Source organism: Strix aluco, chromosome 35 (genome assembly GCF_031877795.1).
Source record: "Strix aluco isolate bStrAlu1 chromosome 35, bStrAlu1.hap1, whole genome shotgun sequence".
Taxonomy (NCBI): Eukaryota; Metazoa; Chordata; class Aves; order Strigiformes; family Strigidae; genus Strix; species Strix aluco.
The window spans coordinates 1,172,204-1,241,841 of record NC_133965.1 but is presented as its reverse complement, the minus strand read 5'-3'; positions in this window follow the sequence as shown (position 1 = coordinate 1,241,841).

The following is a 69,638-nucleotide window of genomic DNA, read 5'->3' as shown; positions in this document are numbered from 1 at the left end:
CCTTCTCTGTTCCTGGGAAGCAGAAGTGTTCACATTGCTTCGCAAGAATCGCTTTTGTGCAGAAAACAGTAACACTTGTTCAGAATGAAAGAAGGCACAGAGCCCCAGATTCTATGTTGTCCTGGAGAGCTTGCAGAGCACTGGGGAAGGCAGGCAGAGAATTCCCTGCTAACACCTTCTCTGTGCCTGGGAAGCAGAAGTGTTCACATTGCTTCGCAGAATCGCTTTTGTGCAGAAAACAGTAAGACTTGTTCAGAAGGAAAGAAAGCACAGAGCCCCAGATTTTATGTTGTCCTGGAGAGCTTGCAGAGCACTGGGGAAAGGCAGGCATAGAATTCCCTGCTAGCACCTTCTCTGTGCCTGTTCACATTGCTTCGCACAATCGCTTTTGTGCAGAAAACAGTAACACTTGTTCAGAAGGAAAGAAAGCACAGAGCCCCAGATTTTATGTTGTCCTGGAGAGCTTGCAGAGCACTGGGGAAAGGCAGGCAGAGAATTCCTTGCTAGCACCTTTTCTGTGCCTGGGAAGCAGCAGTGTTCACATTGCTTCGCAGAATCGCTTTTGTGCAGAAAACAGTAACACTCGTTCAGAACGAAAGAAAGCAGAGAGCCCCAGATTCTATGTTGTCCTGGAGAGCTTGCAGAGCACTGGGGAAAGGCAGGCAGAGAATTCCCTGCTAGCACCTTCTCTGTGCCTGGGAAGCAGAAGTGTTCACATTGCTTCGCAAGAATCGCTTTTGTGCAGAAAACAGTAACACTTGTTCAGAAGGAAAGAAAGCACAGAGCCCCAGATTTTATGTTGTCCTGGAGAGCTTGCAGAGCACTGGGGAAAGGCAGGCAGAGAATTCCCTGCTAGCACCTTCTCTGTGCCTGTTCACATTGCTTCGCAGAATCGCTTTTGTGCAGAAAACACTAACACTTGTTCAGAACGAAAGAAAGCAGAGAGCCCCAGATTCTATGTTGTCCTGGAGAGCTTGCAGAGCACTGGGGAAAGGCAGGCAGAGAATTCCTTGCTAGCACCTTCTCTGTGCCTGGGAAGCAGAAGTGTTCACATTGCTTTGCAGAATCGCTTTTGTGCAGAAAACAGTAACACTTGTTCAGAACGAAAGAAAGCAGAGAGCCCCAGATTTTATGTTGTCCTGGAGAGCTTGCAGAGCACTGGGGAAAGGCAGGCAGAGAATTCCTTGCTAGCACATTCTCTGTGCCTGGGAAGCAGAAGTGTTCACATTGCTTCGCAGAATCGCTTTTGTGCAGAAAACAGTAACACTTGTTCAGAAGGAAAGAAAGCACAGAGCCCCAGATTTTATGTTGTCCTGGAGAGCTTGCAGAGCACTGGGGAAAGGCAGGCATAGAATTCCTTGCTAGCACCTTTTCTGTGCCTGGGAAGCAGAAGTGTTCACATTGCTTCGCAAGAATCGCTTTTGTGCAGAAAACAGTAACACTTGTTCAGAAGGAAAGAAAGCACAGAGCCCCAGATTTTATGTTGTCCTGGAGAGCTTGCAGAGCACTGGGGAAAGGCAGGCAGAGAATTCCCTGCTAGCACCTTCTCTGTGCCTGGGAAGCAGATGTGTTAAATTGCTTCGCAGAATCGCTTTTGTGCAGGAAACATTAACACTTGTTCAGAAGGAAAGAAAGCACAGAGCCCCAGATTTGATGTTGTCCTGGAGAGCTTGCAGAGCACTGGGGAAAGGCAGGCAGAGAATTCCCTGCTAGCACCTTCTCTGTGCCTGGGAAGCAGATGTGTTCACGTTGCTTTGCAGAATCGCTTTTGTGCAGAAAACACTAACACTTGTTCAGAACGAAAGAAAGCACAGAGCCCCAGATTCTATGTTGTCCTGGAGAGCTTGCAGAGCACTGGGGAAAGGCAGGCAGAGAATTCCTTGCTAGCACCTTCTCTGTGCCTGGGAAGCAGAAGTGTTCACATTGCTTTGCAGAATGGCTTTTGTGCAGAAAACAGTAACACTTGTTCAGAACGAAAGAAAGCACAGAGCCCCAGATTCTATGTTGTCCTGGAGAGCTTGCAGAGCACTGGGGAAAGGCAGGCAGAGAATTCCTTGCTAGCACCTTCTCTGTGCCTGGGAAGCAGATGTGTTCACATTGCTTCGCAGAATCGCTTTTGTGCAGAAAACAGTAACACTTGTTCAGAACGAAAGAAAGCAGAGAGCCCCAGATTCTATGTTGTCCTGGAGAGCTTGCAGAGCACTGGGGAAAGGCTGGCAGAGAATTCCTTGCTAGCACCTTCTCTGTGCCTGGGAAGCAGAAGTGTTCACATTGCTTCGCAGAATCGCTTTTGTGCAGAAAACAGTAACACTTGTTCAGAAGGAAAGAAAGCAGAGAGCCCCAGATTTTATGTTGTCCTGGAGAGCTTGCAGAGCACTGGGGAAAGGCAGGCAGAGAATTCCCTGCTAGCACCTTCTCTGTGCCTGGGAAGCAGAAGTGTTCACATTGCTTCGCAAGAATCGCTTTTGTGCAGAAAACAGTAACACTTGTTCAGAAGGAAAGAAAGCACAGAGCCCCAGATTTTATGTTGTCCTGGAGAGCTTGCAGAGCACTGGGGAAAGGCAGGCAGAGAATTCCCTGATAGCACCTTCTCTGTGCCTGTTCACATTGCTTCACAGAATCGCTTTTGTGCAGAAAACACTAACACTTGTTCAGAACGAAAGAAAGCACAGAGCCCCAGATTCTATGTTGTCCTGGAGAGCTTGCAGAGCACTGGGGAAAGGCAGGCAGAGAATTCCTTGCTAGCACCTTCTCTGTGCCTGGGAAGCAGAAGTGTTCACATTGCTTCGCAGAATCGCTTTTGTGCAGAAAACAGTAACACTTGTTCAGAACGAAAGAAAGCACAGAGCCCCAGATTTTATGTTGTCCTGGAGAGCTTGCAGAGCACTGGGGAAAGGCAGGCAGAGAATTCCCTGCTAGCACCTTCTCTGTGCCTGTTCACATTGCTTCGCACAATCGCTTTTGTGCAGAAAACAGTAACACTTGTTCAGAAGGAAAGAAAGCACAGAGCCCCAGATTTTATGTTGTCCTGGAGAGCTTGCAGAGCACTGGGGAAAGGCAGGCAGAGAATTCCTTGCTAGCACCTTTTCTGTGCCTGGGAAGCAGCAGTGTTCACATTGCTTCGCAGAATCGCTTTTGTGCAGAAAACAGTAACACTTGTTCAGAACGAAAGAAAGCAGAGAGCCCCAGATTCTATGTTGTCCTGGAGAGCTTGCAGAGCACTGGGGAAAGGCAGGCAGAGAATTCCCTGCTAGCACCTTCTCTGTGCCTGGGAAGCAGAAGTGTTCACATTGCTTCGCAAGAATCGCTTTTGTGCAGAAAACAGTAACACTTGTTCAGAAGGAAAGAAAGCACAGAGCCCCAGATTTTATGTTGTCCTGGAGAGCTTGCAGAGCACTGGGGAAAGGCAGGCAGAGAATTCCCTGCTAGCACCTTCTCTGTGCCTGTTCACATTGCTTCGCAGAATCGCTTTTGTGCAGAAAACACTAACACTTGTTCAGAACGAAAGAAAGCAGAGAGCCCCCGATTCTATGTTGTCCTGGAGAGCTTGCAGAGCACTGGGGAAAGGCAGGCAGAGAATTCCTTGCTAGCACCTTCTCTGTGCCTGGGAAGCAGATGTGTTCACATTGCTTTGCAGAATCGCTTTTGTGCAGAAAACAGTAACACTTGTTCAGAACGAAAGAAAGCAGAGAGCCCCAGATTTTATGTTGTCCTGGAGAGCTTGCAGAGCACTGGGGAAAGGCAGGCATAGAATTCCTTGCTAGCACCTTCTCTGTGCCTGGGAAGCAGAAGTGTTCACATTGCTTCGCAGAATCGCTTTTGTGCAGAAAACAGTAACACTTGTTCAGAACGAAAGAAAGCACAGAGCCCCAGATTTTATGTTGTCCTGGAGAGCTTGCAGAGCACTGGGGAAAGGCAGGCAGAGAATTCCTTGCTAGCACCTTTTCTGTGCCTGGGAAGCAGAAGTGTTCACATTGCTTCGCAAGAATCGCTTTTGTGCAGAAAACAGTAACACTTGTTCAGAAGGAAAGAAAGCACAGAGCCCCAGATTTTATGTTGTCCTGGAGAGCTTGCAGAGCACTGGGGAAAGGCAGGCAGAGAATTCCCTGCTAGCACCTTCTCTGTGCCTGGGAAGCAGATGTGTTAAATTGCTTCGCAGAATCGCTTTTGTGCAGGAAACATTAACACTTGTTCAGAAGGAAAGAAAGCACAGAGCCCCAGATTTGCTGTTGTCCTGGAGAGCTTGCAGAGCACTGGGGAAAGGCAGGCAGAGAATTCCCTGCTAGCACCTTCTCTGTGCCTGGGAAGCAGATGTGTTCACATTGCTTTGCAGAATCGCTTTTGTGCAGAAAACACTAACACTTGTTCAGAACGAAAGAAAGCACAGAGCCCCAGATTCTATGTTGTCCTGGAGAGCTTGCAGAGCACTGGGGAAAGGCAGGCAGAGAATTCCTTGCTAGCACCTTCTCTGTGCCTGGGAAGCAGAAGTGTTCACATTGCTTCGCAGAATCGCTTTTGTGCAGAAAACAGTAACACTTGTTCAGAACGAAAGAAAGCACAGAGCCCCAGATTCTATGTTGTCCTGGAGAGCTTGCAGAGCACTGGGGAAAGGCAGGCAGAGAATTCCTTGCTAGCACCTTCTCTGTGCCTGGGAAGCAGATGTGTTCACATTGCTTCGCAGAATCGCTTTTGTGCAGAAAACAGTAACACTTGTTCAGAACGAAAGAAAGCACAGAGCCCCAGATTTTATGTTGTCCTGGAGAGCTTGCAGAGCACTGGGGAAAGGCTGGCAGAGAATTCCTTGCTAGCACCTTCTCTGTGCCTGGGAAGCAGATGTGTTCACATTGCTTTGCAGAATCGCTTTTGTGCAGAAAACAGTAACACTTGTTCAGAACGAAAGAAAGCACAGAGCCCCAGATTTTATGTTGTCCTGGAGAGCTTGCAGAGCACTGGGGAAAGGCAGGCATAGAATTCCTTGCTAGCACCTTCTCTGTGCCTGGGAAGCAGAAGTGTTCACATTGCTTCGCAAGAATCGCTTTTGTGCAGAAAACAGTAACACTTGTTCAGAAGGAAAGAAAGCAGAGAGCCCCAGATTTTATGTTGTCCTGGAGAGCTTGCAGAGCACTGGGGAAAGGCAGGCATAGAATTCCCTGCTAGCACCTTCTCTGTGCCTGTTCACATTGCTTCGCAGAATCGCTTTTGTGCAGAAAACAGTAACACTTGTTCAGAACGAAAGAAAGCAGAGAGCCCCAGATTCTATGTTGTCCTGGAGAGCTTGCAGAGCACTGGGGAAAGGCTGGCAGAGAATTCCTTGCTAGCACCTTCTCTGTGCCTGGGAAGCAGAAGTGTTCACATTGCTTCGCAGAATCGCTTTTGTGCAGAAAACAGTAACACTTGTTCAGAAGGAAAGAAAGCAGAGAGCCCCAGATTTTATGTTGTCCTGGAGAGCTTGCAGAGCACTGGGGAAAGGCAGGCAGAGAATTCCCTGCTAGCACCTTCTCTGTGCCTGGGAAGCAGAAGTGTTCACATTGCTTCGCAAGAATCGCTTTTGTGCAGAAAACAGTAACACTTGTTCAGAAGGAAAGAAAGCACAGAGCCCCAGATTTTATGTTGTCCTGGAGAGCTTGCAGAGCACTGGGGAAAGGCAGGCAGAGAATTCCTTGCTAGCACCTTCTCTGTGCCTGGGAAGCAGAAGTGTTCACATTGCTTCGCAAGAATCGCTTTTGTGCAGAAAACAGTAACACTTGTTCAGAACGAAAGAAAGCACAGAGACCCAGATTCTATGTTGTCCTGGAGAGCTTGCAGAGCACTGGGGAAAGGCAGGCAGAGAATTCCTTGCTAGCACCTTCTCTGTGCCTGGGAAGCAGAAGTGTTCACATTGCTTCGCAAGAATCGCTTTTGTGCAGAAAACAGTAACACTTGTTCAGAAGGAAAGAAAGCACAGAGCCCCAGATTTTATGTTCTCCTGGAGAGCTTGCAGAGCACTGGGGAAAGGCAGGCAGAGAATTCCCTGATAGCACCTTCTCTGTGCCTGTTCACATTGCTTCACAGAATCGCTTTTGTGCAGAAAACACTAACACTTGTTCAGAACGAAAGAAAGCACAGAGCCCCAGATTCTATGTTGTCCTGGAGAGCTTGCAGAGCACTGGGGAAAGGCAGGCAGAGAATTCCTTGCTAGCACCTTCTCTGTGCCTGGGAAGCAGAAGTGTTCACATTGCTTCGCAAGAATCGCTTTTGTGCAGAAAACAGTAACACTTGTTCAGAATGAAAGAAGGCACAGAGCCCCAGATTCTATGTTGTCCTGGAGAGCTTGCAGAGCACTGGGGAAGGCAGGCAGAGAATTCCCTGCTAACACCTTCTCTGTGCCTGGGAAGCAGAAGTGTTCACATTGCTTCGCAAGAATCGCTTTTGTGCAGAAAACAGTAAGACTTGTTCAGAAGGAAAGAAAGCACAGAGCCCCAGATTTTATGTTGTCCTGGAGAGCTTGCAGAGCACTGGGGAAAGGCAGGCAGAGAATTCCCTGCTAGCACCTTCTCTGTGCCTGTTCACATTGCTTCGCACAATCGCTTTTGTGCAGAAAACAGTAACACTTGTTCAGAAGGAAAGAAAGCACAGAGCCCCAGATTTTATGTTGTCCTGGAGAGCTTGCAGAGCACTGGGGAAAGGCAGGCAGAGAATTCCTTGCTAGCACCTTTTCTGTGCCTGGGAAGCAGCAGTGTTCACATTGCTTCGCAGAATCGCTTTTGTGCAGAAAACAGTAACACTCGTTCAGAACGAAAGAAAGCAGAGAGCCCCAGATTCTATGTTGTCCTGGAGAGCTTGCAGAGCACTGGGGAAAGGCAGGCAGAGAATTCCCTGCTAGCACCTTCTCTGTGCCTGGGAAGCAGAAGTGTTCACATTGCTTCGCAAGAATCGCTTTTGTGCAGAAAACAGTAACACTTGTTCAGAAGGAAAGAAAGCACAGAGCCCCAGATTTTATGTTGTCCTGGAGAGCTTGCAGAGCACTGGGGAAAGGCAGGCAGAGAATTCCCTGCTAGCACCTTCTCTGTGCCTGTTCACATTGCTTCGCAGAATCGCTTTTGTGCAGAAAACACTAACACTTGTTCAGAACGAAAGAAAGCAGAGAGCCCCAGATTCTATGTTGTCCTGGAGAGCTTGCAGAGCACTGGGGAAAGGCAGGCAGAGAATTCCTTGCTAGCACCTTCTCTGTGCCTGGGAAGCAGAAGTGTTCACATTGCTTTGCAGAATCGCTTTTGTGCAGAAAACAGTAACACTTGTTCAGAACGAAAGAAAGCAGAGAGCCCCAGATTTTATGTTGTCCTGGAGAGCTTGCAGAGCACTGGGGAAAGGCAGGCAGAGAATTCCTTGCTAGCACATTCTCTGTGCCTGGGAAGCAGAAGTGTTCACATTGCTTCGCAGAATCGCTTTTGTGCAGAAAACAGTAACACTTGTTCAGAAGGAAAGAAAGCACAGAGCCCCAGATTTTATGTTGTCCTGGAGAGCTTGCAGAGCACTGGGGAAAGGCAGGCATAGAATTCCTTGCTAGCACCTTTTCTGTGCCTGGGAAGCAGAAGTGTTCACATTGCTTCGCAAGAATCGCTTTTGTGCAGAAAACAGTAACACTTGTTCAGAAGGAAAGAAAGCACAGAGCCCCAGATTTTATGTTGTCCTGGAGAGCTTGCAGAGCACTGGGGAAAGGCAGGCAGAGAATTCCCTGATAGCACCTTCTCTGTGCCTGTTCACATTGCTTCGCAGAATCGCTTTTGTGCAGAAAACACTAACACTTGTTCAGAACGAAAGAAAGCACAGAGCCCCAGATTCTATGTTGTCCTGGAGAGCTTGCAGAGCACTGGGGAAAGGCAGGCAGAGAATTCCCTGCTAGCACCTTCTCTGTGCCTGGGAAGCAGAAGTGTTCACATTGCTTCGCAGAATCGCTTTTGTGCAGAAAACACTAACACTTGTTCAGAACGAAAGAAAGCACAGAGCCCCAGATTCTATGTTGTCCTGGAGAGCTTGCAGAGCACTGGGGAAAGGCAGGCATAGAATTCCTTGCTAGCACCTTCTCTGTGCCTGGGAAGCAGAAGTGTTCACATTGCTTCGCAAGAATCGCTTTTGTGCAGAAAACAGTAACACTTGTTCAGAACGAAAGAAAGCACAGAGCCCCAGATTCTATGTTGTCCTGGAGAGCTTGCAGAGCACTGGGGAAAGGCAGGCATAGAATTCCCTGCTAGCACCTTCTCTGTGCCTGTTCACATTGCTTCGCAGAATCGCTTTTGTGCAGAAAACAGTAACACTTGTTCAGAAGGAAAGAAAGCACAGAGCCCCAGATTTTATGTTGTCCTGGAGAGCTTGCAGAGCACTGGGGAAAGGCAGGCAGAGAATTCCCTGCTAGCACCTTCTCTGTGCCTGGGAAGCAGAAGTGTTCACATTGCTTCGCAAGAATCGCTTTTGTGCAGAAAACAGTAACACTTGTTCAGAACGAAAGAAAGCACAGAGCCCCAGATTTTATGTTGTCCTGGAGAGCTTGCAGAGCACTGGGGAAAGGCAGGCAGAGAATTCCCTGCTAGCACCTTCTCTGTGCCTGTTCACATTGCTTCGCAGAATCGCTTTTGTGCAGAAAACACTAACACTTGTTCAGAACGAAAGAAAGCAGAGAGCCCCCGATTCTATGTTGTCCTGGAGAGCTTGCAGAGCACTGGGGAAAGGCAGGCAGAGAATTCCTTGCTAGCACCTTCTCTGTGCCTGGGAAGAAGATGTGTTCACATTGCTTTGCAGAATCGCTTTTGTGCAGAAAACAGTAACACTTGTTCAGAACGAAAGAAAGCAGAGAGCCCCAGATTTTATGTTGTCCTGGAGAGCTTGCAGAGCACTGGGGAAAGGCAGGCATAGAATTCCTTGCTAGCACCTTCTCTGTGCCTGGGAAGCAGAAGTGTTCACATTGCTTCGCAGAATCGCTTTTGTGCAGAAAACAGTAACACTTGTTCAGAAGGAAAGAAAGCACAGAGCCCCAGATTTTATGTTGTCCTGGAGAGCTTGCAGAGCACTGGGGAAAGGCAGGCAGAGAATTCCTTGCTAGCACCTTTTCTGTGCCTGGGAAGCAGAAGTGTTCACATTGCTTCGCAAGAATCGCTTTTGTGCAGAAAACAGTAACACTTGTTCAGAAGGAAAGAAAGCACAGAGCCCCAGATTTTATGTTGTCCTGGAGAGCTTGCAGAGCACTGGGGAAAGGCAGGCAGAGAATTCCCTGCTAGCACCTTCTCTGTGCCTGGGAAGCAGATGTGTTAAATTGCTTCGCAGAATCGCTTTTGTGCAGAAAACACTAACACTTGTTCAGAACGAAAGAAAGCACAGAGCCCCAGATTCTATGTTGTCCTGGAGAGCTTGCAGAGCACTGGGGAAAGGCAGGCAGAGAATTCCTTGCTAGCACCTTCTCTGTGCCTGGGAAGCAGAAGTGTTCACATTGCTTCGCAGAATCGCTTTTGTGCAGAAAACAGTAACACTTGTTCAGAACGAAAGAAAGCACAGAGCCCCAGATTCTATGTTGTCCTGGAGAGCTTGCAGAGCACTGGGGAAAGGCAGGCAGAGAATTCCTTGCTAGCACCTTCTCTGTGCCTGGGAAGCAGAAGTGTTCACATTGCTTCGCAAGAATCGCTTTTGTGCAGAAAACAGTAACACTTGTTCAGAACGAAAGAAAGCACAGAGCCCCAGATTTTATGTTGTCCTGGAGAGCTTGCAGAGCATTGGGGAAAGGCAGGCATAGAATTCCCTGCTAGCACCTTCTCTGTGCCTGTTCACATTGCTTCGCAGAATCGCTTTTGTGCAGAAAACAGTAACACTTGTTCAGAACGAAAGAAAGCAGAGAGCCCCAGATTCTATGTTGTCCTGGAGAGCTTGCAGAGCACTGGGGAAAGGCTGGCAGAGAATTCCTTGCTAGCACCTTCTCTGTGCCTGGGAAGCAGAAGTGTTCACATTGCTTCGCAGAATCGCTTTTGTGCAGAAAACAGTAACACTTGTTCAGAACGAAAGAAAGCAGAGAGCCCCAGATTTTATGTTGTCCTGGAGAGCTTGCAGAGCACTGGGGAAAGGCAGGCAGAGAATTCCCTGCTAGCACCTTCTCTGTGCCTGGGAAGCAGAAGTGTTCACATTGCTTCGCAAGAATCGCTTTTGTGCAGAAAACAGTAACACTTGTTCAGAAGGAAAGAAAGCACAGAGCCCCAGATTTTATGTTGTCCTGGAGAGATTGCAGAGCACTGGGGAAAGGCAGGCAGAGAATTCCCTGCTAGCACCTTCTCTGTGCCTGTTCACATTGCTTCGCAGAATCGCTTTTGTGCAGAAAACAGTAACACTTGTTCAGAACGAAAGAAAGCACAGAGCCCCAGATTCTATGTTGTCCTGGAGAGCTTGCAGAGCACTGGGGAAAGGCAGGCAGAGAATTACTTGCTAGCACCTTCTCTGTGCCTGGGAAGCAGAAGTGTTCACATTGCTTCGCAAGAATCGCTTTTGTGCAGAAAACAGTAACACTTGTTCAGAAGGAAAGAAAGCACAGAGCCCCAGATTTTATGTTGTCCTGGAGAGCTTGCAGAGCACTGGGGAAAGGCAGGCAGAGAATTCCCTGATAGCACCTTCTCTGTGCCTGTTCACATTGCTTCGCAGAATCGCTTTTGTGCAGAAAACAGTAACACTTGTTCAGAACGAAAGAAAGCACAGAGCCCCAGATTCTATGTTGTCCTGGAGAGCTTGCAGAGCACTGGGGAAAGGCAGGCAGAGAATTCCTTGCTAGCACCTTCTCTGTGCCTGGGAAGCAGAAGTGTTCACATTGCTTCGCAGAATCGCTTTTGTGCAGAAAACAGTAACACTTGTTCAGAACGAAAGAAAGCACAGAGCCCCAGATTCTATGTTGTCCTGGAGAGCTTGCAGAGCACTGGGGAAAGGCAGGCAGAGAATTCCCTGCTAGCACCTTCTCTGTGCCTGGGAAGCAGAAGTGTTCACATTGCTTCGCAAGAATCGCTTTTGTGCAGAAAACAGTAACACTTGTTCAGAAGGAAAGAAAGCACAGAGCCCCAGATTTTATGTTGTCCTGGAGAGCTTGCAGAGCACTGGGGAAAGGCAGGCAGAGAATTCCCTGCTAGCACCTTCTCTGTGCCTGTTCACATTGCTTCGCAGAATCGCTTTTGTGCAGAAAACACTAACACTTGTTCAGAACGAAAGAAAGCAGAGAGCCCCAGATTCTATGTTGTCCTGGAGAGCTTGCAGAGCACTGGGGAAAGGCAGGCAGAGAATTCCTTGCTAGCACCTTCTCTGTGCCTGGGAAGCAGATGTGTTCACATTGCTTTGCAGAATCGCTTTTGTGCAGAAAACAGTAACACTTGTTCAGAACGAAAGAAAGCAGAGAGCCCCAGATTTTATGTTGTCCTGGAGAGCTTGCAGAGCACTGGGGAAAGGCAGGCAGAGAATTCCTTGCTAGCACCTTCTCTGTGCCTGGGAAGCAGAAGTGTTCACATTGCTTCGCAGAATCGCTTTTGTGCAGAAAACAGTAACACTTGTTCAGAAGGAAAGAAAGCAGAGAGCCCCAGATTTTATGTTGTCCTGGAGAGCTTGCAGAGCACTGGGGAAAGGCAGGCAGAGAATTCCCTGCTAGCACCTTCTCTGTGCCTGGGAAGCAGATGTGTTCACATTGCTTCGCAGAATCGCTTTTGTGCAGAAAACAGTAAGACTTGTTCAGAACGAAAGAAAGCAGAGAGCCCCAGATTTTATGTTGTCCTGGAGAGCTTGCAGAGCACTGGGGAAAGGCAGGCAGAGAATTCCTTGCTAGCACCTTCTCTGTGCCTGGGAAGCAGAAGTGTTCACATTGCTTCGCAGAATCGCTTTTGTGCAGAAAACAGTAACACTTGTTCAGAAGGAAAGAAAGCACAGAGCCCCAGATTTTATGTTGTCCTGGAGAGCTTGCAGAGCACTGGGGAAAGGCAGGCAGAGAATTCCCTGCTAGCACCTTCTCTGTGCCTGGGAAGCAGATGTGTTACATTGCTTCGCAGAATCGCTTTTGTGCAGAAAACAGTAACACTTGTTCAGAACGAAAGAAAGCAGAGAGCCCCAGATTTTATGTTGTCCTGGAGAGCTTGCAGAGCACTGGGGAAAGGCAGGCAGAGAATTCCTTGCTAGCACCTTCTCTGTGCCTGGGAAGCAGAAGTGTTCACATTGCTTCGCAAGAATCGCTTTTGTGCAGAAAACAGTAACACTTGTTCAGAAGGAAAGAAAGCACAGAGCCCCAGATTTTATGTTGTCCTGGAGAGCTTGCAGAGCACTGGGGAAAGGCAGGCAGAGAATTCCCTGATAGCACCTTCTCTGTGCCTGTTCACATTGCTTCACAGAATCGCTTTTGTGCAGAAAACACTAACACTTGTTCAGAACGAAAGAAAGCACAGAGCCCCAGATTCTATGTTGTCCTGGAGAGCTTGCAGAGCACTGGGGAAAGGCAGGCAGAGAATTCCTTGCTAGCACCTTCTCTGTGCCTGGGAAGCAGATGTGTTCACATTGCTTTGCAGAATCGCTTTTGTGCAGAAAACAGTAACACTTGTTCAGAACGAAAGAAAGCAGAGAGCCCCAGATTTTATGTTGTCCTGGAGAGCTTGCAGAGCACTGGGGAAAGGCAGGCATAGAATTCCTTGCTAGCACCTTCTCTGTGCCTGGGAAGCAGAAGTGTTCACATTGCTTCGCAAGAATCGCTTTTGTGCAGAAAACAGTAACACTTGTTCAGAAGGAAAGAAAGCAGAGAGCCCCAGATTTTATGTTGTCCTGGAGAGCTTGCAGAGCACTGGGGAAAGGCAGGCATAGAATTCCCTGCTAGCACCTTCTCTGTGCCTGTTCACATTGCTTCGCAGAATCGCTTTTGTGCAGAAAACAGTAACACTTGTTCAGAACGAAAGAAAGCAGAGAGCCCCAGATTCTATGTTGTCCTGGAGAGCTTGCAGAGCACTGGGGAAAGGCTGGCAGAGAATTCCTTGCTAGCACCTTCTCTGTGCCTGGGAAGCAGAAGTGTTCACATTGCTTCGCAGAATCGCTTTTGTGCAGAAAACAGTAACACTTGTTCAGAAGGAAAGAAAGCAGAGAGCCCCAGATTTTATGTTGTCCTGGAGAGCTTGCAGAGCACTGGGGAAAGGCAGGCAGAGAATTCCCTGCTAGCACCTTCTCTGTGCCTGGGAAGCAGAAGTGTTCACATTGCTTCGCAAGAATCGCTTTTGTGCAGAAAACAGTAACACTTGTTCAGAAGGAAAGAAAGCACAGAGCCCCAGATTTTATGTTGTCCTGGAGAGCTTGCAGAGCACTGGGGAAAGGCAGGCAGAGAATTCCCTGATAGCACCTTCTCTGTGCCTGTTCACATTGCTTCACAGAATCGCTTTTGTGCAGAAAACACTAACACTTGTTCAGAACGAAAGAAAGCACAGAGCCCCAGATTCTATGTTGTCCTGGAGAGCTTGCAGAGCACTGGGGAAAGGCAGGCAGAGAATTCCTTGCTAGCACCTTCTCTGTGCCTGGGAAGCAGAAGTGTTCACATTGCTTCGCAGAATTTCTTTTGTGCAGAAAACAGTAACACTTGTTCAGAACGAAAGAAAGCACAGAGCCCCAGATTTTATGTTGTCCTGGAGAGCTTGCAGAGCACTGGGGAAAGGCAGGCATAGAATTCCTTGCTAGCACCTTCTCTGTGCCTGGGAAGCAGAAGTGTTCACATTGCTTCGCAAGAATCGCTTTTGTGCAGAAAACAGTAACACTTGTTCAGAACGAAAGAAGGCACAGAGCCCCAGATTCTATGTTGTCCTGGAGAGCTTGCAGAGCACTGGGGAAGGCAGGCAGAGAATTCCCTGCTAACACCTTCTCTGTGCCTGGGAAGCAGAAGTGTTCACATTGCTTCGCAGAATCGCTTTTGTGCAGAAAACACTAACACTTGTTCAGAAGGAAAGAAAGCACAGAGCCCCAGATTTTATGTTGTCCTGGAGAGCTTGCAGAGCACTGGGGAAAGGCAGGCATAGAATTCCCTGCTAGGACCTTCTCTGTGCCTGTTCACATTGCTTCGCAGAATCGCTTTTGTGCAGAAAACAGTAACACTTGTTCAGAACGAAAGAAAGCAGAGAGCCCCAGATTCTATGTTGTCCTGGAGAGCTTGCAGAGCACTGGGGAAAGGCAGGCAGAGAATTCCTTGCTAGCACCTTCTCTGTGCCTGGGAAGCAGATGTGTTCACATTGCTTCGCAGAATCGCTTTTGTGCAGAAAACAGTAACACTTGTTCAGAAGGAAAGAAAGCACAGAGCCCCAGATTTGATGTTGTCCTGGAGAGCTTGCAGAGCACTGGGGAAAGGCAGGCATAGAATTCCTTGCTAGCACCTTCTCTGTGCCTGGGAAGCAGAAGTGTTCACATTGCTTCGCAAGAATCGCTTTTGTGCAGAAAACAGTAACACTTGTTCAGAACGAAAGAAAGCACAGAGCCCCAGATTTTATGTTGTCCTGGAGAGCTTGCAGAGCATTGGGGAAAGGCAGGCATAGAATTCCCTGCTAGCACCTTCTCTGTGCCTGTTCACATTGCTTCGCAGAATCGCTTTTGTGCAGAAAACAGTAACACTTGTTCAGAACGAAAGAAAGCAGAGAGCCCCAGATTCTATGTTGTCCTGGAGAGCTTGCAGAGCACTGGGGAAAGGCAGGCATAGAATTCCTTGCTAGCACCTTCTCTGTGCCTGGGAAGCAGAAGTGTTCACATTGCTTCGCAAGAATCGCTTTTGTGCAGAAAACAGTAACACTTGTTCAGAAGGAAAGAAAGCAGAGAGCCCCAGATTTTATGTTGTCCTGGAGAGCTTGCAGAGCACTGGGGAAAGGCAGGCATAGAATTCCCTGCTAGCACCTTCTCTGTGCCTGTTCACATTGCTTCGCAGAATCGCTTTTGTGCAGAAAACAGTAACACTTGTTCAGAACGAAAGAAAGCAGAGAGCCCCAGATTCTATGTTGTCCTGGAGAGCTTGCAGAGCACTGGGGAAAGGCTGGCAGAGAATTCCTTGCTAGCACCTTCTCTGTGCCTGGGAAGCAGAAGTGTTCACATTGCTTCGCAGAATCGCTTTTGTGCAGAAAACAGTAACACTTGTTCAGAAGGAAAGAAAGCAGAGAGCCCCAGATTTTATGTTGTCCTGGAGAGCTTGCAGAGCACTGGGGAAAGGCAGGCAGAGAATTCCCTGCTAGCACCTTCTCTGTGCCTGGGAAGCAGAAGTGTTCACATTGCTTCGCAAGAATCGCTTTTGTGCAGAAAACAGTAACACTTGTTCAGAAGGAAAGAAAGCACAGAGCCCCAGATTTTATGTTGTCCTGGAGAGCTTGCAGAGCACTGGGGAAAGGCAGGCAGAGAATTCCCTGATAGCACCTTCTCTGTGCCTGTTCACATTGCTTCACAGAATCGCTTTTGTGCAGAAAACACTAACACTTGTTCAGAACGAAAGAAAGCACAGAGCCCCAGATTCTATGTTGTCCTGGAGAGCTTGCAGAGCACTGGGGAAAGGCAGGCAGAGAATTCCTTGCTAGCACCTTCTCTGTGCCTGGGAAGCAGAAGTGTTCACATTGCTTCGCAGAATTTCTTTTGTGCAGAAAACAGTAACACTTGTTCAGAACGAAAGAAAGCACAGAGCCCCAGATTTTATGTTGTCCTGGAGAGCTTGCAGAGCACTGGGGAAAGGCAGGCATAGAATTCCTTGCTAGCACCTTCTCTGTGCCTGGGAAGCAGAAGTGTTCACATTGCTTCGCAAGAATCGCTTTTGTGCAGAAAACAGTAACACTTGTTCAGAACGAAAGAAGGCACAGAGCCCCAGATTCTATGTTGTCCTGGAGAGCTTGCAGAGCACTGGGGAAGGCAGGCAGAGAATTCCCTGCTAACACCTTCTCTGTGCCTGGGAAGCAGAAGTGTTCACATTGCTTCGCAGAATCGCTTTTGTGCAGAAAACACTAACACTTGTTCAGAAGGAAAGAAAGCACAGAGCCCCAGATTTTATGTTGTCCTGGAGAGCTTGCAGAGCACTGGGGAAAGGCAGGCATAGAATTCCCTGCTAGGACCTTCTCTGTGCCTGTTCACATTGCTTCGCAGAATCGCTTTTGTGCAGAAAACAGTAACACTTGTTCAGAACGAAAGAAAGCAGAGAGCCCCAGATTCTATGTTGTCCTGGAGAGCTTGCAGAGCACTGGGGAAAGGCAGGCAGAGAATTCCTTGCTAGCACCTTCTCTGTGCCTGGGAAGCAGATGTGTTCACATTGCTTCGCAGAATCGCTTTTGTGCAGAAAACAGTAACACTTGTTCAGAAGGAAAGAAAGCACAGAGCCCCAGATTTGATGTTGTCCTGGAGAGCTTGCAGAGCACTGGGGAAAGGCAGGCATAGAATTCCTTGCTAGCACCTTCTCTGTGCCTGGGAAGCAGAAGTGTTCACATTGCTTCGCAAGAATCGCTTTTGTGCAGAAAACAGTAACACTTGTTCAGAACGAAAGAAAGCACAGAGCCCCAGATTTTATGTTGTCCTGGAGAGCTTGCAGAGCATTGGGGAAAGGCAGGCATAGAATTCCCTGCTAGCACCTTCTCTGTGCCTGTTCACATTGCTTCGCAGAATCGCTTTTGTGCAGAAAACAGTAACACTTGTTCAGAACGAAAGAAAGCAGAGAGCCCCAGATTCTATGTTGTCCTGGAGAGCTTGCAGAGCACTGGGGAAAGGCTGGCAGAGAATTCCTTGCTAGCACCTTCTCTGTGCCTGGGAAGCAGAAGTGTTCACATTGCTTCGCAGAATCGCTTTTGTGCAGAAAACAGTAACACTTGTTCAGAACGAAAGAAAGCAGAGAGCCCCAGATTTTATGTTGTCCTGGAGAGCTTGCAGAGCACTGGGGAAAGGCAGGCAGAGAATTCCTTGCTAGCACCTTCTCTGTGCCTGGGAAGCAGAAGTGTTCACATTGCTTCGCAGAATCGCTTTTGTGCAGAAAACAGTAACACTTGTTCAGAAGGAAAGAAAGCACAGAGCCCCAGATTTTATGTTGTCCTGGAGAGCTTGCAGAGCACTGGGGAAAGGCAGGCAGAGAATTCCCTGCTAGCACCTTCTCTGTGCCTGGGAAGCAGATGTGTTCACATTGCTTCGCAGAATCGCTTTTGTGCAGAAAACAGTAAGACTTGTTCAGAACGAAAGAAAGCAGAGAGCCCCAGATTTTATGTTGTCCTGGAGAGCTTGCAGAGCACTGGGGAAAGGCAGGCAGAGAATTCCTTGCTAGCACCTTCTCTGTGCCTGGGAAGCAGAAGTGTTCACATTGCTTCGCAGAATCGCTTTTGTGCAGAAAACAGTAACACTTGTTCAGAAGGAAAGAAAGCACAGAGCCCCAGATTTTATGTTGTCCTGGAGAGCTTGCAGAGCACTGGGGAAAGGCAGGCAGAGAATTCCCTGCTAGCACCTTCTCTGTGCCTGGGAAGCAGATGTGTTACATTGCTTCGCAGAATCGCTTTTGTGCAGAAAACAGTAACACTTGTTCAGAACGAAAGAAAGCAGAGAGCCCCAGATTTTATGTTGTCCTGGAGAGCTTGCAGAGCACTGGGGAAAGGCAGGCAGAGAATTCCTTGCTAGCACCTTCTCTGTGCCTGGGAAGCAGAAGTGTTCACATTGCTTCGCAGAATCGCTTTTGTGCAGAAAACATTAACACTTGTTCAGAACGAAAGAAAGCACAGAGCCCCAGATTCTATGTTGTCCTGGAGAGCTTGCAGAGCACTGAGGAAAGGCAGGCAGAGAATTCCCTGCTAGCACCTTCTCTGTGCCTGGGAAGCAGAAGTGTTCACATTGCTTCGCAAGAATCGCTTTTGTGCAGAAAACAGTAACACTTGTTCAGAAGGAAAGAAAGCACAGAGCCCCAGATTTGCTGTTGTCCTGGAGAGCTTGCAGAGCACTGGGGAAAGGCAGGCAGAGAATTCCCTGCTAGCACCTTCTCTGTGCCTGTTCACATTGCTTCGCAGAATCGCTTTTGTGCAGAAAACACTAACACTTGTTCAGAATGAAAGAAAGCAGAGAGCCCCAGATTCTATGTTGTCCTGGAGAGCTTGCAGAGCACTGGGGAAAGGCAGGCAGAGAATTCCTTGCTAGCACCTTCTCTGTGCCTGGGAAGCAGATGTGTTCACATTGCTTTGCAGAATCGCTTTTGTGCAGAAAACAGTAACACTTGTTCAGAACGAAAGAAAGCAGAGAGCCCCAGATTTTATGTTGTCCTGGAGAGCTTGCAGAGCACTGGGGAAAGGCAGGCAGAGAATTCCTTGCTAGCACCTTCTCTGTGCCTGGGAAGCAGAAGTGTTCACATTGCTTCGCAGAATCGCTTTTGTGCAGAAAACAGTAACACTTGTTCAGAAGGAAAGAAAGCACAGAGCCCCAGATTTTATGTTGTCCTGGAGAGCTTGCAGAGCACTGGGGAAAGGCAGGCAGAGAATTCCCTGCTAGCACCTTCTCTGTGCCTGGGAAGCAGATGTGTTCACATTGCTTCGCAGAATCGCTTTTGTGCAGAAAACAGTAAGACTTGTTCAGAACGAAAGAAAGCAGAGAGCCCCAGATTTTATGTTGTCCTGGAGAGCTTGCAGAGCACTGGGGAAAGGCAGGCAGAGAATTCCTTGCTAGCACCTTCTCTGTGCCTGGGAAGCAGAAGTGTTCACATTGCTTCGCAGAATCGCTTTTGTGCAGAAAACAGTAACACTTGTTCAGAAGGAAAGAAAGCACAGAGCCCCAGATTTTATGTTGTCCTGGAGAGCTTGCAGAGCACTGGGGAAAGGCAGGCAGAGAATTCCCTGCTAGCACCTTCTCTGTGCCTGGGAAGCAGATGTGTTACATTGCTTCGCAGAATCGCTTTTGTGCAGAAAACAGTAACACTTGTTCAGAACGAAAGAAAGCAGAGAGCCCCAGATTTTATGTTGTCCTGGAGAGCTTGCAGAGCACTGGGGAAAGGCAGGCAGAGAATTCCTTGCTAGCACCTTCTCTGTGCCTGGGAAGCAGAAGTGTTCACATTGCTTCGCAAGAATCGCTTTTGTGCAGAAAACAGTAACACTTGTTCAGAAGGAAAGAAAGCACAGAGCCCCAGATTTTATGTTGTCCTGGAGAGCTTGCAGAGCACTGGGGAAAGGCAGGCAGAGAATTCCCTGATAGCACCTTCTCTGTGCCTGTTCACATTGCTTCACAGAATCGCTTTTGTGCAGAAAACACTAACACTTGTTCAGAACGAAAGAAAGCACAGAGCCCCAGATTCTATGTTGTCCTGGAGAGCTTGCAGAGCACTGGGGAAAGGCAGGCAGAGAATTCCTTGCTAGCACCTTCTCTGTGCCTGGGAAGCAGATGTGTTCACATTGCTTTGCAGAATCGCTTTTGTGCAGAAAACAGTAACACTTGTTCAGAACGAAAGAAAGCAGAGAGCCCCAGATTTTATGTTGTCCTGGAGAGCTTGCAGAGCACTGGGGAAAGGCAGGCATAGAATTCCTTGCTAGCACCTTCTCTGTGCCTGGGAAGCAGAAGTGTTCACATTGCTTCGCAAGAATCGCTTTTGTGCAGAAAACAGTAACACTTGTTCAGAAGGAAAGAAAGCAGAGAGCCCCAGATTTTATGTTGTCCTGGAGAGCTTGCAGAGCACTGGGGAAAGGCAGGCATAGAATTCCCTGCTAGCACCTTCTCTGTGCCTGTTCACATTGCTTCGCAGAATCGCTTTTGTGCAGAAAACAGTAACACTTGTTCAGAACGAAAGAAAGCAGAGAGCCCCAGATTCTATGTTGTCCTGGAGAGCTTGCAGAGCACTGGGGAAAGGCTGGCAGAGAATTCCTTGCTAGCACCTTCTCTGTGCCTGGGAAGCAGAAGTGTTCACATTGCTTCGCAGAATCGCTTTTGTGCAGAAAACAGTAACACTTGTTCAGAAGGAAAGAAAGCAGAGAGCCCCAGATTTTATGTTGTCCTGGAGAGCTTGCAGAGCACTGGGGAAAGGCAGGCAGAGAATTCCTTGCTAGCACCTTCTCTGTGCCTGGGAAGCAGAAGTGTTCACATTGCTTCGCAAGAATCGCTTTTGTGCAGAAAACAGTAACACTTGTTCAGAACGAAAGAAGGCACAGAGCCCCAGATTCTATGTTGTCCTGGAGAGCTTGCAGAGCACTGGGGAAGGCAGGCAGAGAATTCCCTGCTAACACCTTCTCTGTGCCTGGGAAGCAGAAGTGTTCACATTGCTTCGCAGAATCGCTTTTGTGCAGAAAACACTAACACTTGTTCAGAAGGAAAGAAAGCACAGAGCCCCAGATTTTATGTTGTCCTGGAGAGCTTGCAGAGCACTGGGGAAAGGCAGGCATAGAATTCCCTGCTAGGACCTTCTCTGTGCCTGTTCACATTGCTTCGCAGAATCGCTTTTGTGCAGAAAACAGTAACACTTGTTCAGAACGAAAGAAAGCAGAGAGCCCCAGATTCTATGTTGTCCTGGAGAGCTTGCAGAGCACTGGGGAAAGGCTGGCAGAGAATTCCTTGCTAGCACCTTCTCTGTGCCTGGGAAGCAGAAGTGTTCACATTGCTTCGCAGAATCGCTTTTGTGCAGAAAACAGTAACACTTGTTGAGAACGAAAGAAAGCAGAGAGCCCCAGATTTTATGTTGTCCTGGAGAGCTTGCAGAGCACTGGGGAAACGCAGGCAGAGAATTCCCTGCTAGCACCTTCTCTGTGCCTGGGAAGCAGAAGTGTTCACATTGCTTCGCAAGAATCGCTTTTGTGCAGAAAACAGTAACACTTGTTCAGAAGGAAAGAAAGCACAGAGCCCCAGATTTTATGTTGTCCTGGAGAGCTTGCAGAGCACTGGGGAAAGGCAGGCAGAGAATTCCCTGCTAGCACCTTCTCTGTGCCTGTTCACATTGCTTCGCAGAATCGCTTTTGTGCAGAAAACAGTAACACTTGTTCAGAACGAAAGAAAGCACAGAGCCCCAGATTCTATGTTGTCCTGGAGAGCTTGCAGAGCACTGGGGAAAGGCAGGCAGAGAATTACTTGCTAGCACCTTCTCTGTGCCTGGGAAGCAGAAGTGTTCACATTGCTTCGCAAGAATCGCTTTTGTGCAGAAAACAGTAACACTTGTTCAGAAGGAAAGAAAGCACAGAGCCCCAGATTTTATGTTGTCCTGGAGAGCTTGCAGAGCACTGGGGAAAGGCAGGCAGAGAATTCCCTGATAGCACCTTCTCTGTGCCTGTTCACATTGCTTCGCAGAATCGCTTTTGTGCAGAAAACAGTAACACTTGTTCAGAACGAAAGAAAGCACAGAGCCCCAGATTCTATGTTGTCCTGGAGAGCTTGCAGAGCACTGGGGAAAGGCAGGCAGAGAATTCCTTGCTAGCACCTTCTCTGTGCCTGGGAAGCAGAAGTGTTCACACTGCTTCACAGAATCGCTTTTGTGCAGAAAACAGTAACACTTGTTCAGAACGAAAGAAAGCAGAGAGCCCCAGATTCTATGTTGTCCTGGAGAGCTTGCAGAGCACTGGGGAAAGGCAGGCAGAGAATTCCCTGATAGCACCTTCTCTGTGCCTCTTCACATTGCTTCGCAGAATCGCTTTTGTGCAGAAAACACTAACACTTGTTCAGAACGAAAGAAAGCACAGAGCCCCAGATTCTATGTTGTCCTGGAGAGCTTGCAGAGCACTGGGGAAAGGCAGGCAGAGAATTCCTTGCTAGCACCTTCTCTGTGCCTGGGAAGCAGAAGTGTTCACATTGCTTCGCAGAATCGCTTTTGTGCAGAAAACAGTAACACTTGTTCAGAACGAAAGAAAGCAGAGAGCCCCAGATTTTATGTTGTCCTGGAGAGCTTGCAGAGCACTGGGGAAAGGCAGGCAGAGAATTCCTTGCTAGCACCTTCTCTGTGCCTGGGAAGCAGAAGTGTTCACATTGCTTCGCAGAATCGCTTTTGTGCAGAAAACAGTAACACTTGTTCAGAAGGAAAGAAAGCACAGAGCCCCAGATTTTATGTTGTCCTGGAGAGCTTGCAGAGCACTGGGGAAAGGCAGGCAGAGAATTCCCTGCTAGCACCTTCTCTGTGCCTGGGAAGCAGATGTGTTCACATTGCTTCGCAGAATCGCTTTTGTGCAGAAAACAGTAACACTTGTTCAGAACGAAAGAAAGCAGAGAGCCCCAGATTTTACGTTGTCCTGGAGAGCTTGCAGAGCACTGGGGAAAGGCAGGCAGAGAATTCCTTGCTAGCACCTTCTCTGTGCCTGGGAAGCAGAAGTGTTCACATTGCTTCGCAGAATCGCTTTTGTGCAGAAAACAGTAACACTTGTTCAGAAGGAAAGAAAGCACAGAGCCCCAGATTTTATGTTGTCCTGGAGAGCTTGCAGAGCACTGGGGAAAGGCAGGCAGAGAATTCCCTGCTAGCACCTTCTCTGTGCCTGGGAAGCAGATGTGTTACATTGCTTCGCAGAATCGCTTTTGTGCAGAAAACAGTAACACTTGTTCAGAACGAAAGAAAGCAGAGAGCCCCAGATTTTATGTTGTCCTGGAGAGCTTGCAGAGCACTGGGGAAAGGCAGGCAGAGAATTCCTTGCTAGCACCTTCTCTGTGCCTGGGAAGCAGAAGTGTTCACATTGCTTCGCAAGAATCGCTTTTGTGCAGAAAACAGTAACACTTGTTCAGAAGGAAAGAAAGCACAGAGCCCCAGATTTTATGTTGTCCTGGAGAGCTTGCAGAGCACTGGGGAAAGGCAGGCAGAGAATTCCCTGATAGCACCTTCTCTGTGCCTGTTCACATTGCTTCACAGAATCGCTTTTGTGCAGAAAACACTAACACTTGTTCAGAACGAAAGAAAGCACAGAGCCCCAGATTCTATGTTGTCCTGGAGAGCTTGCAGAGCACTGGGGAAAGGCAGGCAGAGAATTCCTTGCTAGCACCTTCTCTGTGCCTGGGAAGCAGATGTGTTCACATTGCTTTGCAGAATCGCTTTTGTGCAGAAAACAGTAACACTTGTTCAGAACGAAAGAAAGCAGAGAGCCCCAGATTTTATGTTGTCCTGGAGAGCTTGCAGAGCACTGGGGAAAGGCAGGCATAGAATTCCTTGCTAGCACCTTCTCTGTGCCTGGGAAGCAGAAGTGTTCACATTGCTTCGCAAGAATCGCTTTTGTGCAGAAAACAGTAACACTTGTTCAGAAGGAAAGAAAGCAGAGAGCCCCAGATTTTATGTTGTCCTGGAGAGCTTGCAGAGCACTGGGGAAAGGCAGGCATAGAATTCCCTGCTAGCACCTTCTCTGTGCCTGTTCACATTGCTTCGCAGAATCGCTTTTGTGCAGAAAACAGTAACACTTGTTCAGAACGAAAGAAAGCAGAGAGCCCCAGATTCTATGTTGTCCTGGAGAGCTTGCAGAGCACTGGGGAAAGGCTGGCAGAGAATTCCTTGCTAGCACCTTCTCTGTGCCTGGGAAGCAGAAGTGTTCACATTGCTTCGCAGAATCGCTTTTGTGCAGAAAACAGTAACACTTGTTCAGAAGGAAAGAAAGCAGAGAGCCCCAGATTTTATGTTGTCCTGGAGAGCTTGCAGAGCACTGGGGAAAGGCAGGCAGAGAATTCCCTGCTAGCACCTTCTCTGTGCCTGGGAAGCAGAAGTGTTCACATTGCTTCGCAAGAATCGCTTTTGTGCAGAAAACAGTAACACTTGTTCAGAAGGAAAGAAAGCACAGAGCCCCAGATTTTATGTTGTCCTGGAGAGCTTGCAGAGCACTGGGGAAAGGCAGGCAGAGAATGCCCTGATAGCACCTTCTCTGTGCCTGTTCACATTGCTTCACAGAATCGCTTTTGTGCAGAAAACACTAACACTTGTTCAGAACGAAAGAAAGCAGAGAGCCCCAGATTCTATGTTGTCCTGGAGAGCTTGCAGAGCACTGGGGAAAGGCAGGCAGAGAATTCCTTGCTAGCACCTTCTCTGTGCCTGGGAAGCAGAAGTGTTCACATTGCTTCGCAGAATTTCTTTTGTGCAGAAAACAGTAACACTTGTTCAGAACGAAAGAAAGCACAGAGCCCCAGATTTTATGTTGTCCTGGAGAGCTTGCAGAGCACTGGGGAAAGGCAGGCATAGAATTCCTTGCTAGCACCTTCTCTGTGCCTGGGAAGCAGAAGTGTTCACATTGCTTCGCAAGAATCGCTTTTGTGCAGAAAACAGTAACACTTGTTCAGAACGAAAGAAGGCACAGAGCCCCAGATTCTATGTTGTCCTGGAGAGCTTGCAGAGCACTGGGGAAGGCAGGCAGAGAATTCCCTGCTAACACCTTCTCTGTGCCTGGGAAGCAGAAGTGTTCACATTGCTTCGCAGAATCGCTTTTGTGCAGAAAACACTAACACTTGTTCAGAAGGAAAGAAAGCACAGAGCCCTAGATTTTATGTTGTCCTGGAGAGCTTGCAGAGCACTGGGGAAAGGCAGGCATAGAATTCCCTGCTAGGACCTTCTCTGTGCCTGTTCACATTGCTTCGCAGAATCGCTTTTGTGCAGAAAACAGTAACACTTGTTCAGAACGAAAGAAAGCAGAGAGCCCCAGATTCTATGTTGTCCTGGAGAGCTTGCAGAGCACTGGGGAAAGGCTGGCAGAGAATTCCTTGCTAGCACCTTCTCTGTGCCTGGGAAGCAGAAGTGTTCACATTGCTTCGCAGAATCGCTTTTGTGCAGAAAACAGTAACACTTGTTCAGAAGGAAAGAAAGCAGAGAGCCCCAGATTTTATGTTGTCCTGGAGAGCTTGCAGAGCACTGGGGAAACGCAGGCAGAGAATTCCCTGCTAGCACCTTCTCTGTGCCTGGGAAGCAGAAGTGTTCACATTGCTTCGCAAGAATCGCTTTTGTGCAGAAAACAGTAACACTTGTTCAGAAGGAAAGAAAGCACAGAGCCCCAGATTTTATGTTGTCCTGGAGAGCTTGCAGAGCACTGGGGAAAGGCAGGCAGAGAATTCCCTGCTAGCACCTTCTCTGTGCCTGTTCACATTGCTTCGCAGAATCGCTTTTGTGCAGAAAACAGTAACACTTGTTCAGAACGAAAGAAAGCACAGAGCCCCAGATTCTATGTTGTCCTGGAGAGCTTGCAGAGCACTGGGGAAAGGCAGGCAGAGAATTACTTGCTAGCACCTTCTCTGTGCCTGGGAAGCAGAAGTGTTCACATTGCTTCGCAAGAATCGCTTTTGTGCAGAAAACAGTAACACTTGTTCAGAACGAAAGAAAGCACAGAGCCCCAGATTCTATGTTGTCCTGGAGAGCTTGCAGAGCACTGGGGAAGGCAGGCAGAGAATTCCCTGCTAGCACCTTCTCTGTGCCTGGGAAGCAGAAGTGTTCACATTGCTTCGCAGAATTGCTTTTGTGCAGAAAACAGTAACACTTGTTCAGAAGGAAAGAAAGCACAGAGCCCCAGATTTTATGTTGTCCTGGAGAGCTTGCAGAGCACTGGGGAAAGGCAGGCAGAGAATTCCCTGCTAGCACCTTCTCTGTGCCTGTTCACATTGCTTCGCAGAATCGCTTTTGTGCAGAAAACAGTAACACTTGTTCAGAAGGAAAGAAAGCACAGAGCCCCAGATTTTATGTTGTCCTGGAGAGCTTGCAGAGCACTGGGGAAAGGCAGGCAGAGAATTCCTTGCTAGCACCTTTTCTGTGCCTGGGAAGCAGAAGTGTTCACATTGCTTCGCAGAATCGCTTTTGTGCAGAAAACAGTAACACTTGTTCAGAACGAAAGAAAGCAGAGAGCCCCAGATTCTATGTTGTCCTGGAGAGCTTGCAGAGCACTGAGGAAAGGCAGGCAGAGAATTCCCTGCTAGCACCTTCTCTGTGCCTGGGAAGCAGAAGTGTTCACATTGCTTCGCAAGAATCGCTTTTGTGCAGAAAACAGTAACACTTGTTCAGAAGGAAAGAAAGCACAGAGCCCCAGATTTGCTGTTGTCCTGGAGAGCTTGCAGAGCACTGGGGAAAGGCAGGCAGAGAATTCCCTGCTAGCACCTTCTCTGTGCCTGTTCACATTGCTTCGCAGAATCGCTTTTGTGCAGAAAACACTAACACTTGTTCAGAACGAAAGAAAGCAGAGAGCCCCAGATTCTATGTTGTCCTGGAGAGCTTGCAGAGCACTGGGGAAAGGCAGGCAGAGAATTCCTTGCTAGCACCTTCTCTGTGCCTGGGAAGCAGAAGTGTTCACATTGCTTCGCAAGAATCGCTTTTGTGCAGAAAACAGTAACACTTGTTCAGAAGGAAAGAAAGCACAGAGCCCCAGATTTTATGTTGTCCTGGAGAGCTTGCAGAGCACTGGGGAAAGGCAGGCAGAGAATTCCTTGCTAGCACATTCTCTGTGCCTGGGAAGCAGAAGTGTTCACATTGCTTCGCAGAATCGCTTTTGTGCAGAAAACAGTAACACTTGTTCAGAAGGAAAGAAAGCACAGAGCCCCAGATTTTATGTTGTCCTGGAGAGCTTGCAGAGCACTGGGGAAAGGCAGGCAGAGAATTCCCTGCTAGCACCTTCTCTGTGCCTGGGAAGCAGATGTGTTACATTGCTTCGCAGAATCGCTTTTGTGCAGGAAACATTAACACTTGTTCAGAACGAAAGAAAGCAGAGAGCCCCAGATTCTATGTTGTCCTGGAGAGCTTGCAGAGCACTGGGGAAAGGCTGGCAGAGAATTCCTTGCTAGCACCTTCTCTGTGCCTGGGAAGCAGATGTGTTCACATTGCTTCGCAGAATCGCTTTTGTGCAGAAAACAGTAACACTTGTTCAGAACGAAAGAAAGCACAGAGCCCCAGATTTTATGTTGTCCTGGAGAGCTTGCAGAGCACTGGGGAAAGGCAGGCAGAGAATTCCTTGCTAGCACCTTCTCTGTGCCTGGGAAGCAGAAGTGTTCACATTGCTTCGCAAGAATCGCTTTTGTGCAGAAAACAGTAACACTTGTTCAGAAGGAAAGAAAGCACAGAGCCCCAGATTTTATGTTGTCCTGGAGAGCTTGCAGAGCACTGGGCAAAGGCAGGCATAGAATTCCCTGCTAGCACCTTCTCTGTGCCTGTTCACATTGCTTCGCAGAATCGCTTTTGTGCAGAAAACAGTAACACTTGTTCAGAACGAAAGAAAGCAGAGAGCCCCAGATTCTATGTTGTCCTGGAGAGCTTGCAGAGCACTGGGGAAAGGCTGGCAGAGAATTCCTTGCTAGCACCTTCTCTGTGCCTGGGAAGCAGAAGTGTTCACATTGCTTCGCAGAATCGCTTTTGTGCAGAAAACAGTAACACTTGTTCAGAAGGAAAGAAAGCAGAGAGCCCCAGATTTTATGTTGTCCTGGAGAGCTTGCAGAGCACTGGGGAAAGGCAGGCAGAGAATTCCCTGCTAGCACCTTCTCTGTGCCTGGGAAGTAGAAGTGTTCACATTGCTTCGCAAGAATCGCTTTTGTGCAGAAAACAGTAACACTTGTTCAGAAGGAAAGAAAGCACAGAGCCCCAGATTTTATGTTGTCCTGGAGAGCTTGCAGAGCACTGGGGAAAGGCAGGCAGAGAATTCCCTGCTAGCACCTTCTCTGTGCCTGTTCACATTGCTTCACAGAATCGCTTTTGTGCAGAAAACACTAACACTTGTTCAGAACGAAAGAAAGCACAGAGCCCCAGATTCTATGTTGTCCTGGAGAGCTTGCAGAGCACTGGGGAAAGGCAGGCAGAGAATTCCTTGCTAGCACCTTCTCTGTGCCTGGGAAGCAGAAGTGTTCACATTGCTTCGCAGAATCGCTTTTGTGCAGAAAACAGTAACACTTGTTCAGAACGAAAGAAAGCACAGAGCCCCAGATTTTATGTTGTCCTGGAGAGCTTGCAGAGCACTGGGGAAAGGCAGGCAGAGAATTCCCTGCTAGCACCTTCTCTGTGCCTGTTCACATTGCTTCGCACAATCGCTTTTGTGCAGAAAACAGTAACACTTGTTCAGAAGGAAAGAAAGCACAGAGCCCCAGATTTTATGTTGTCCTGGAGAGCTTGCAGAGCACTGGGGAAAGGCAGGCAGAGAATTCCTTGCTAGCACCTTCTCTGTGCCTGGGAAGCAGAAGTGTTCACATTGCTTCGCAGAATCGCTTTTGTGCAGAAAACAGTAACACTTGTTCAGAACGAAAGAAAGCAGAGAGCCCCAGATTCTATGTTGTCCTGGAGAGCTTGCAGAGCACTGGGGAAAGGCAGGCAGAGAATTCCCTGCTAGCACCTTCTCTGTGCCTGGGAAGCAGAAGTGTTCACATTGCTTCGCAAGAATCGTTTTTGTGCAGAAAACAGTAACACTTGTTCAGAACGAAAGAAAGCACAGAGCCCCAGATTTTATGTTGTCCTGGAGAGCTTGCAGAGCACTGGGGAAAGGCAGGCAGAGAATTCCCTGCTAGCACCTTCTCTGTGCCTGTTCACATTGCTTCGCAGAATCGCTTTTGTGCAGAAAACACTAACACTTGTTCAGAACGAAAGAAAGCAGAGAGCCCCCGATTCTATGTTGTCCTGGAGAGCTTGCAGAGCACTGGGGAAAGGCAGGCAGAGAATTCCTTGCTAGCACCTTCTCTGTGCCTGGGAAGCAGATGTGTTCACATTGCTTTGCAGAATCGCTTTTGTGCAGAAAACAGTAACACTTGTTCAGAACGAAAGAAAGCAGAGAGCCCCAGATTTTATGTTGTCCTGGAGAGCTTGCAGAGCACTGGGGAAAGGCAGGCATAGAATTCCTTGCTAGCACCTTCTCTGTGCCTGGGAAGCAGAAGTGTTCACATTGCTTCGCAGAATCGCTTTTGTGCAGAAAACAGTAACACTTGTTCAGAAGGAAAGAAAGCACAGAGCCCCAGATTTTATGTTGTCCTGGAGAGCTTGCAGAGCACTGGGGAAAGGCAGGCAGAGAATTCCTTGCTAGCACCTTTTCTGTGCCTGGGAAGCAGAAGTGTTCACATTGCTTCGCAAGAATCGCTTTTGTGCAGAAAACAGTAACACTTGTTCAGAAGGAAAGAAAGCACAGAGCCCCAGATTTTATGTTGTCCTGGAGAGCTTGCAGAGCACTGGGGAAAGGCAGGCAGAGAATTCCCTGCTAGCACCTTCTCTGTGCCTGGGAAGCAGATGTGTTAAATTGCTTCGCAGAATCGCTTTTGTGCAGGAAACATTAACACTTGTTCAGAAGGAAAGAAAGCACAGAGCCCCAGATTTGCTGTTGTCCTGGAGAGCTTGCAGAGCACTGGGGAAAGGCAGGCAGAGAATTCCCTGCTAGCACCTTCTCTGTGCCTGGGAAGCAGATGTGTTCACATTGCTTTGCAGAATCGCTTTTGTGCAGAAAACACTAACACTTGTTCAGAACGAAAGAAAGCACAGAGCCCCAGATTCTATGTTGTCCTGGAGAGCTTGCAGAGCACTGGGGAAAGGCAGGCAGAGAATTCCTTGCTAGCACCTTCTCTGTGCCTGGGAAGCAGAAGTGTTCACATTGCTTCGCAGAATCGCTTTTGTGCAGAAAACAGTAACACTTGTTCAGAACGAAAGAAAGCACAGAGCCCCAGATTCTATGTTGTCCTGGAGAGCTTGCAGAGCACTGGGGAAAGGCAGGCAGAGAATTCCTTGCTAGCACCTTCTCTGTGCCTGGGAAGCAGATGTGTTCACATTGCTTCGCAGAATCGCTTTTGTGCAGAAAACAGTAACACTTGTTCAGAACGAAAGAAAGCACAGAGCCCCAGATTTTATGTTGTCCTGGAGAGCTTGCAGAGCACTGGGGAAAGGCTGGCAGAGAATTCCTTGCTAGCACCTTCTCTGTGCCTGGGAAGCAGATGTGTTCACATTGCTTCGCAGAATCGCTTTTGTGCAGAAAACAGTAACACTTGTTCAGAACGAAAGAAAGCACAGAGCCCCAGATTTTATGTTGTCCTGGAGAGCTTGCAGAGCACTGGGGAAAGGCAGGCATAGAATTCCTTGCTAGCACCTTCTCTGTGCCTGGGAAGCAGAAGTGTTCACATTGCTTCGCAAGAATCGCTTTTGTGCAGAAAACAGTAACACTTGTTCAGAAGGAAAGAAAGCAGAGAGCCCCAGATTTTATGTTGTCCTGGAGAGCTTGCAGAGCACTGGGGAAGGCAGGCATAGAATTCCCTGCTAGCACCTTCTCTGTGCCTGTTCACATTGCTTCGCAGAATCGCTTTTGTGCAGAAAACAGTAACACTTGTTCAGAACGAAAGAAAGCAGAGAGCCCCAGATTCTATGTTGTCCTGGAGAGCTTGCAGAGCACTGGGGAAAGGCTGGCAGAGAATTCCTTGCTAGCACCTTCTCTGTGCCTGGGAAGCAGAAGTGTTCACATTGCTTCGCAGAATCGCTTTTGTGCAGAAAACAGTAACACTTGTTCAGAAGGAAAGAAAGCAGAGAGCCCCAGATTTTATGTTGTCCTGGAGAGCTTGCAGAGCACTGGGGAAAGGCAGGCAGAGAATTCCCTGCTAGCACCTTCTCTGTGCCTGGGAAGCAGAAGTGTTCACATTGCTTCGCAAGAATCGCTTTTGTGCAGAAAACAGTAACACTTGTTCAGAAGGAAAGAAAGCACAGAGCCCCAGATTTTATGTTGTCCTGGAGAGCTTGCAGAGCACTGGGGAAAGGCAGGCAGAGAATTCCCTGCTAGCACCTTCTCTGTGCCTGTTCACATTGCTTCGCAGAATCGTTTTTGTGCAGAAAACAGTAAAACTTGTTCAGAACGAAAGAAAGCACAGAGCCCCAGATTCTATGTTGTCCTGGAGAGCTTGCAGAGCACTGGGGAAAGGCAGGCAGAGAATTCCTTGCTAGCACCTTCTCTGTGCCTGGGAAGCAGAAGTGTTCACATTGCTTCGCAAGAATCGCTTTTGTGCAGAAAACAGTAACACTTGTTCAGAAGGAAAGAAAGCACAGAGCCCCAGATTTTATGTTGTCCTGGAGAGCTTGCAGAGCACTGGGGAAAGGCAGGCAGAGAATTCCCTGATAGCACCTTCTCTGTGCCTGTTCACATTGCTTCACAGAATCGCTTTTGTGCAGAAAACACTAACACTTGTTCAGAACGAAAGAAAGCACAGAGCCCCAGATTCTATGTTGTCCTGGAGAGCTTGCAGAGCACTGGGGAAAGGCAGGCAGAGAATTCCTTGCTAGCACCTTCTCTGTGCCTGGGAAGCAGAAGTGTTCACATTGCTTCGCAAGAATCGCTTTTGTGCAGAAAACAGTAACACTTGTTCAGAATGAAAGAAGGCACAGAGCCCCAGATTCTATGTTGTCCTGGAGAGCTTGCAGAGCACTGGGGAAGGCAGGCAGAGAATTCCCTGCTAACACCTTCTCTGTGCCTGGGAAGCAGAAGTGTTCACATTGCTTCGCAGAATCGCTTTTGTGCAGAAAACAGTAAGACTTGTTCAGAAGGAAAGAAAGCACAGAGCCCCAGATTTTATGTTGTCCTGGAGAGCTTGCAGAGCACTGGGGAAAGGCAGGCATAGAATTCCCTGCTAGCACCTTCTCTGTGCCTGTTCACATTGCTTCGCACAATCGCTTTTGTGCAGAAAACAGTAACACTTGTTCAGAAGGAAAGAAAGCACAGAGCCCCAGATTTTATGTTGTCCTGGAGAGCTTGCAGAGCACTGGGGAAAGGCAGGCAGAGAATTCCTTGCTAGCACCTTTTCTGTGCCTGGGAAGCAGCAGTGTTCACATTGCTTCGCAGAATCGCTTTTGTGCAGAAAACAGTAACACTCGTTCAGAACGAAAGAAAGCAGAGAGCCCCAGATTCTATGTTGTCCTGGAGAGCTTGCAGAGCACTGGGGAAAGGCAGGCAGAGAATTCCCTGCTAGCACCTTCTCTGTGCCTGGGAAGCAGAAGTGTTCACATTGCTTCGCAAGAATCGCTTTTGTGCAGAAAACAGTAACACTTGTTCAGAAGGAAAGAAAGCACAGAGCCCCAGATTTTATGTTGTCCTGGAGAGCTTGCAGAGCACTGGGGAAAGGCAGGCAGAGAATTCCCTGCTAGCACCTTCTCTGTGCCTGTTCACATTGCTTCGCAGAATCGCTTTTGTGCAGAAAACACTAACACTTGTTCAGAACGAAAGAAAGCAGAGAGCCCCAGATTCTATGTTGTCCTGGAGAGCTTGCAGAGCACTGGGGAAAGGCAGGCAGAGAATTCCTTGCTAGCACCTTCTCTGTGCCTGGGAAGCAGAAGTGTTCACATTGCTTTGCAGAATCGCTTTTGTGCAGAAAACAGTAACACTTGTTCAGAACGAAAGAAAGCAGAGAGCCCCAGATTTTATGTTGTCCTGGAGAGCTTGCAGAGCACTGGGGAAAGGCAGGCAGAGAATTCCTTGCTAGCACATTCTCTGTGCCTGGGAAGCAGAAGTGTTCACATTGCTTCGCAGAATCGCTTTTGTGCAGAAAACAGTAACACTTGTTCAGAAGGAAAGAAAGCACAGAGCCCCAGATTTTATGTTGTCCTGGAGAGCTTGCAGAGCACTGGGGAAAGGCAGGCATAGAATTCCTTGCTAGCACCTTTTCTGTGCCTGGGAAGCAGAAGTGTTCACATTGCTTCGCAAGAATCGCTTTTGTGCAGAAAACAGTAACACTTGTTCAGAAGGAAAGAAAGCACAGAGCCCCAGATTTTATGTTGTCCTGGAGAGCTTGCAGAGCACTGGGGAAAGGCAGGCAGAGAATTCCCTGCTAGCACCTTCTCTGTGCCTGGGAAGCAGATGTGTTAAATTGCTTCGCAGAATCGCTTTTGTGCAGGAAACATTAACACTTGTTCAGAAGGAAAGAAAGCACAGAGCCCCAGATTTGATGTTGTCCTGGAGAGCTTGCAGAGCACTGGGGAAAGGCAGGCAGAGAATTCCCTGCTAGCACCTTCTCTGTGCCTGGGAAGCAGATGTGTTCACATTGCTTTGCAGAATCGCTTTTGTGCAGAAAACACTAACACTTGTTCAGAACGAAAGAAAGCACAGAGCCCCAGATTCTATGTTGTCCTGGAGAGCTTGCAGAGCACTGGGGAAAGGCAGGCAGAGAATTCCTTGCTAGCACCTTCTCTGTGCCTGGGAAGCAGAAGTGTTCACATTGCTTTGCAGAATGGCTTTTGTGCAGAAAACAGTAACACTTGTTCAGAACGAAAGAAAGCACAGAGCCCCAGATTCTATGTTGTCCTGGAGAGCTTGCAGAGCACTGGGGAAAGGCAGGCAGAGAATTCCTTGCTAGCACCTTCTCTGTGCCTGGGAAGCAGATGTGTTCACATTGCTTCGCAGAATCGCTTTTGTGCAGAAAACAGTAACACTTGTTCAGAACGAAAGAAAGCAGAGAGCCCCAGATTCTATGTTGTCCTGGAGAGCTTGCAGAGCACTGGGGAAAGGCTGGCAGAGAATTCCTTGCTAGCACCTTCTCTGTGCCTGGGAAGCAGAAGTGTTCACATTGCTTCGCAGAATCGCTTTTGTGCAGAAAACAGTAACACTTGTTCAGAAGGAAAGAAAGCAGAGAGCCCCAGATTTTATGTTGTCCTGGAGAGCTTGCAGAGCACTGGGGAAAGGCAGGCAGAGAATTCCCTGCTAGCACCTTCTCTGTGCCTGGGAAGCAGAAGTGTTCACATTGCTTCGCAAGAATCGCTTTTGTGCAGAAAACAGTAACACTTGTTCAGAAGGAAAGAAAGCACAGAGCCCCAGATTTTATGTTGTCCTGGAGAGCTTGCAGAGCACTGGGGAAAGGCAGGCAGAGAATTCCCTGCTAGCACCTTCTCTGTGCCTGGGAAGCAGAAGTGTTCACATTGCTTCGCAAGAATCGCTTTTGTGCAGAAAACAGTAACACTTGTTCAGAAGGAAAGAAAGCACAGAGCCCCAGATTTTATGTTGTCCTGGAGAGCTTGCAGAGCACTGGGGAAAGGCAGGCAGAGAATTCCCTGCTAGCACCTTCTCTGTGCCTGTTCACATTGCTTCGCAGAATCGCTTTTGTGCAGAAAACACTAACACTTGTTCAGAACGAAAGAAAGCAGAGAGCCCCAGATTCTATGTTGTCCTGGAGAGCTTGCAGAGCACTGGGGAAAGGCAGGCAGAGAATTCCTTGCTAGCACCTTCTCTGTGCCTGGGAAGCAGAAGTGTTCACATTGCTTTGCAGAATCGCTTTTGTGCAGAAAACAGTAACACTTGTTCAGAACGAAAGAAAGCAGAGAGCCCCAGATTTTATGTTGTCCTGGAGAGCTTGCAGAGCACTGGGGAAAGGCAGGCAGAGAATTCCTTGCTAGCACATTCTCTGTGCCTGGGAAGCAGAAGTGTTCACATTGCTTCGCAGAATCGCTTTTGTGCAGAAAACAGTAACACTTGTTCAGAAGGAAAGAAAGCACAGAGCCCCAGATTTTATGTTGTCCTGGAGAGCTTGCAGAGCACTGGGGAAAGGCAGGCATAGAATTCCTTGCTAGCACCTTTTCTGTGCCTGGGAAGCAGAAGTGTTCACATTGCTTCGCAAGAATCGCTTTTGTGCAGAAAACAGTAACACTTGTTCAGAAGGAAAGAAAGCACAGAGCCCCAGATTTTATGTTGTCCTGGAGAGCTTGCAGAGCACTGGGGAAAGGCAGGCAGAGAATTCCCTGCTAGCACCTTCTCTGTGCCTGGGAAGCAGATGTGTTAAATTGCTTCGCAGAATCGCTTTTGTGCAGGAAACATTAACACTTGTTCAGAAGGAAAGAAAGCACAGAGCCCCAGATTTGATGTTGTCCTGGAGAGCTTGCAGAGCACTGGGGAAAGGCAGGCAGAGAATTCCCTGCTAGCACCTTCTCTGTGCCTGGGAAGCAGATGTGTTCACATTGCTTTGCAGAATCGCTTTTGTGCAGAAAACAGTAACACTTGTTCAGAAGGAAAGAAAGCACAGAGCCCCAGATTTTATGTTGTCCTGGAGAGCTTGCAGAGCACTGGGGAAAGGCAGGCAGAGAATTCCCTGCTAGCACCTTCTCTGTGCCTGTTCACATTGCTTCGCAGAATCGCTTTTGTGCAGAAAACACTAACACTTGTTCAGAACGAAAGAAAGCAGAGAGCCCCAGATTCTATGTTGTCCTGGAGAGCTTGCAGAGCACTGGGGAAAGGCAGGCAGAGAATTCCTTGCTAGCACCTTCTCTGTGCCTGGGAAGCAGAAGTGTTCACATTGCTTTGCAGAATCGCTTTTGTGCAGAAAACAGTAACACTTGTTCAGAACGAAAGAAAGCAGAGAGCCCCAGATTTTATGTTGTCCTGGAGAGCTTGCAGAGCACTGGGGAAAGGCAGGCAGAGAATTCCTTGCTAGCACATTCTCTGTGCCTGGGAAGCAGAAGTGTTCACATTGCTTCGCAGAATCGCTTTTGTGCAGAAAACAGTAACACTTGTTCAGAAGGAAAGAAAGCACAGAGCCCCAGATTTTATGTTGTCCTGGAGAGCTTGCAGAGCACTGGGGAAAGGCAGGCATAGAATTCCTTGCTAGCACCTTTTCTGTGCCTGGGAAGCAGAAGTGTTCACATTGCTTCGCAAGAATCGCTTTTGTGCAGAAAACAGTAACACTTGTTCAGAAGGAAAGAAAGCACAGAGCCCCAGATTTTATGTTGTCCTGGAGAGCTTGCAGAGCACTGGGGAAAGGCAGGCAGAGAATTCCCTGCTAGCACCTTCTCTGTGCCTGGGAAGCAGATGTGTTAAATTGCTTCGCAGAATCGCTTTTGTGCAGGAAACATTAACACTTGTTCAGAAGGAAAGAAAGCACAGAGCCCCAGATTTGATGTTGTCCTGGAGAGCTTGCAGAGCACTGGGGAAAGGCAGGCAGAGAATTCCCTGCTAGCACCTTCTCTGTGCCTGGGAAGCAGATGTGTTCACATTGCTTTGCAGAATCGCTTTTGTGCAGAAAACACTAACACTTGTTCAGAACGAAAGAAAGCACAGAGCCCCAGATTCTATGTTGTCCTGGAGAGCTTGCAGAGCACTGGGGAAAGGCAGGCAGAGAATTCCTTGCTAGCACCTTCTCTGTGCCTGGGAAGCAGAAGTGTTCACATTGCTTTGCAGAATGGCTTTTGTGCAGAAAACAGTAACACTTGTTCAGAACGAAAGAAAGCACAGAGCCCCAGATTCTATGTTGTCCTGGAGAGCTTGCAGAGCACTGGGGAAAGGCAGGCAGAGAATTCCTTGCTAGCACCTTCTCTGTGCCTGGGAAGCAGATGTGTTCACATTGCTTCGCAGAATCGCTTTTGTGCAGAAAACAGTAACACTTGTTCAGAACGAAAGAAAGCAGAGAGCCCCAGATTCTATGTTGTCCTGGAGAGCTTGCAGAGCACTGGGGAAAGGCTGGCAGAGAATTCCTTGCTAGCACCTTCTCTGTGCCTGGGAAGCAGAAGTGTTCACATTGCTTCGCAGAATCGCTTTTGTGCAGAAAACAGTAACACTTGTTCAGAAGGAAAGAAAGCAGAGAGCCCCAGATTTTATGTTGTCCTGGAGAGCTTGCAGAGCACTGGGGAAAGGCAGGCAGAGAATTCCCTGCTAGCACCTTCTCTGTGCCTGGGAAGCAGAAGTGTTCACATTGCTTCGCAAGAATCGCTTTTGTGCAGAAAACAGTAACACTTGTTCAGAAGGAAAGAAAGCACAGAGCCCCAGATTTTATGTTGTCCTGGAGAGCTTGCAGAGCACTGGGGAAAGGCAGGCAGAGAATTCCCTGCTAGCACCTTCTCTGTGCCTGTTCACATTGCTTCGCAGAATCGCTTTTGTGCAGAAAACACTAACACTTGTTCAGAACGAAAGAAAGCACAGAGCCCCAGATTCTATGTTGTCCTGGAGAGCTTGCAGAGCACTGGGGAAAGGCAGGCAGAGAATTCCTTGCTAGCACCTTCTCTGTGCCTGGGAAGCAGAAGTGTTCACATTGCTTCGCAGAATCGCTTTTGTGCAGAAAACAGTAACACTTGTTCAGAACGAAAGAAAGCACAGAGCCCCAGATTTTATGTTGTCCTGGAGAGCTTGCAGAGCACTGGGGAAAGGCAGGCAGAGAATTCCCTGCTAGCACCTTCTCTGTGCCTGTTCACATAGCTTCGCACAATCGCTTTTGTGCAGAAAACAGTAACACTTGTTCAGAAGGAAAGAAAGCACAGAGCCCCAGATTTTATGTTGTCCTGGAGAGCTTGCAGAGCACTGGGGAAAGGCAGGCAGAGAATTCCTTGCTAGCACCTTTTCTGTGCCTGGGAAGCAGCAGTGTTCACATTGCTTCGCAGAATCGCTTTTGTGCAGAAAACAGTAACACTTGTTCAGAACGAAAGAAAGCAGAGAGCCCCAGATTCTATGTTGTCCTGGAGAGCTTGCAGAGCACTGGGGAAAGGCAGGCAGAGAATTCCCTGCTAGCACCTTCTCTGTGCCTGGGAAGCAGAAGTGTTCACATTGCTTCGCAAGAATCGCTTTTGTGCAGAAAACAGTAACACTTGTTCAGAACGAAAGAAAGCACAGAGCCCCAGATTTTATGTTGTCCTGGAGAGCTTGCAGAGCACTGGGGAAAGGCAGGCAGAGAATTCCCTGCTAGCACCTTCTCTGTGCCTGTTCACATTGCTTCGCAGAATCGCTTTTGTGCAGAAAACACTAACACTTGTTCAGAACGAAAGAAAGCAGAGAGCCCCCGATTCTATGTTGTCCTGGAGAGCTTGCAGAGCACTGGGGAAAGGCAGGCAGAGAATTCCTTGCTAGCACCTTCTCTGTGCCTGGGAAGCAGATGTGTTCACATTGCTTTGCAGAATCGCTTTTGTGCAGAAAACAGTAACACTTGTTCAGAACGAAAGAAAGCAGAGAGCCCCAGATTTTATGTTGTCCTGGAGAGCTTGCAGAGCACTGGGGAAAGGCAGGCATAGAATTCCTTGCTAGCACCTTCTCTGTGCCTGGGAAGCAGAAGTGTTCACATTGCTTCGCAGAATCGCTTTTGTGCAGAAAACAGTAACACTTGTTCAGAACGAAAGAAAGCACAGAGCCCCAGATTTTATGTTGTCCTGGAGAGCTTGCAGAGCACTGGGGAAAGGCAGGCAGAGAATTCCTTGCTAGCACCTTTTCTGTGCCTGGGAAGCAGAAGTGTTCACATTGCTTCGCAAGAATCGCTTTTGTGCAGAAAACAGTAACACTTGTTCAGAAGGAAAGAAAGCACAGAGCCCCAGATTTTATGTTGTCCTGGAGAGCTTGCAGAGCACTGGGGAAAGGCAGGCAGAGAATTCCTTGCTAGCACCTTCTCTGTGCCTGGGAAGCAGAAGTGTTCACATTGCTTCGCAAGAATCGCTTTTGTGCAGAAAACAGTAACACTTGTTCAGAAGGAAAGAAAGCACAGAGCCCCAGATTTTATGTTGTCCTGGAGAGCTTGCAGAGCACTGGGGAAAGGCAGGCAGAGAATTCCCTGCTAGCACCTTCTCTGTGCCTGGGAAGCAGATGTGTTCACATTGCTTTGCAGAATCGCTTTTGTGCAGAAAACACTAACACTTGTTCAGAACGAAAGAAAGCACAGAGCCCCAGATTCTATGTTGTCCTGGAGAGCTTGCAGAGCACTGGGGAAAGGCAGGCAGAGAATTCCTTGCTAGCACCTTCTCTGTGCCTGGGAAGCAGAAGTGTTCACATTGCTTCGCAGAATCGCTTTTGTGCAGAAAACAGTAACACTTGTTCAGAACGAAAGAAAGCACAGAGCCCCAGATTCTATGTTGTCCTGGAGAGCTTGCAGAGCACTGGGGAAAGGCAGGCAGAGAATTCCTTGCTAGCACCTTCTCTGTGCCTGGGAAGCAGATGTGTTCACATTGCTTCGCAGAATCGCTTTTGTGCAGAAAACAGTAACACTTGTTCAGAACGAAAGAAAGCACAGAGCCCCAGATTTTATGTTGTCCTGGAGAGCTTGCAGAGCACTGGGGAAAGGCTGGCAGAGAATTCCTTGCTAGCACCTTCTCTGTGCCTGGGAAGCAGATGTGTTCACATTGCTTTGCAGAATCGCTTTTGTGCAGAAAACAGTAACACTTGTTCAGAACGAAAGAAAGCACAGAGCCCCAGATTTTATGTTGTCCTGGAGAGCTTGCAGAGCACTGGGGAAAGGCAGGCATAGAATTCCTTGCTAGCACCTTCTCTGTGCCTGGGAAGCAGAAGTGTTCACATTGCTTCGCAAGAATCGCTTTTGTGCAGAAAACAGTAACACTTGTTCAGAAGGAAAGAAAGCAGAGAGCCCCAGATTTTATGTTGTCCTGGAGAGCTTGCAGAGCACTGGGGAAAGGCAGGCATAGAATTCCCTGCTAGCACCTTCTCTGTGCCTGTTCACATTGCTTCGCAGAATCGCTTTTGTGCAGAAAACAGTAACACTTGTTCAGAACGAAAGAAAGCAGAGAGCCCCAGATTCTATGTTGTCCTGGAGAGCTTGCAGAGCACTGGGGAAAGGCTGGCAGAGAATTCCTTGCTAGCACCTTCTCTGTGCCTGGGAAGCAGAAGTGTTCACATTGCTTCGCAAGAATCGCTTTTGTGCAGAAAACAGTAACACTTGTTCAGAAGGAAAGAAAGCAGAGAGCCCCAGATTTTATGTTGTCCTGGAGAGCTTGCAGAGCACTGGGGAAAGGCAGGCAGAGAATTCCCTGCTAGCACCTTCTCTGTGCCTGGGAAGCAGAAGTGTTCACATTGCTTCGCAAGAATCGCTTTTGTGCAGAAAACAGTAACACTTGTTCAGAAGGAAAGAAAGCACAGAGCCCCAGATTTTATGTTGTCCTGGAGAGCTTGCAGAGCACTGGGGAAAGGCAGGCAGAGAATTCCCTGCTAGCACCTTCTCTGTGCCTGTTCACATTGCTTCGCAGAATCGTTTTTGTGCAGAAAACAGTAAAACTTGTTCAGAACGAAAGAAAGCACAGAGCCCCAGATTCTATGTTGTCCTGGAGAGCTTGCAGAGCACTGGGGAAAGGCAGGCAGAGAATTCCTTGCTAGCACCTTCTCTGTGCCTGGGAAGCAGAAGTGTTCACATTGCTTCGCAAGAATCGCTTTTGTGCAGAAAACAGTAACACTTGTTCAGAAGGAAAGAAAGCACAGAGCCCCAGATTTTATGTTCTCCTGGAGAGCTTGCAGAGCACTGGGGAAAGGCAGGCAGAGAATTCCCTGATAGCACCTTCTCTGTGCCTGTTCACATTGCTTCACAGAATCGCTTTTGTGCAGAAAACACTAACACTTGTTCAGAACGAAAGAAAGCACAGAGCCCCAGATTCTATGTTGTCCTGGAGAGCTTGCAGAGCACTGGGGAAAGGCAGGCAGAGAATTCCTTGCTAGCACCTTCTCTGTGCCTGGGAAGCAGAAGTGTTCACATTGCTTCGCAAGAATCGCTTTTGTGCAGAAAACAGTAACACTTGTTCAGAATGAAAGAAGGCACAGAGCCCCAGATTCTATGTTGTCCTGGAGAGCTTGCAGAGCACTGGGGAAGGCAGGCAGAGAATTCCCTGCTAACACCTTCTCTGTGCCTGGGAAGCAGAAGTGTTCACATTGCTTCGCAGAATCGCTTTTGTGCAGAAAACAGTAAGACTTGTTCAGAAGGAAAGAAAGCACAGAGCCCCAGATTTTATGTTGTCCTGGAGAGCTTGCAGAGCACTGGGGAAAGGCAGGCAGAGAATTCCCTGCTAGCACCTTCTCTGTGCCTGTTCACATTGCTTCGCACAATCGCTTTTGTGCAGAAAACAGTAACACTTGTTCAGAAGGAAAGAAAGCACAGAGCCCCAGATTTTATGTTGTCCTGGAGAGCTTGCAGAGCACTGGGGAAAGGCAGGCAGAGAATTCCTTGCTAGCACCTTTTCTGTGCCTGGGAAGCAGCAGTGTTCACATTGCTTCGCAGAATCGCTTTTGTGCAGAAAACAGTAACACTCGTTCAGAACGAAAGAAAGCAGAGAGCCCCAGATTCTATGTTGTCCTGGAGAGCTTGCAGAGCACTGGGGAAAGGCAGGCAGAGAATTCCCTGCTAGCACCTTCTCTGTGCCTGGGAAGCAGAAGTGTTCACATTGCTTCGCAAGAATCGCTTTTGTGCAGAAAACAGTAACACTTGTTCAGAAGGAAAGAAAGCACAGAGCCCCAGATTTTATGTTGTCCTGGAGAGCTTGCAGAGCACTGGGGAAAGGCAGGCAGAGAATTCCCTGCTAGCACCTTCTCTGTGCCTGTTCACATTGCTTCGCAGAATCGCTTTTGTGCAGAAAACACTAACACTTGTTCAGAACGAAAGAAAGCAGAGAGCCCCAGATTCTATGTTGTCCTGGAGAGCTTGCAGAGCACTGGGGAAAGGCAGGCAGAGAATTCCTTGCTAGCACCTTCTCTGTGCCTGGGAAGCAGAAGTGTTCACATTGCTTTGCAGAATCGCTTTTGTGCAGAAAACAGTAACACTTGTTCAGAACGAAAGAAAGCAGAGAGCCCCAGATTTTATGTTGTCCTGGAGAGCTTGCAGAGCACTGGGGAAAGGCAGGCAGAGAATTCCTTGCTAGCACATTCTCTGTGCCTGGGAAGCAGAAGTGTTCACATTGCTTCGCAGAATCGCTTTTGTGCAGAAAACAGTAACACTTGTTCAGAAGGAAAGAAAGCACAGAGCCCCAGATTTTATGTTGTCCTGGAGAGCTTGCAGAGCACTGGGGAAAGGCAGGCATAGAATTCCTTGCTAGCACCTTTTCTGTGCCTGGGAAGCAGAAGTGTTCACATTGCTTCGCAAGAATCGCTTTTGTGCAGAAAACAGTAACACTTGTTCAGAAGGAAAGAAAGCACAGAGCCCCAGATTTTATGTTGTCCTGGAGAGCTTGCAGAGCACTGGGGAAAGGCAGGCAGAGAATTCCCTGATAGCACCTTCTCTGTGCCTGTTCACATTGCTTCGCAGAATCGCTTTTGTGCAGAAAACACTAACACTTGTTCAGAACGAAAGAAAGCACAGAGCCCCAGATTCTATGTTGTCCTGGAGAGCTTGCAGAGCACTGGGGAAAGGCAGGCAGAGAATTCCCTGCTAGCACCTTCTCTGTGCCTGGGAAGCAGAAGTGTTCACATTGCTTCGCAGAATCGCTTTTGTGCAGAAAACACTAACACTTGTTCAGAACGAAAGAAAGCACAGAGCCCCAGATTCTATGTTGTCCTGGAGAGCTTGCAGAGCACTGGGGAAAGGCAGGCATAGAATTCCTTGCTAGCACCTTCTCTGTGCCTGGGAAGCAGAAGTGTTCACATTGCTTCGCAAGAATCGCTTTTGTGCAGAAAACAGTAACACTTGTTCAGAACGAAAGAAAGCACAGAGCCCCAGATTCTATGTTGTCCTGGAGAGCTTGCAGAGCACTGGGGAAAGGCAGGCATAGAATTCCCTGCTAGCACCTTCTCTGTGCCTGTTCACATTGCTTCGCAGAATCGCTTTTGTGCAGAAAACAGTAACACTTGTTCAGAAGGAAAGAAAGCACAGAGCCCCAGATTTTATGTTGTCCTGGAGAGCTTGCAGAGCACTGGGGAAAGGCAGGCAGAGAATTCCCTGCTAGCACCTTCTCTGTGCCTGGGAAGCAGAAGTGTTCACATTGCTTCGCAGAATCGCTTTTGTGCAGAAAACAGTAACACTTGTTCAGAACGAAAGAAAGCAGAGAGCCCCAGATTCTATGTTTTCCTGGAGAGCTTGCAGAGCACTGGGGAAAGGCAGGCAGAGAATTCCCTGCTAGCACCTTCTCTGTGCCTGGGAAGCAGAAGTGTTCACATTGCTTCGCAAGAATCGCTTTTGTGCAGAAAACACTAACACTTGTTCAGAAGGAAAGAAAGCACAGAGCCCCAGATTTGCTGTTGTCCTGGAGAGCTTGCAGAGCACTGGGGAAAGGCAGGCAGAGAATTCCCTGCTAGCACCTTCTCTGTGCCTGTTCACATTGCTTCTCAGAATCGCTTTTGTGCAGAAAACACTAACACTTGTTCAGAACGAAAGAAAGCACAGAGCCCCAGATTCTATGTTGTCCTGGAGAGCTTGCAGAGCACTGGGGAAAGGCAGGCATAGAATTCCCTGCTAGCACCTTCTCTGTGCCTGTTCACATTGCTTCGCAGAATCGCTTTTGTGCAGAAAACAGTAACACTTGTTCAGAAGGAAAGAAAGCACAGAGCCCCAGATTTGCTGTTGTCCTGGAGAGCTTGCAGAGCACTGGGGAAAGGCAGGCAGAGAATTCCCTGCTAGCACCTTCTCTGTGCCTGGGAAGCAGAAGTGTTCACATTGCTTCGCAAGAATCGCTTTTGTGCAGAAAACAGTAACACTTGTTCAGAAGGAAAGAAAGCACAGAGCCCCATATTTTATGTTGTCCTGGAGAGCTTGCAGAGCACTGGGGAAAGGCAGGCAGAGAATTCCCTGCTAGCACCTTCTCTGTGCCTGTTCACATTGCTTCGCAGAATCGCTTTTCTGCAGAAAACAGTAACACTTGTACAGAAGGAAAGAAAGCAGAGAGCCCCAGATTTTATGTTGTCCTGGAGAGCTTGCAGAGCACTGGGGAAAGGCAGGCAGAGAATTCCCTGCTAGCACCTTCTCTGTGCCTGGGAAGCAGAAGTGTTCACATTGCTTCGCAAGAATCGCTTTTGTGCAGAAAACAGTAACACTTGTTCAGAAGGAAAGAAAGCACAGAGCCCCAGATTTTATGTTGTCCTGGAGAGCTTGCAGAGCACTGGGGAAAGGCAGGCAGAGAATTCCCTGCTAGCACCTTCTCTGTGCCTGTTCACATTGCTTCGCAGAATCGCTTTTCTGCAGAAAACAGTAACACTTGTACAGAAGGAAAGAAAGCAGAGACCCCAGATTTTATGTTGTCCTGGAGAGCTTGCAGAGCACTGGGGAAAGGCAGGCAGAGAATTCCCTGCTAGCACCTTCTCTGTGCCTGGGAAGCAGAAGTGTTCACATTGCTTCGCAAGAATCGCTTTTGTGCAGAAAACAGTAACACTTGTTCAGAAGGAAAGAAAGCACAGAGCCCCAGATTTTATGTTGTCCTGGAGAGCTTGCAGAGCACTGGGGAAAGGCAGGCAGAGAATTCCCTGCTAGCACCTTCTCTGTGCCTGTTCACATTGCTTCGCAGAATCGCTTTTGTGCAGAAAACAGTAACACTTGTTCAGAACGAAAGAAAGCACAGAGCCCCAGATTCTATGTTGTCCTGGAGAGCTTGCAGAGCACTGGGGAAAGGCAGGCAGAGAATTCCCTGCTAGCACCTTCTCTGTGCCTGGGAAGCAGAAGTGTTCACATTGCTTCGCAGAATCGCTTTTGTGCAGAAAACACTAACACTTGTTCAGAACGAAAGAAAGCACAGAGCCCCAGATTTTATGTTGTCCTGGAGAGCTTGCAGAGCACTGGGGAAAGGCAGGCATAGAATTCCTTGCTAGCACCTTCTCTGTGCCTGGGAAGCAGATGTGTTCACATTGCTTTGCAGAATCGCTTTTGTGCAGAAAACAGTAACACTTGTTCAGAACGAAAGAAAGCACAGAGCCCCAGATTCTATGTTGTCCTGGAGAGCTTGCAGAGCACTGGGGAAGGCAGGCAGAGATTTCCCTGCTAGCACCTTCTCTGTGCCTGGGAAGCAGAAGTGTTCACATTGCTTCGCAGAATTGCTTTTGTGCAGAAATCAGTAACACTTGTTCAGAAGGAAAGAAAGCACAGAGCCCCAGATTTTATGTTGTCCTGGAGAGCTTGCAGAGCACTGGGGAAAGGCAGGCAGAGAATTCCCTGATAGCACCTTCTCTGTGCCTGTTCACATTGCTTCGCAGAATCGCTTTTGTGCAGAAAACAGTAACACTTGTTCAGAACGAAAGAAAGCAGAGAGCCCCAGATTCTATGTTGTCCTGGAGAGCTTGCAGAGCACTGGGGAAAGGCAGGCAGAGAATTCCTTGCTAGCACCTTTTCTGTGCCTGGGAAGCAGAAGTGTTCACATTGCTTCGCAGAATCGCTTTTGTGCAGAAAACACTAACACTTGTTCAGAACGAAAGAAAGCACAGAGCCCCAGATTTTATGTTGTCCTGGAGAGCTTGCAGAGCACTGGGGAAAGGCAGGCATAGAATTCCTTGCTAGCACCTTCTCTGTGCCTGGGAAGCAGATGTGTTCACATTGCTTTGCAGAATCGCTTTTGTGCAGAAAACAGTAACACTTGTTCAGAACGAAAGAAAGCACAGAGCCCCAGATTCTATGTTGTCCTGGAGAGCTTGCAGAGCACTGGGGAAGGCAGGCAGAGATTTCCCTGCTAGCACCTTCTCTGTGCCTGGGAAGCAGAAGTGTTCACATTGCTTCGCAGAATTGCTTTTGTGCAGAAATCAGTAACACTTGTTCAGAAGGAAAGAAAGCACAGAGCCCCAGATTTTATGTTGTCCTGGAGAGCTTGCAGAGCACTGGGGAAAGGCAGGCAGAGAATTCCCTGCTAGCACCTTCTCTGTGCCTGTTCACATTTCTTCGCAGAATCGCTTTTGTGCAGAAAACAGTAACACTTGTTCAGAAGGAAAGAAAGCACAGAGCCCCAGATTTTATGTTGTCCTGGAGAGCTTGCAGAGCACTGGGGAAAGGCAGGCAGAGAATTCCTTGCTAGCACCTTTTCTGTGCCTGGGAAGCAGCAGTGTTCACATTGCTTCGCAGAATCGCTTTTGTGCAGAAAACAGTAACACTTGTTCAGAAGGAAAGAAAGCACAGAGCCCCAGATTTTATGTTGTCCTGGAGAGCTTGCAGAGCACTGGGGAAAGGCAGTCAGAGAATTCCCTGATAGCACCTTCTCTGTGCCTGTTCACATTGCTTCGCAGAATCGCTTTTGTGCAGAAAACACTAACACTTGTTCAGAACGAAAGAAAGCACAGAGCCCCAGATTCTATGTTGTCCTGGAGAGCTTGCAGAGCACTGGGGAAAGGCAGGCAGAGAATTCCCTGCTAGCACCTTCTCTGTGCCTGGGAAGCAGAATTGTTCACATTGCTTCGCAGAATCGCTTTTGTGCAGAAAACAGTAACACTTGTTCAGAACGAAAGAAAGCACAGAGCCCCAGATTTTATGTTGTCCTGGAGAGCTTGCAGAGCACTGGGGAAAGGCAGGCATAGAATTCCTTGCTAGGACCTTCTCTGTGCCTGGGAAGCAGATGTGTTCACATTGCTTTGCAGAATCGCTTTTGTGCAGAAAACAGTAACACTTGTTCAGAACGAAAGAAAGCACAGAGCCCCAGATTCTATGTTGTCCTGGAGAGCTTGCAGAGCACTGGGGAAGGCAGGCAGAGATTTCCCTGCTAGCACCTTCTCTGTGCCTGGGAAGCAGAAGTGTTCACATTGCTTCGCAGAATTGCTTTTGTGCAGAAATCAGTAACACTTGTTCAGAAGGAAAGAAAGCACAGAGCCCCAGATTTTATGTTGTCCTGGAGAGCTTGCAGAGCACTGGGGAAAGGCAGGCAGAGAATTCCCTGATAGCACCTTCTCTGTGCCTGTTCACATTGCTTCGCAGAATCGCTTTTGTGCAGAAAACAGTAACACTTGTTCAGAACGAAAGAAAGCAGAGAGCCCCAGATTCTATGTTGTCCTGGAGAGCTTGCAGAGCACTGGGGAAAGGCAGGCAGAGAATTCCTTGCTAGCACCTTTTCTGTGCCTGGGAAGCAGAAGTGTTCACATTGCTTCGCAGAATCGCTTTTGTGCAGAAAACACTAACACTTGTTCAGAACGAAAGAAAGCACAGAGCCCCAGATTTTATGTTGTCCTGGAGAGCTTGCAGAGCACTGGGGAAAGGCAGGCATAGAATTCCTTGCTAGCACCTTCTCTGTGCCTGGGAAGCAGATGTGTTCACATTGCTTTGCAGAATCGCTTTTGTGCAGAAAACAGTAACACTTGTTCAGAACGAAAGAAAGCACAGAGCCCCAGATTCTATGTTGTCCTGGAGAGCTTGCAGAGCACTGGGGAAGGCAGGCAGAGATTTCCCTGCTAGCACCTTCTCTGTGCCTGGGAAGCAGAAGTGTTCACATTGCTTCGCAGAATTGCTTTTGTGCAGAAATCAGTAACACTTGTTCAGAAGGAAAGAAAGCACAGAGCCCCAGATTTTATGTTGTCCTGGAGAGCTTGCAGAGCACTGGGGAAAGGCAGGCAGAGAATTCCCTGCTAGCACCTTCTCTGTGCCTCTTCACATTGCTTCGCAGAATCGCTTTTGTGCAGAAAACAGTAACACTTGTTCAGAAGGAAAGAAAGCACAGAGCCCCAGATTTTATGTTGTCCTGGAGAGCTTGCAGAGCACTGGGGAAAGGCAGGCAGAGAATTCCTTGCTAGCACCTTTTCTGTGCCTGGGAAGCAGCAGTGTTCACATTGCTTCGCAGAATCGCTTTTGTGCAGAAAACAGTAACACTTGTTCAGAAGGAAAGAAAGCACAGAGCCCCAGATTTTATGTTGTCCTGGAGAGCTTGCAGAGCACTGGGGAAAGGCAGTCAGAGAATTCCCTGATAGCACCTTCTCTGTGCCTGTTCACATTGCTTCGCAGAATCGCTTTTGTGCAGAAAACACTAACACTTGTTCAGAACGAAAGAAAGCACAGAGCCCCAGATTCTATGTTGTCCTGGAGAGCTTGCAGAGCACTGGGGAAAGGCAGGCAGAGAATTCCCTGCTAGCACCTTCTCTGTGCCTGGGAAGCAGAATTGTTCACATTGCTTCGCAGAATCGCTTTTGTGCAGAAAACAGTAACACTTGTTCAGAACGAAAGAAAGCACAGAGCCCCAGATTTTATGTTGTCCTGGAGAGCTTGCAGAGCACTGGGGAAAGGCAGGCATAGAATTCCTTGCTAGGACCTTCTCTGTGCCTGGGAAGCAGATGTGTTCACATTGCTTTGCAGAATCGCTTTTGTGCAGAAAACAGTAACACTTGTTCAGAACGAAAGAAAGCACAGAGCCCCAGATTCTATGTTGTCCTGGAGAGCTTGCAGAGCACTGGGGAAGGCAGGCAGAGATTTCCCTGCTAGCACCTTCTCTGTGCCTGGGAAGCAGAAGTGTTCACATTGCTTCGCAGAATTGCTTTTGTGCAGAAATCAGTAACACTTGTTCAGAAGGAAAGAAAGCACAGAGCCCCAGATTTTATGTTGTCCTGGAGAGCTTGCAGAGCACTGGGGAAAGGCAGGCAGAGAATTCCCTGCTAGCACCTTCTCTGTGCCTCTTCACATTGCTTCGCAGAATCGCTTTTGTGCAGAAAACAGTAACACTTGTTCAGAAGGAAAGAAAGCACAGAGCCCCAGATTTTATGTTGTCCTGGAGAGCTTGCAGAGCACTGGGGAAAGGCAGGCAGAGAATTCCTTGCTAGCACCTTTTCTGTGCCTGGGAAGCAGAAGTGTTCACATTGCTTCGCAGAATCGCTTTTGTGCAGAAAACAGTAACACTTGTTCAGAACGAAAGAAAGCACAGAGCCCCAGATTTGATGTTGTCCTGGAGAGCTTGCAGAGCACTGGGGAAAGGCAGGCAGAGAATTCCCTGCTAGCACCTTCTCTGTGCCTGGGAAGCAGATGTGTTCACATTGCTTTGCAGAATCGCTTTTGTGCAGAAAACAGTAAGACTTGTTCAGAACGAAAGAAAGCAGAGAGCCCCAGATTTTATGTTGTCCTGGAGAGCTTGCAGAGCACTGGGGAAAGGCAGGCAGAGAATTCCTTGCTAGCACCTTCTCTGTGCCTGGGAAGCAGAAGTGTTCACATTGCTTCGCAGAATCGCTTTTGTGCAGAAAACAGTAACACTTGTTCAGAAGGAAAGAAAGCACAGAGCCCCAGATTTTATGTTGTCCTGGAGAGCTTGCAGAGCACTGGGGAAAGGCAGGCAGAGAATTCCCTGCTAGCACCTTCTCTGTGCCTGGGAAGCAGATGTGTTACATTGCTTCGCAGAATCGCTTTTGTGCGGGAAACATTAACACCTGTTCAGAACGAAAGAAAGCAGAGAGCCCCAGATTCTATGTTGTCCTGGAGAGCTTGCAGAGCACTGGGGAAAGGCAGGCAGAGAATTCCTTGCTAGCACCTTCTCTGTGCCTGGGAAGCAGAAGTGTTCACATTGCTTCGCAGAATCGCTTTTGTGCAGAAAACAGTAACACTTGTTCAGAAGGAAAGAAAGCACAGAGCCCCAGATTTTATGTTGTCCTGGAGAGCTTGCAGAGCACTGGGGAAAGGCAGGCATAGAATTCCTTGCTAGCACCTTCTCTGTGCCTGGGAAGCAGAAGTGTTCACATTGCTTCGCAAGAATCGCTTTTGTGCAGAAAACAGTAACACTTGTTCAGAAGGAAAGAAAGCAGAGAGCCCCAGATTTTATGTTGTCCTGGAGAGCTTGCACAGCACTGGGGAAAGGCAGGCATAGAATTCCCTGCTAGCACCTTCTCTGTGCCTGTTCACATTGCTTCGCAGAATCGCTTTTGTGCAGAAAACAGTAACACTTGTTCAGAACGAAAGAAAGCAGAGAGCCCCAGATTTTATGTTGTCCTGGAGAGCTTGCAGAGCACTGGGGAAAGGCTGGCAGAGAATTCCTTGCTAGCACCTTCTCTGTGCCTGGGAAGCAGAAGTGTTCACATTGCTTCGCAGAATCGCTTTTGTGCAGAAAACAGTAACACTTGTTCAGAAGGAAAGAAAGCAGAGAGCCCCAGATTTTATGTTGTCCTGGAGAGCTTGCAGAGCACTGGGGAAAGGCAGGCAGAGAATTCCCTGCTAGCACCTTCTCTGTGCCTGGGAAGCAGAAGTGTTCACATTGCTTCGCAAGAATCGCTTTTGTGCAGAAAACAGTAACACTTGTTCAGAAGGAAAGAAAGCACAGAGCCCCAGATTTTATGTTGTCCTGGAGAGCTTGCAGAGCACTGGGGAAAGGCAGGCAGAGAATTCCCTGCTAGCACCTTCTCTGTGCCTGTTCACATTGCTTCGCAGAATCGCTTTTGTGCAGAAAACAGTAACACTTGTTCAGAAGGAAAGAAAGCAGAGAGCCCCAGATTTTATGTTGTCCTGGAGAGCTTGCAGAGCACTGGGGAAAGGCAGGCAGAGAATTCCCTGCTAGCACCTTCTCTGTGCCTGGGAAGCAGAAGTGTTCACATTGCTTCGCAAGAATCGCTTTTGTGCAGAAAACAGTAACACTTGTTCAGAAGGAAAGAAAGCAGAGAGCCCCAGATTTTATGTTGTCCTGGAGAGCTTGCAGAGCACTGGGGAAAGGCAGGCAGAGAATTCCTTGCTAGCACCTTCTCTGTGCCTGGGAAGCAGAAGTGTTCACATTGCTTCGCAGAATCGCTTTTGTGCAGAAAACAGTAACACTTGTTCAGAAGGAAAGAAAGCACAGAGCCCCATATTTTATGTTGTCCTGGAGAGCTTGCAGAGCACTGGGGAAAGGCAGGCAGAGAATTCCCTGATAGCACCTTCTCTGTGCCTGGGAAGCAGATGTGTTACATTGCTTCGCAGAATCGCTTTTGTGCAGGAAACATTAACACTTGTTCAGAACGAAAGAAAGCAGAGAGCCCCAGATTCTATGTTGTCCTGGAGAGCTTGCAGAGCACTGGGGAAAGGCAGGCAGAGAATTCCCTGCTAGCACCTTCTCTGTGCCTGTTCACATTGCTTCGCAGAATCGCTTTTCTGCAGAAAACAGTAACACTTGTTCAGAAGGAAAGAAAGCAGAGAGCCCCAGATTTTATGTTGTCCTGGAGAGCTTGCAGAGCACTGGGGAAAGGCAGGCAGAGAATTCCTTGCTAGCACCTTTTCTGTGCCTGGGAAGCAGCAGTGTTCACATTGCTTCGCAGAATCGCTTTTGTGCAGAAAACAGTAACACTTGTTCAGAACGAAAGAAAGCAGAGAGCCCCAGATTCTATGTTGTCCTGGAGAGCTTGCAGAGCACTGGGGAAAGGCAGGCAGAGAATTCCCTGCTAGCACCTTCTCTGTGCCTGTTCACATTGCTTCGCAGAATCGCTTTTGTGCAGAAAACACTAACACTTGTTCAGAACGAAAGAAAGCAGAGAGCCCCCGATTCTATGTTGTCCTGGAGAGCTTGCAGAGCACTGGGGAAAGGCAGGCAGAGAATTCCTTGCTAGCACCTTCTCTGTGCCTGGGAAGCAGAAGTGTTCACATTGCTTCGCAAGAATCGCTTTTGTGCAGAAAACAGTAACACTTGTTCAGAAGGAAAGAAAGCACAGAGCCCCAGATTTTATGTTGTCCTGGAGAGCTTGCAGAGCACTGGGGAAAGGCAGGCATAGAATTCCCTGCTAGCACCTTCTCTGTGCCTGTTCACATTGCTTCGCAGAATCGCTTTTGTGCAGAAAACAGTAACACTTGTTCAGAACGAAAGAAAGCAGAGAGCCCCAGATTTTATGTTGTCCTGGAGAGCTTGCAGAGCACTGGGGAAAGGCTGGCAGAGAATTCCTTGCTAGCACCTTCTCTGTGCCTGGGAAGCAGAAGTGTTCACATTGCTTCGCAGAATCGCTTTTGTGCAGAAAACAGTAACACTTGTTCAGAAGGAAAGAAAGCAGAGAGCCCCAGATTTTATGTTGTCCTGGAGAGCTTGCAGAGCACTGGGGAAAGGCAGGCAGAGAATTCCCTGCTAGCACCTTCTCTGTGCCTGGGAAGCAGAAGTGTTCACATTGCTTCGCAAGAATCGCTTTTGTGCAGAAAACAGTAACACTTGTTCAGAAGGAAAGAAAGCACAGAGCCCCAGATTTTATGTTGTCCTGGAGAGCTTGCAGAGCACTGGGGAAAGGCAGGCAGAGAATTCCCTGCTAGCACCTTCTCTGTGCCTGTTCACATTGCTTCGCAGAATCGCTTTTGTGCAGAAAACAGTAACACTTGTTCAGAAGGAAAGAAAGCAGAGAGCCCCAGATTTTATGTTGTCCTGGAGAGCTTGCAGAGCACTGGGGAAAGGCAGGCAGAGAATTCCCTGCTAGCACCTTCTCTGTGCCTGGGAAGCAGAAGTGTTCACATTGCTTCGCAAGAATCGCTTTTGTGCAGAAAACAGTAACACTTGTTCAGAAGGAAAGAAAGCAGAGAGCCCCAGATTTTATGTTGTCCTGGAGAGCTTGCAGAGCACTGGGGAAAGGCAGGCAGAGAATTCCTTGCTAGCACCTTCTCTGTGCCTGGGAAGCAGAAGTGTTCACATTGCTTCGCAGAATCGCTTTTGTGCAGAAAACAGTAACACTTGTTCAGAAGGAAAGAAAGCAGAGAGCCCCAGATTTTATGTTGTCCTGGAGAGCTTGCAGAGCACTGGGGAAAGGCAGGCAGAGAATTCCCTGCTAGCACCTTCTCTGTGCCTGGGAAGCAGAATTGTTCACATTGCTTCGCAGAATCGCTTTTGTGCAGGAAACATTAACACTTGTTCAGAACGAAAGAAAGCAGAGAGCCCCAGATTCTATGTTGTCCTGGAGAGCTTGCAGAGCACTGGGGAAAGGCAGGCAGAGAATTCCTTGCTAGCACCTTCTCTGTGCCTGGGAAGCAGAAGTGTTCACATTGCTTCGCAGAATCGCTTTTGTGCAGAAAACAGTAACACTTGTTCAGAACGAAAGAAAGCAGAGAGCCCCAGATTCTATGTTGTCCTGGAGAGCTTGCAGAGCACTGGGGAAAGGCAGGCAGAGAATTCCTTGCTAGCACCTTCTCTGTGCCTGGGAAGCAGAAGTGTTCACATTGCTTCGCAAGAATCGCTTTTGTGCAGAAAACAGTAACACTTGTTCAGAACGAAAGAAAGCACAGAGCCCCAGATTTGCTGTTGTCCTGGAGAGCTTGCAGAGCACTGGGGAAAGGCAGGCAGAGAATTCCCTGCTAGCACCTTCTCTGTGCCTGTTCACATTGCTTCGCAGAATCGCTTTTGTGCAGAAAACAGTAACACTTGTTCAGAACGAAAGAAAGCACAGAGCCCCAGATTCTATGTTGTCCTGGAGAGCTTGCAGAGCACTGGGGAAAGGCAGGCAGAGAATTCCTTGCTAGCACCTTCTCTGTGCCTGGGAAGCAGAAGTGTTCACATTGCTTCGCAAGAATCGCTTTTGTGCAGAAAACAGTAACACTTGTTCAGAAGGAAAGAAAGCACAGAGCCCCAGATTTTATGTTGTCCTGGAGAGCTTGCAGAGCACTGGGGAAAGGCAGGCAGAGAATTCCCTGATAGCACCTTCTCTGTGCCTGTTCACATTGCTTCGCAGAATCGCTTTTGTGCAGAAAACACTAACACTTGTTCAGAACGAAAGAAAGCACAGAGCCCCAGATTCTATGTTGTCCTGGAGAGCTTGCAGAGCACTGGGGAAAGGCAGGCAGAGAATTCCTTGCTAGCACCTTCTCTGTGCCTGGGAAGCAGAAGTGTTCACATTGCTTCGCAGAATCGCTTTTGTGCAGAAAACACTAACACTTGTTCAGAACGAAAGAAAGCACAGAGCCCCAGATTTTATGTTGTCCTGGAGAGCTTGCAGAGCACTGGGGAAAGGCAGGCAGAGAATTCCTTGCTAGCACCTTCTCTGTGCCTGGGAAGCAGAAGTGTTCACATTGCTTCGCAGAATCGCTTTTGTGCAGAAAACAGTAACACTTGTTCAGAACGAAAGAAAGCAGAGAGCCCCAGATTCTATGTTGTCCTGGAGAGCTTGCAGAGCACTGGGGAAAGGCAGGCAGAGAATTCCTTGCTAGCACCTTCTCTGTGCCTGGGAAGCAGATGTGTTCACATTGCTTCGCAAGAATCGCTTTTGTGCAGAAAACAGTAACACTTGTTCAGAACGAAAGAAAGCACAGAGCCCCAGATTTGCTGTTGTCCTGGAGAGCTTGCAGAGCACTGGGGAAAGGCAGGCAGAGAATTCCCTGATAGCACCTTCTCTGTGCCTGGGAAGCAGAAGTGTTCACATTGCTTCGCAAGAATCGCTTTTGTGCAGAAAACAGTAACACTTGTTCAGAAGGAAAGAAAGCACAGAGCCCCAGATTTTATGTTGTCCTGGAGAGCTTGCAGAGCACTGGGGAAAGGCAGGCATAGAATTCCCTGCTAGCACCTTCTCTGTGCCTGTTCACATTGCTTCGCAGAATCGCTTTTGTGCAGAAAACAGTAACACTTGTTCAGAACGAAAGAAAGCAGAGAGCCCCAGATTTTATGTTGTCCTGGAGAGCTTGCAGAGCACTGGGGAAAGGCTGGCAGAGAATTCCTTGCTAGCACCTTCTCTGTGCCTGGGAAGCAGAAGTGTTCACATTGCTTCGCAGAATCGCTTTTGTGCAGAAAACAGTAACACTTGTTCAGAACGAAAGAAAGCAGAGAGCCCCAGATTTTATGTTGTCCTGGAGAGCTTGCAGAGCACTGGGGAAAGGCAGGCAGAGAATTCCCTGCTAGCACCTTCTCTGTGCCTGGGAAGCAGAAGTGTTCACATTGCTTCGCAAGAATCGCTTTTGTGCAGAAAACAGTAACACTTGTTCAGAAGGAAAGAAAGCACAGAGCCCCAGATTTTATGTTGTCCTGGAGAGCTTGCAGAGCACTGGGGAAAGGCAGGCAGAGAATTCCCTGCTAGCACCTTCTCTGTGCCTGTTCACATTGCTTCGCAGAATCGCTTTTGTGCAGAAAACAGTAACACTTGTTCAGAACGAAAGAAAGCACAGAGCCCCAGATTTTATGTTGTCCTGGAGAGCTTGCAGAGCACTGGGGAAAGGCAGGCAGAGAATTCCCTGATAGCACCTTCTCTGTGCCTGTTCACATTGCTTCGCAGAATCGCTTTTGTGCAGAAAACAGTAACACTTGTTCAGAACGAAAGAAAGCACAGAGCCCCAGATTCTATGTTGTCCTGGAGAGCTTGCAGAGCACTGGGGAAAGGCAGGCAGAGAATTCCTTGCTAGCACCTTCTCTGTGCCTGGGAAGCAGAAGTGTTCACATTGCTTCGCAAGAATCGCTTTTGTGCAGAAAACAGTAACACTTGTTCAGAAGGAAAGAAAGCAGAGAGCCCCAGATTTTATGTTGTCCTGGAGAGCTTGCAGAGCACTGGGGAAAGGCAGGCAGAGAATTCCCTGATAGCACCTTCTCTGTGCCTGTTCACATTGCTTCGCAGAATCGCTTTTGTGCAGAAAACACTAACACTTGTTCAGAACGAAAGAAAGCACAGAGCCCCAGATTCTATGTTGTCCTGGAGAGCTTGCAGAGCACTGGGGAAAGGCAGGCAGAGAATTCCCTGCTAGCACCTTCTCTGTGCCTGGGAAGCAGAAGTGTTCACATTGCTTCGCAGAATCGCTTTTGTGCAGAAAACAGTAAGACTTGTTCAGAACGAAAGAAAGCAGAGAGCCCCAGATTTTATGTTGTCCTGGAGAGCTTGCAGAGCACTGGGGAAAGGCAGGCATAGAATTCCTTGCTAGCACCTTCTCTGTGCCTGGGAAGCAGAAGTGTTCACATTGCTTCGCAAGAATCGCTTTTGTGCAGAAAACAGTAACACTTGTTCAGAACGAAAGAAAGCACAGAGCCCCAGATTCTATGTTGTCCTGGAGAGCTTGCAGAGCACTGGGGAAGGCAGGCAGAGAATTCCCTGCTAGCACCTTCTCTGTGCCTGGGAAGCAGAAGTGTTCACATTGCTTCGCAGAATTGCTTTTGTGCAGAAATCAGTAACACTTGTTCAGAAGGAAAGAAAGCACAGAGCCCCAGATTTTATGTTGTCCTGGAGAGCTTGCAGAGCACTGGGGAAAGGCAGGCAGAGAATTCCCTGCTAGCACCTTCTCTGTGCCTGTTCACATTGCTTTGCAGAATCGCTTTTGTGCAGAAAACAGTAACACTTGTTCAGAAGGAAAGAAAGCACAGAGCCCCAGATTTTATGTTGTCCTGGAGAGCTTGCAGAGCACTGGGGAAAGGCAGGCAGAGAATTCCCTGCTAGCACCTTCTCTGTGCCTGGGAAGCAGAAGTGTTCACATTGCTTCGCAGAATCGCTTTTGTGCAGAAAACAGTAACACTTGTTCAGAACGAAAGAAAGCAGAGAGCCCCAGATTCTATGTTGTCCTGGAGAGCTTGCAGAGCACTGGGGAAAGGCAGGCAGAGAATTCCCTGCTAGCACCTTCTCTGTGCCTGGGAAGCAGAAGTGTTCACATTGCTTCGCAAGAATCGCTTTTGTGCAGAAAACACTAACACTTGTTCAGAAGGAAAGAAAGCACAGAGCCCCAGATTTGCTGTTGTCCTGGAGAGCTTGCAGAGCACTGGGGAAAGGCAGGCAGAGAATTCCCTGCTAGCACCTTCTCTGTGCCTGTTCACATTGCTTCGCAGAATCGCTTTTGTGCAGAAAACACTAACACTTGTTCAGAACGAAAGAAAGCAGAGAGCCCCAGATTCTATGTTGTCCTGGAGAGCTTGCAGAGCACTGGGGAAAGGCAGGCATAGAATTCCCTGCTAGCACCTTCTCTGTGCCTGTTCACATTGCTTCGCAGAATCGCTTTTGTGCAGAAAACAGTAACACTTGTTCAGAAGGAAAGAAAGCACAGAGCCCCAGATTTGCTGTTGTCCTGGAGAGCTTGCAGAGCACTGGGGAAAGGCAGGCAGAGAATTCCCTGCTAGCACCTTCTCTGTGCCTGGGAAGCAGAAGTGTTCACATTGCTTCGCAAGAATCGCTTTTGTGCAGAAAACAGTAACACTTGTTCAGAAGGAAAGAAAGCACAGAGCCCCAGATTTTATGTTGTCCTGGAGAGCTTGCAGAGCACTGGGGAAAGGCAGGCATAGAATTCCCTGCTAGCACCTTCTCTGTGCCTGTTCACATTGCTTCGCAGAATCGCTTTTCTGCAGAAAACAGTAACACTTGTTCAGAACGAAAGAAAGCAGAGAGCCCCAGATTTTATGTTGTCCTGGAGAGCTTGCAGAGCACTGGGGAAAGGCTGGCAGAGAATTCCTTGCTAGCACCTTCTCTGTGCCTGGGAAGCAGATGTGTTCACATTGCTTCGCAGAATCGCTTTTGTGCAGAAAACAGTAACACTTGTACAGAAGGAAAGAAAGCAGAGAGCCCCCGATTTTATGTTGTCCTGGAGAGCTTGCAGAGCACTGGGGAAAGGCAGGCAGAGAATTCCCTGCTAGCACCTTCTCTGTGCCTGGGAAGCAGAAGTGTTCACATTGCTTCGCAAGAATCGCTTTTGTGCAGAAAACAGTAACACTTGTTCAGAAGGAAAGAAAGCAGAGAGCCCCAGATTTTATGTTGTCCTGGAGAGCTTGCAGAGCACTGGGGAAAGGCAGGCAGAGAATTCCCTGCTAGCACCTTCTCTGTGCCTGTTCACATTGCTTCGCAGAATCGCTTTTGTGCAGAAAACAGTAACACTTGTTCAGAACGAAAGAAAGCACAGAGCCCCAGATTCTATGTTGTCCTGGAGAGCTTGCAGAGCACTGGGGAAAGGCAGGCAGAGAATTCCTTGCTAGCACCTTCTCTGTGCCTGGGAAGCAGAAGTGTTCACATTGCTTCGCAAGAATCGCTTTTGTGCAGAAAACAGTAACACTTGTTCAGAAGGAAAGAAAGCACAGAGCCCCAGATTTTATGTTGTCCTGGAGAGCTTGCAGAGCACTGGGGAAAGGCAGGCAGAGAATTCCCTGATAGCACCTTCTCTGTGCCTGTTCACATTGCTTCGCAGAATCGCTTTTGTGCAGAAAACAGTAACACTTGTTCAGAAGGAAAGAAAGCAGAGAGCCCCAGATTTTATGTTGTCCTGGAGAGCTTGCAGAGCACTGGGGAAAGGCAGGCAGAGAATTCCTTGCTAGCACCTTCTCTGTGCCTGGGAAGCAGAAGTGTTCACATTGCTTCGCAGAATCGCTTTTGTGCAGAAAACAGTAACACTTGTTCAGAAGGAAAGAAAGCACAGAGCCCCAGATTTTATGTTGTCCTGGAGAGCTTGCAGAGCACTGGGGAAAGGCAGGCAGAGAATTCCCTGCTAGCACCTTCTCTGTGCCTGGGAAGCAGATGTGTTACATTGCTTCGCAGAATCGCTTTTGTGCGGGAAACATTAACACCTGTTCAGAACGAAAGAAAGCAGAGAGCCCCAGATTCTATGTTGTCCTGGAGAGCTTGCAGAGCACTGGGGAAAGGCAGGCAGAGAATTCCTTGCTAGCACCTTCTCTGTGCCTGGGAAGCAGAAGTGTTCACATTGCTTCGCAGAATCGCTTTTGTGCAGAAAACAGTAACACTTGTTCAGAAGGAAAGAAAGCACAGAGCCCCAGATTTTATGTTGTCCTGGAGAGCTTGCAGAGCACTGGGGAAAGGCAGGCATAGAATTCCTTGCTAGCACCTTCTCTGTGCCTGGGAAGCAGAAGTGTTCACATTGCTTCGCAAGAATCGCTTTTGTGCAGAAAACAGTAACACTTGTTCAGAAGGAAAGAAAGCACAGAGCCCCAGATTTGCTGTTGTCCTGGAGAGCTTGCAGAGCACTGGGGAAAGGCAGGCAGAGAATTCCCTGCTAGCACCTTCTCTGTGCCTGTTCACATTGCTTCGCAGAATCGCTTTTGTGCAGAAAACAGTAACACTTGTTCAGAACGAAAGAAAGCAGAGAGCCCCAGATTTTATGTTGTCCTGGAGAGCTTGCAGAGCACTGGGGAAAGGCTGGCAGAGAATTCCTTGCTAGCACCTTCTCTGTGCCTGGGAAGCAGAAGTGTTCACATTGCTTCGCAGAATCGCTTTTGTGCAGAAAACAGTAACACTTGTTCAGAAGGAAAGAAAGCAGAGAGCCCCAGATTTTATGTTGTCCTGGAGAGCTTGCAGAGCACTGGGGAAAGGCAGGCAGAGAATTCCCTGCTAGCACCTTCTCTGTGCCTGGGAAGCAGAAGTGTTCACATTGCTTCGCAAGAATCGCTTTTGTGCAGAAAACAGTAACACTTGTTCAGAAGGAAAGAAAGCACAGAGCCCCAGATTTTATGTTGTCCTGGAGAGCTTGCAGAGCACTGGGGAAAGGCAGGCAGAGAATTCCCTGCTAGCACCTTCTCTGTGCCTGTTCACATTGCTTCGCAGAATCGCTTTTGTGCAGAAAACACTAACACTTGTTCAGAACGAAAGAAAGCAGAGAGCCCCAGATTTTATGTTGTCCTGGAGAGCTTGCAGAGCACTGGGGAAAGGCAGGCAGAGAATTCCCTGCTAGCACCTTCTCTGTGCCTGGGAAGCAGAAGTGTTCACATTGCTTCGCAAGAATCGCTTTTGTGCAGAAAACAGTAACACTTGTTCAGAAGGAAAGAAAGCAGAGAGCCCCAGATTTTATGTTGTCCTGGAGAGCTTGCAGAGCACTGGGGAAAGGCAGGCAGAGAATTCCTTGCTAGCACATTCTCTGTGCCTGGGAAGCAGAAGTGTTCACATTGCTTCGCAGAATCGCTTTTGTGCAGAAAACAGTAACACTTGTTCAGAAGGAAAGAAAGCACAGAGCCCCAGATTTTATGTTGTCCTGGAGAGCTTGCAGAGCACTGGGGAAAGGCAGGCAGAGAATTCCCTGATAGCACCTTCTCTGTGCCTGGGAAGCAGATGTGTTACATTGCTTCGCAGAATCGCTTTTGTGCAGGAAACATTAACACTTGTTCAGAACGAAAGAAAGCAGAGAGCCCCAGATTCTATGTTGTCCTGGAGAGCTTGCAGAGCACTGGGGAAAGGCAGGCAGAGAATTCCTTGCTAGCACCTTCTCTGTGCCTGGGAAGCAGAAGTGTTCACATTGCTTCGCAGAATCGCTTTTGTGCAGAAAACAGTAACACTTGTTCAGAACGAAAGAAAGCAGAGAGCCCCAGATTCTATGTTGTCCTGGAGAGCTTGCAGAGCACTGGGGAAAGGCAGGCAGAGAATTCCTTGCTAGCACCTTCTCTGTGCCTGGGAAGCAGAAGTGTTCACATTGCTTCGCAAGAATCGCTTTTGTGCAGAAAACAGTAACACTTGTTCAGAACGAAAGAAAGCACAGAGCCCCAGATTTGCTGTTGTCCTGGAGAGCTTGCAGAGCACTGGGGAAAGGCAGGCAGAGAATTCCCTGCTAGCACCTTCTCTGTGCCTGGGAAGCAGATGTGTTCACATTGCTTCGCAGAATCGCTTTTGTGCAGAAAACAGTAACACTTGTTCAGAACGAAAGAAAGCACAGAGCCCCAGATTTTATGTTGTCCTGGAGAGCTTGCAGAGCACTGGGGAAAGGCAGGCATAGAATTCCTTGCTAGCACCTTCTCTGTGCCTGGGAAGCAGAAGTGTTCACATTGCTTCGCAAGAATCGCTTTTGTGCAGAAAACAGTAACACTTGTTCAGAAGGAAAGAAAGCAGAGAGCCCCAGATTTTATGTTGTCCTGGAGAGCTTGCAGAGCACTGGGGAAAGGCAGGCATAGAATTCCCTGCTAGCACCTTCTCTGTGCCTGTTCACATTGCTTCGCAGAATCGCTTTTGTGCAGAAAACAGTAACACTTGTTCAGAACGAAAGAAAGCACAGAGCCCCAGATTTTATGTTGTCCTGGAGAGCTTGCAGAGCACTGGGGAAAGGCTGGCAGAGAATTCCTTGCTAGCACCTTCTCTGTGCCTGGGAAGCAGAAGTGTTCACATTGCTTCGCAGAATCGCTTTTGTGCAGAAAACAGTAACACTTGTTCAGAAGGAAAGAAAGCACAGAGCCCCAGATTTTATGTTGTCCTGGAGAGCTTGCAGAGCACTGGGGAAAGGCAGGCAGAGAATTCCCTGCTAGCACCTTCTCTGTGCCTGGGAAGCAGAAGTGTTCACATTGCTTCGCAGAATCGCTTTTGTGCAGAAAACAGTAACACTTGTTCAGAAGGAAAGAAAGCAGAGAGCCCCAGATTTTATGTTGTCCTGGAGAGCTTGCAGAGCACTGGGGAAAGGCAGGCAGAGAATTCCCTGCTAGCACCTTCTCTGTGCCTGGGAAGCAGAAGTGTTCACATTGCTTCGCAAGAATCGCTTTTGTGCAGAAAACAGTAACACTTGTTCAGAAGGAAAGAAAGCAGAGAGCCCCAGATTTTATGTTGTCCTGGAGAGCTTGCAGAGCACTGGGGAAAGGCAGGCAGAGAATTCCTTGCTAGCACCTTCTCTGTGCCTGGGAAGCAGAAGTGTTCACATTGCTTCGCAGAATCGCTTTTGTGCAGAAAACAGTAACACTTGTTCAGAAGGAAAGAAAGCAGAGAGCCCCAGATTTTATGTTGTCCTGGAGAGCTTGCAGAGCACTGGGGAAAGGCAGGCAGAGAATTCCCTGCTAGCACCTTCTCTGTGCCTGGGAAGCAGATGTGTTACATTGCTTCGCAGAATCGCTTTTGTGCGGGAAACATTAACACTTGTTCAGAACGAAAGAAAGCAGAGAGCCCCAGATTCTATGTTGTCCTGGAGAGCTTGCAGAGCACTGGGGAAAGGCAGGCAGAGAATTCCCTGCTAGCACCTTCTCTGTGCCTGGGAAGCAGAAGTGTTCACATTGCTTCGCAGAATCGCTTTTGTGCAGAAAACAGTAACACTTGTTCAGAACGAAAGAAAGCAGAGAGCCCCAGATTCTATGTTGTCCTGGAGAGCTTGCAGAGCACTGGGGAAAGGCAGGCAGAGAATTCCTTGCTAGCACCTTCTCTGTGCCTGGGAAGCAGAAGTGTTCACATTGCTTCGCAAGAATCGCTTTTGTGCAGAAAACAGTAACACTTGTTCAGAACGAAAGAAAGCACAGAGCCCCAGATTTGCTGTTGTCCTGGAGAGCTTGCAGAGCACTGGGGAAAGGCAGGCAGAGAATTCCCTGATAGCACCTTCTCTGTGCCTGGGAAGCAGAAGTGTTCACATTGCTTCGCAAGAATCGCTTTTGTGCAGAAAACAGTAACACTTGTTCAGAAGGAAAGAAAGCACAGAGCCCCAGATTTTATGTTGTCCTGGAGAGCTTGCAGAGCACTGGGGAAAGGCAGGCATAGAATTCCCTGCTAGCACCTTCTCTGTGCCTGTTCACATTGCTTCGCAGAATCGCTTTTGTGCAGAAAACAGTAACACTTGTTCAGAACGAAAGAAAGCAGAGAGCCCCAGATTTTATGTTGTCCTGGAGAGCTTGCAGAGCACTGGGGAAAGGCTGGCAGAGAATTCCTTGCTAGCACCTTCTCTGTGCCTGGGAAGCAGAAGTGTTCACATTGCTTCGCAGAATCGCTTTTGTGCAGAAAACAGTAACACTTGTTCAGAACGAAAGAAAGCAGAGAGCCCCAGATTTTATGTTGTCCTGGAGAGCTTGCAGAGCACTGGGGAAAGGCAGGCAGAGAATTCCCTGCTAGCACCTTCTCTGTGCCTGGGAAGCAGAAGTGTTCACATTGCTTCGCAAGAATCGCTTTTGTGCAGAAAACAGTAACACTTGTTCAGAAGGAAAGAAAGCACAGAGCCCCAGATTTTATGTTGTCCTGGAGAGCTTGCAGAGCACTGGGGAAAGGCAGGCAGAGAATTCCCTGCTAGCACCTTCTCTGTGCCTGTTCACATTGCTTCGCAGAATCGCTTTTGTGCAGAAAACAGTAACACTTGTTCAGAACGAAAGAAAGCACAGAGCCCCAGATTTTATGTTGTCCTGGAGAGCTTGCAGAGCACTGGGGAAAGGCAGGCAGAGAATTCCTTGCTAGCACCTTCTCTGTGCCTGGGAAGCAGAAGTGTTCACATTGCTTCGCAAGAATCGCTTTTGTGCAGAAAACAGTAACACTTGTTCAGAAGGAAAGAAAGCACAGAGCCCCAGATTTTATGTTGTCCTGGAGAGCTTGCAGAGCACTGGGGAAAGGCAGGCAGAGAATTCCCTGATAGCACCTTCTCTGTGCCTGTTCACATTGCTTCGCAGAATCGCTTTTGTGCAGAAAACACTAACACTTGTTCAGAACGAAAGAAAGCACAGAGCCCCAGATTCTATGTTGTCCTGGAGAGCTTGCAGAGCACTGGGGAAAGGCAGGCAGAGAATTCCCTGCTAGCACCTTCTCTGTGCCTGGGAAGCAGAAGTGTTCACATTGCTTCGCAGAATCGCTTTTGTGCAGAAAACACTAACACTTGTTCAGAACGAAAGAAAGCAGAGAGCCCCAGATTTTATGTTGTCCTGGAGAGCTTGCAGAGCACTGGGGAAAGGCAGGCATAGAATTCCTTGCTAGCACCTTCTCTGTGCCTGGGAAGCAGAAGTGTTCACATTGCTTCGCAAGAATCGCTTTTGTGCAGAAAACACTAACACTTGTTCAGAACGAAAGAAAGCACAGAGCCCCAGATTCTATGTTGTCCTGGAGAGCTTGCAGAGCACTGGGGAAGGCAGGCAGAGAATTCCCTGCTAGCACCTTCTCTGTGCCTGGGAAGCAGAAGTGTTCACATTGCTTCGCAAGAATCGCTTTTGTGCAGAAAACAGTAACACTTGTTCAGAAGGAAAGAAAGCACAGAGCCCCAGATTTTATGTTGTCCTGGAGAGCTTGCAGAGCACTGGGGAAAGGCAGGCAGAGAATTCCCTGATAGCACCTTCTCTGTGCCTGTTCACATTGCTTCGCAGAATCGCTTTTGTGCAGAAAACACTAACACTTGTTCAGAACGAAAGAAAGCACAGAGCCCCAGATTCTATGTTGTCCTGGAGAGCTTGCAGAGCACTGGGGAAAGGCAGGCAGAGAATTCCCTGCTAGCACCTTCTCTGTGCCTGGGAAGCAGAAGTGTTCACATTGCTTCGCAGAATCGCTTTTGTGCAGAAAACACTAACACTTGTTCAGAACGAAAGAAAGCAGAGAGCCCCAGATTTTATGTTGTCCTGGAGAGCTTGCAGAGCACTGGGGAAAGGCAGGCATAGAATTCCTTGCTAGCACCTTCTCTGTGCCTGGGAAGCAGAAGTGTTCACATTGCTTCGCAAGAATCGCTTTTGTGCAGAAAACAGTAACACTTGTTCAGAACGAAAGAAAGCACAGAGCCCCAGATTCTATGTTGTCCTGGAGAGCTTGCAGAGCACTGGGGAAGGCAGGCAGAGAATTCCCTGCTAGCACCTTCTCTGTGCCTGGGAAGCAGAAGTGTTCACATTGCTTCGCAGAATTGCTTTTGTGCAGAAATCAGTAACACTTGTTCAGAAGGAAAGAAAGCACAGAGCCCCAGATTTGATGTTGTCCTGGAGAGCTTGCAGAGCACTGGGGAAAGGCAGGCAGAGAATTCCCTGCTAGCACCTTCTCTGTGCCTGGGAAGCAGAAGTGTTCACATTGCTTCGCAGAATCGCTTTTGTGCAGAAAACAGTAACACTTGTTCAGAACGAAAGAAAGCAGAGAGCCCCAGATTCTATGTTGTCCTGGAGAGCTTGCAGAGCACTGGGGAAAGGCAGGCAGAGAATTCCCTGCTAGCACCTTCTCTGTGCCTGGGAAGCAGAAGTGTTCACATTGCTTCGCAAGAATCGCTTTTGTGCAGAAAACACTAACACTTGTTCAGAAGGAAAGAAAGCACAGAGCCCCAGATTTGCTGTTGTCCTGGAGAGCTTGCAGAGCACTGGGGAAAGGCAGGCAGAGAATTCCCTGCTAGCACCTTCTCTGTGCCTGTTCACATTGCTTCGCAGAATCGCTTTTGTGCAGAAAACACTAACACTTGTTCAGAACGAAAGAAAGCACAGAGCCCCAGATTCTATGTTGTCCTGGAGAGCTTGCAGAGCACTGGGGAAAGGCAGGCATAGAATTCCCTGCTAGAACCTTCTCTGTGCCTGTTCACATTGCTTCGCAGAATCGCTTTTGTGCAGAAAACAGTAACACTTGTTCAGAAGGAAAGAAAGCACAGAGCCCCAGATTCTATGTTGTCCTGGAGAGCTTGCAGAGCACTGGGGAAAGGCAGGCAGAGAATTCCCTGCTAGCACCTTCTCTGTGCCTGGGAAGCAGAAGTGTTCACATTGCTTCGCAAGAATCGCTTTTGTGCAGAAAACAGTAACACTTGTTCAGAAGGAAAGAAAGCACAGAGCCCCAGATTTTATGTTGTCCTGGAGAGCTTGCAGAGCACTGGGGAAAGGCAGGCAGAGAATTCCCTGCTAGCACCTTCTCTGTGCCTGGGAAGCAGAAGTGTTCACATTGCTTCGCAAGAATCGCTTTTGTGCAGAAAACAGTAACACTTGTTCAGAAGGAAAGAAAGCACAGAGCCCCAGATTTTATGTTGTCCTGGAGAGCTTGCAGAGCACTGGGGAAAGGCAGGCATAGAATTCCCTGATAGCACCTTCTCTGTGCCTGTTCACATTGCTTCGCAGAATCGCTTTTGTGCAGAAAACAGTAACACTTGTTCAGAACGAAAGAAAGCAGAGAGCCCCAGATTTTATGTTGTCCTGGAGAGCTTGCAGAGCACTGGGGAAAGGCTGGCAGAGAATTCCTTGCTAGCACCTTCTCTGTGCCTGGGAAGCAGATGTGTTCACATTGCTTCGCAGAATCGCTTTTGTGCAGAAAACAGTAACACTTGTACAGAAGGAAAGAAAGCAGAGAGCCCCCGATTTTATGTTGTCCTGGAGAGCTTGCAGAGCACTGGGGAAAGGCAGGCAGAGAATTCCCTGATAGCACCTTCTCTGTGCCTGTTCACATTGCTTCGCAGAATCGCTTTTGTGCAGAAAACACTAACACTTGTTCAGAACGAAAGAAAGCAGAGAGCCCCAGATTTTATGTTGTCCTGGAGAGCTTGCAGAGCACTGGGGAAAGGCAGGCAGAGAATTCCCTGCTAGCACCTTCTCTGTGCCTGGGAAGCAGAAGTGTTCACATTGCTTCGCAAGAATCGCTTTTGTGCAGAAAACAGTAACACTTGTTCAGAACGAAAGAAAGCACAGAGCCCCAGATTTTATGTTGTCCTGGAGAGCTTGCAGAGCACTGGGGAAAGGCAGGCAGAGAATTCCCTGCTAGCACCTTCTCTGTGCCTGTTCACATTGCTTCGCAGAATCGCTTTTGTGCAGAAAACAGTAACACTTGTTCAGAACGAAAGAAAGCACAGAGCCCCAGATTTTATGTTGTCCTGGAGAGCTTGCAGAGCACTGGGGAAAGGCAGGCAGAGAATTCCCTGATAGCACCTTCTCTGTGCCTGTTCACATTGCTTCGCAGAATCGCTTTTGTGCAGAAAACACTAACACTTGTTCAGAACGAAAGAAAGCACAGAGCCCCAGATTCTATGTTGTCCTGGAGAGCTTGCAGAGCACTGGGGAAAGGCAGGCAGAGAATTCCTTGCTAGCACCTTCTCTGTGCCTGGGAAGCAGAAGTGTTCACATTGCTTCGCAAGAATCGCTTTTGTGCAGAAAACAGTAACACTTGTTCAGAACGAAAGAAAGCACAGAGCCCCAGATTTGCTGTTGTCCTGGAGAGCTTGCAGAGCACTGGGGAAAGGCAGGCAGAGAATTCCCTGATAGCACCTTCTCTGTGCCTGGGAAGCAGAAGTGTTCACATTGCTTCGCAAGAATCGCTTTTGTGCAGAAAACAGTAACACTTGTTCAGAAGGAAAGAAAGCACAGAGCCCCAGATTTTATGTTGTCCTGGAGAGCTTGCAGAGCACTGGGGAAAGGCAGGCATAGAATTCCCTGCTAGCACCTTCTCTGTGCCTGTTCACATTGCTTCGCAGAATCGCTTTTGTGCAGAAAACAGTAACACTTGTTCAGAACGAAAGAAAGCAGAGAGCCCCAGATTTTATGTTGTCCTGGAGAGCTTGCAGAGCACTGGGGAAAGGCTGGCAGAGAATTCCTTGCTAGCACCTTCTCTGTGCCTGGGAAGCAGAAGTGTTCACATTGCTTCGCAGAATCGCTTTTGTGCAGAAAACAGTAACACTTGTTCAGAACGAAAGAAAGCAGAGAGCCCCAGATTTTATGTTGTCCTGGAGAGCTTGCAGAGCACTGGGGAAAGGCAGGCAGAGAATTCCCTGCTAGCACCTTCTCTGTGCCTGGGAAGCAGAAGTGTTCACATTGCTTCGCAAGAATCGCTTTTGTGCAGAAAACAGTAACACTTGTTCAGAAGGAAAGAAAGCACAGAGCCCCAGATTTTATGTTGTCCTGGAGAGCTTGCAGAGCACTGGGGAAAGGCAGGCAGAGAATTCCCTGCTAGCACCTTCTCTGTGCCTGTTCACATTGCTTCGCAGAATCGCTTTTGTGCAGAAAACAGTAACACTTGTTCAGAACGAAAGAAAGCACAGAGCCCCAGATTTTATGTTGTCCTGGAGAGCTTGCAGAGCACTGGGGAAAGGCAGGCAGAGAATTCCTTGCTAGCACCTTCTCTGTGCCTGGGAAGCAGAAGTGTTCACATTGCTTCGCAAGAATCGCTTTTGTGCAGAAAACAGTAACACTTGTTCAGAAGGAAAGAAAGCACAGAGCCCCAGATTTTATGTTGTCCTGGAGAGCTTGCAGAGCACTGGGGAAAGGCAGGCAGAGAATTCCCTGATAGCACCTTCTCTGTGCCTGTTCACATTGCTTCGCAGAATCGCTTTTGTGCAGAAAACACTAACACTTGTTCAGAACGAAAGAAAGCACAGAGCCCCAGATTCTATGTTGTCCTGGAGAGCTTGCAGAGCACTGGGGAAAGGCAGGCAGAGAATTCCCTGCTAGCACCTTCTCTGTGCCTGGGAAGCAGAAGTGTTCACATTGCTTCGCAGAATCGCTTTTGTGCAGAAAACACTAACACTTGTTCAGAACGAAAGAAAGCAGAGAGCCCCAGATTTTATGTTGTCCTGGAGAGCTTGCAGAGCACTGGGGAAAGGCAGGCATAGAATTCCTTGCTAGCACCTTCTCTGTGCCTGGGAAGCAGAAGTGTTCACATTGCTTCGCAAGAATCGCTTTTGTGCAGAAAACACTAACACTTGTTCAGAACGAAAGAAAGCACAGAGCCCCAGATTCTATGTTGTCCTGGAGAGCTTGCAGAGCACTGGGGAAGGCAGGCAGAGAATTCCCTGCTAGCACCTTCTCTGTGCCTGGGAAGCAGAAGTGTTCACATTGCTTCGCAAGAATCGCTTTTGTGCAGAAAACAGTAACACTTGTTCAGAAGGAAAGAAAGCACAGAGCCCCAGATTTTATGTTGTCCTGGAGAGCTTGCAGAGCACTGGGGAAAGGCAGGCAGAGAATTCCCTGATAGCACCTTCTCTGTGCCTGTTCACATTGCTTCGCAGAATCGCTTTTGTGCAGAAAACACTAACACTTGTTCAGAACGAAAGAAAGCACAGAGCCCCAGATTCTATGTTGTCCTGGAGAGCTTGCAGAGCACTGGGGAAAGGCAGGCAGAGAATTCCCTGCTAGCACCTTCTCTGTGCCTGGGAAGCAGAAGTGTTCACATTGCTTCGCAGAATCGCTTTTGTGCAGAAAACACTAACACTTGTTCAGAACGAAAGAAAGCAGAGAGCCCCAGATTTTATGTTGTCCTGGAGAGCTTGCAGAGCACTGGGGAAAGGCAGGCATAGAATTCCTTGCTAGCACCTTCTCTGTGCCTGGGAAGCAGAAGTGTTCACATTGCTTCGCAAGAATCGCTTTTGTGCAGAAAACAGTAACACTTGTTCAGAACGAAAGAAAGCACAGAGCCCCAGATTCTATGTTGTCCTGGAGAGCTTGCAGAGCACTGGGGAAGGCAGGCAGAGAATTCCCTGCTAGCACCTTCTCTGTGCCTGGGAAGCAGAAGTGTTCACATTGCTTCGCAGAATTGCTTTTGTGCAGAAATCAGTAACACTTGTTCAGAAGGAAAGAAAGCACAGAGCCCCAGATTTGATGTTGTCCTGGAGAGCTTGCAGAGCACTGGGGAAAGGCAGGCAGAGAATTCCCTGCTAGCACCTTCTCTGTGCCTGGGAAGCAGAAGTGTTCACATTGCTTCGCAGAATCGCTTTTGTGCAGAAAACAGTAACACTTGTTCAGAACGAAAGAAAGCAGAGAGCCCCAGATTCTATGTTGTCCTGGAGAGCTTGCAGAGCACTGGGGAAAGGCAGGCAGAGAATTCCCTGCTAGCACCTTCTCTGTGCCTGGGAAGCAGAAGTGTTCACATTGCTTCGCAAGAATCGCTTTTGTGCAGAAAACACTAACACTTGTTCAGAAGGAAAGAAAGCACAGAGCCCCAGATTTGCTGTTGTCCTGGAGAGCTTGCAGAGCACTGGGGAAAGGCAGGCAGAGAATTCCCTGCTAGCACCTTCTCTGTGCCTGTTCACATTGCTTCGCAGAATCGCTTTTGTGCAGAAAACACTAACACTTGTTCAGAACGAAAGAAAGCACAGAGCCCCAGATTCTATGTTGTCCTGGAGAGCTTGCAGAGCACTGGGGAAAGGCAGGCATAGAATTCCCTGCTAGAACCTTCTCTGTGCCTGTTCACATTGCTTCGCAGAATCGCTTTTGTGCAGAAAACAGTAACACTTGTTCAGAAGGAAAGAAAGCACAGAGCCCCAGATTCTATGTTGTCCTGGAGAGCTTGCAGAGCACTGGGGAAAGGCAGGCAGAGAATTCCCTGCTAGCACCTTCTCTGTGCCTGGGAAGCAGAAGTGTTCACATTGCTTCGCAAGAATCGCTTTTGTGCAGAAAACAGTAACACTTGTTCAGAAGGAAAGAAAGCACAGAGCCCCAGATTTTATGTTGTCCTGGAGAGCTTGCAGAGCACTGGGGAAAGGCAGGCAGAGAATTCCCTGCTAGCACCTTCTCTGTGCCTGGGAAGCAGAAGTGTTCACATTGCTTCGCAAGAATCGCTTTTGTGCAGAAAACAGTAACACTTGTTCAGAAGGAAAGAAAGCACAGAGCCCCAGATTTTATGTTGTCCTGGAGAGCTTGCAGAGCACTGGGGAAAGGCAGGCATAGAATTCCCTGCTAGCACCTTCTCTGTGCCTGTTCACATTGCTTCGCAGAATCGCTTTTGTGCAGAAAACAGTAACACTTGTTCAGAACGAAAGAAAGCAGAGAGCCCCAGATTTTATGTTGTCCTGGAGAGCTTGCAGAGCACTGGGGAAAGGCTGGCAGAGAATTCCTTGCT